Source organism: Electrophorus electricus, chromosome 4, assembly GCF_041902795.1.
Source record: "Electrophorus electricus isolate QZ-2024a chromosome 4, ASM4190279v1, whole genome shotgun sequence".
Lineage (NCBI taxonomy): Eukaryota > Metazoa > Chordata > Actinopteri > Gymnotiformes > Gymnotidae > Electrophorus > Electrophorus electricus.
This window is the reverse complement of record NC_137500.1, coordinates 26,987,072-27,059,160: the sequence shown is the minus strand read 5'-3', so window position 1 is coordinate 27,059,160 and position 72,089 is coordinate 26,987,072. Positions and strand designations below refer to the sequence as shown.

The window sequence follows — 72,089 nt, the reverse complement described above, 5'->3', positions numbered from 1 at the left end:
TGCAAATCATAGAAAACATCTTAAAAATAGGTGAGAACATCATCAAAGAGTATGTCAGCAAGATGGTTTTGCATCAGTTTGAGTAATAGGCCTATATATGTGATATGCATATTGATGCGTGATATTTAGCCTGTTGTTTGACTGGCCACACACCTAAACACCAGTTATTTTTTCATTCTATTTCATTTGTTCACCCATCAGACAGATTATAGTAGGAAAATGAACAGCATGGCCCAGCTCTTGTGACTCAAGCCACTAATGTCTGCCTTTGTAATGTCAATACAGTCAGAGACACATTCACACTTACAGGTGAGCCCATTTCATTCCTATAATGGGGAAAAAAGGACAGCTAAGATTAGCTTGTGTTCAGATGGTAATTGCATGGTAGTCGTGAGTAGCTCTTCCCTGGCATCAGCTCAGTAAAGGTTGTATTTGATTCAATAACTAAAGTGCTTCTGATGCATTTCATTTTTCCACATGCTCCATCCTCTTGTAGAGAAACATAGAATTCTGTCATTTTCAACTTCAACCCTGGAAAACTCTATTAAATCATATCAAATCAAATCAGTTTATATAGCGTTTTTTTACAACAGATGCTTTACAAATGTCCAAGTCCGAGCCCCCAGTGAGCAAGCCAAGGGCAACAGTGGAAAGGAAAAACTCCCCAGAGCGTGAGGAAGAAACCTTGAGAGGAACCAAGACTCAAAGGGGGGCATCATCCTCCTCTGGTCGAACACGGTGACCACAATAGTAACAATTTTAAGAGAAAAATAAATAAATAATAATAAAATGGAAAAAAACCAAGCAATTAATGTCTAGTCCAGTTTTCTAGAGATCATAGTCTTGTTCAAATTCTGTTCACTTATCTGAAACCCATCCTGCAAAAGAACATCCATCAAGGGCAACGGAGTAGTAGTTGGCTGGGGTGGAGGGTTGGGTGGGCTACAGTAGGGGGCATCAGGGGGTGGGGGAGTAGCCATTGCAGCTGAGAAGGGTTGAGGCTCACTAACATCATGACATCAGGGATTGGTGTACCTCGGCAGAAAGAGAGTATAGATTAGGCATGTCCTGGTACAAAGGTGTGTAAATTAGGGAACTATAATGTGCAAAAATGGACTCACAGCACAGCTAAAAAGAAAGAGCCAGAAGGAAACACAGACATGAGTGCAACCTGGAACATCAGCACTCCACCACTCTCACTCAACAAACTTGAGTGACAAGAGAGAGGTGAAGTGACAGCATCATAACATCCCAGATTACCATAACTCTCAATGCCCATGGACCCCTAAATCTACACCTTTACCTAAGATGGGAAGAAGTTAATAAAATGCCTGACTGTACAGATAGGTTTTCAGCCTAGCCTGAAATATTGAGACTGTGTCTCAGTCTCGAACATTTACAGGAAGGTTATTCCATAGTTTGGGAGCATTATAGGAAAAGGCTCTGCCTGCTGTATTCCATTTTTATTCTTGGTACTAGTAAAGAGCCTTCACCTTTTGATCTAAGATGACATGGTGGGTCGTAATGCACTAGGAGTTCTCTAAGGTACTGTGGGGTATTTGTAGGTCATTGGAAGTATTTTAGCATATGTGAAGTCAGGCATTGATGCTGGACAGGAAGGCCTGGCTCACAATCAATGTTCATAATTCATCCCTAAAGGTACTCAGTGAGGTCAAGGGTCTTTGCAGGCCACTGGAATTCTTCCACATAAAATCAAATCATATCTTTATAGATCTCAATTTGTGCAAAGGGGCACAGTCTTGCTAGAACAGGAAAGGGTTTTCCCCAAGCTGTCGCTACAAAGTCGGATGCATGTATTTGTGCATTTAAAATAAGAACTGCCTTCGTATGCGGTAACATTAACATTACCCTTAATTGGAACTAAGGGGCTTAATCCAAAGCACATACATTTTCACTGCTCCACTGAGTCTAGTGGCGGCGTGCTTTACTCGGCACAGAGTGACCTTAGGCTCCTAGGCATCAGTGTAGCCATGGAAACCCATTTCCTGAAGGTCCAGTTCTTGTGCTGATGTTGCTTCCAGTGGGAGTTTGGAAGGCTGTAGTTAGTGATGGAACAGATGAGAAGAGATTTCTATGTGTTATATGCTTTAGCACTTGGTGGCCAAGCTCTGAGAATTTACATGGCTGAGCTGTGGTTTCTCCTTGACACTTTCATTTCGTAGCACTTACAGACGACTTGGACAGAAAAGTGGCATCTTATGACAATGTCACTGAGCTGTTCAGTACAGCTACTGCTAATGCTGATCTATGGAAATCCATGGCTATGATTTTAGACACCTAAATGGGTAGGGCTGGAACACCTGAACTCATGTGTTCACATACCCTTGGCCATACTGTGAAGAAGGTCTACTTTTTTTAAGTCTCATCGACAGTCATAAAGATAACCCTAGATTTCTCTTGACTCCAATGGACATTTTGCCAAAAACACATTCCATTAGAGACAGCACTGCAAATTATTATCACCTGTCTATAGACCTCCTTGTCCACAGTGAGACAAGGTGCACAGAATTCTTAAAGTGTTTTCACTTCTTTGTTTTCACTTCTCCACATTGTTAGACACCTTTTCGATTCTCAACCTACCAATGTTCAATGGCTTTCACACACTGTCAACCAGTCACTTCAACAAGTATTTTTTTTCAGTCTTAAAACAGCTATTATCAGACCTCTCCTGAAAAAAATCATGCATTCTCATAATTATTAATAATTTCAAGTATAAACCAATTTCAAATGTTCCCTTACTAGGCAAAATCATTGAAAAGTTTTTTTCTGTTGAATTCTATATTGATCTCAATTCTAATAGCTGACCTGAAATATTCATGCTGGTTTTCTGGTGTGTCATGCTACAGAAGTATCATTTCTTAAAGTTATTTTATTATTATTATTATTATTATTATTATTATTATTATTATTATTTGCACTTATGGCATTTAGTAGGCTATCTTATCCAGAGCAATTTAAAATAGTGTTTTAGCTGCCTACTCATAAGTGTCTCTAGCTGGGGGGGGGGGGGGGAACCCTTAAACTAAGATACCTCCAAAAACAAGAGTCCGTTCTGAAATCTAGATTGAGAGATACACTACAATGATGTAAAATACAAGGCAGCAAGAGTGCTATTATTACAAAAGACTGTTCAATTGCAAACAGACAGACAGCCATCAAACTACAATGAACACAGACAGACAGCCAAATGCATGAGATCTGGACATGGACCCTGCAGTCTACTAGAGTATGGCTGTATGGCTGTAGCAGTGTAAGACATGCCTTATCCAGGACATGAGACATTTCACTCAAACAACTGGCTTTTGCATGTGTCCCAGGTGTCACAGATGTAGGACTTAAATAAGATAAAAGATCTTGTGTTCTAACTTGTTCTAACAGTCACATCATATGTCTGTGCATGTTTGACGCTACTCAAACACATCAACATATCATTTTCAGCCATTTGATTTGCTTCAACTTGATGCGATCAGTATTTTTCTCTGAAAAAAGTATCTCGATGCACTAAACAGCATGACTCTTCAGTAACAGTGATGTTAGAACTCAGTCCTATAGTATAAAAAGCAGACATTATTGTGGTCTGGGCACAGTTTCACTCATTGTCCATAGATGTGTCTAAACAAGTATGTTATAGTAAATATTATTAGGACATGAGGGTTTTTTAATTATTTTTATTTTTATTATATTACACTGGGCAACAAAATGTGAACTTTTTTGGAATTTGAAGTTTGTTGCACAAACTAAAAAAAATGATCTTATGGTACTTTTTACAAATTCCAATTATTTTTTTTTAGAATTGTTCTATCATTCATGGTTTTTGGAAGATTGGAATTTCAATTTCTGCTGCACCATTCAGAAGCTAGGGTCAGAATTTGACATAATCAACATGAAAGCACAGATCCGTCCTGCCTTGTATCAATGATTCAGGCTGCTGGTGGTGTAATGGTGTGGGGGATATTTTCTTGGCACACTTTGGGTCCCTTAATACCAACTGAGCATCGTTTAAACGCCACAGCCTAGCTGAGTGTTGTTGCTGACCATGCCCATCCCATTATATCATCTCAAACTGGTTTCTCGAACATGACAATGAGTTCACTGTATTCATATAGCCTCCACAGTCACCAGATCTCAGTCCAGTAGAGCAACTTTGGGATGTGGTGGAACAGTAGATTTGCATCATGGATGTGCAGCTGACAAATCTGCAACTGTATGAGGCCATCATGTCAACTTGGACCAAAATATCTGAGGGATGTTTCTCTCAGCTTGTTGAATCTATGCCACCCAGAAATAAGGCAGTTCTGCAGGCAAAAGAGGGTCCAACACAGTAATATCAAATTGTACCTAATAAAGTTGCCAGTGAGTATATATTACTTAGCCATTAATGAGGTTGGTTTACACTTAAAAATATGCACAATCATACTTCTATAATTTGCAGTGTATGATTTTTGCATATGTTTGGCCTCAGGAGCATCCCTCTTCAGAGTCCAGCAGCAATCCACCAACATGGGTACTGGGTTTTCCTGGATACTGCTTTTCCATACTATACATAATGACAGGCAAGTATACTGGAACAAAAAATACTGTAGGTGATGGTGAAATTATGGGAGCATATTTGGATTCAGTCTGCAAAAATACATAATGCACAGTTGTTGTTTTTTTGCAAGAAGCAAAGTCATTGTTGACTATCCCACTTTTTTTCTAAGATGGGTTTTCTCATAGGAAACTTAGCCGGCTGAGGAAACCACATATCTGCTTAAAAGTGTATAACTAAACTTTTTGTCTATATGACATTACTTGAAAGATGCAGAAGCCTCTTTTGTGAAGAAACTAGGGAGAAGTTTCCGCTGACCTTTGTGGAACCTCCCTAACAGCTTCAGTCTCTTTCTGCTTTGTTTTGATGTCCAGATTTTGCAAATGCAAAATTCACTAGCCATCTTTTTGTTCCTGGTATTGGAGTTTCTCTGTACATATCAAACTGCCTCCATAGTTAACAAACAGATGCTAATTGCTCTTGTCAAAACAAGATTGTGGAAGCCACTTGATATGGCTTCTCTGTTGGCCAGAAACTGCTATAGCACGATGAAAGTGTGATGGGTTTAGGTTGGTTGAACCTGCCTGCAGATGCCTGCCGTAGACACTGAAAGTTCAAAGTGATTTTGTATATGAAGTCAATCTTTGTTTTATAACTGGTGTTCTATATACACCAGGCCACGCATTACTGGCCTAGGCCCCCAATTACAAATCGCATGTTAATTTTTCATAATATCTCAAGTTTTAAACTGTGTCTACTTCTTTATTGTGTTGCCTGAGGAAGGGGGGGGGGGGGACTTCGTGTTGTTTCTATTGTTACATTGTTACATAAAATAAAGGACCAAACCCCAGTCGTATTATAAAAATCTTTATGCACAGGAAACGTATAGCCTTTGAAAATGTCCAAAGTCATTCCCAAGGTGGGTGTTAATATGCATAAAGGTTAACGCCATCGTTAGTCAATAAAACATGCCATAACATTACTGTATCCCTCTGCCAGTAGGAAGCCTTAACGCTAGCTGTTTCTATGGTTTCATTCGTGAGCAGTTACCACTGTATATTCCTGCTACAACATGTCTTTTGTGGATTATCTCTACTTGTTCTCTGTCCACCAGGCTGGTATCTGTCTAAAAATCCATATTATTTCCCATTTATTTTTATTTCCTATAACATAACAGTGAACATTTATGAGTAGTGAGTAGTTAAGGATGAGTGTAAGTATAGCTGAACATGTCTAGTTGATGGCAATATATCAAATCTGTACTATCTCCAGGACACTCCATACACCTGCCCACAGCTGCCTTGAAACACCACCCAATCCATGACAGCCCTCGTCTTACAGTGCAGTTGAATTCCTGATGGACCTGCACCATCTAATGGTAAGATGACTGTTTTGGTGCTTCTAACTGCTCTTCAGATAGCTGAATGTCTACACTGTGAAAACTGAATGCATTACCAGGGGACACTGTTAGGCAGTGGATCCAGAGTTTTGTCAGAGTCCAGATTAATGTCCCGGACCAACCGGGCGTTAGAAGCGGCTCTGAGCTCCTCTCCCTGGAATTCTGAGCTCCTCCTGTCGTTCTCTGGTGTCAGCTGTTCCTTGCTGTGTAATCATTGTGGGTGTATTTGAGTCCCTGTGTTTGCTTGTTCAATGCAGTCTTGCGCCTGCTGTGTAGCAAGCGATGCTGAGCATTTCTCTCGTATTCCTGATCTGGACCTCTGCTTCATCTTTTGATGGATTGATGTTCTGGACTTCAATGTTTCCATACCAGTAATGTTATTGATGTTACCAAACTCCACACACGTGGCACCTCATGGTCAGCCTAGTCAGGCATTTGTTACAGTCCTGCTGTAAAGCACTACATGCTGTTCATTTTGACTTGTGAGTTATGGTTGTATGAAATAAAAAAAATAATGAAATGAAAATATAGGTTTTAATATGAAAAACAGGCAAATTTCGCTAGAACATATACTAGCAAACCAGCAGGAATGGGAAACATGGCTTGTTAATGGTCAAATGAACAAAGGCAGTGTGTGTGTGTGTGTGTGTGTGTGTGTGTGTGTGTGTGTGTGTGTGTGTGTGTGTGTGTGTGTGTGTGTGTGTGTGTGTGTGTGTGTGTGTGTGTGTGTGTGTGTGCTGTTGGTGACATGGATCGGGAGGAAGAACAGATAAACCCAGATGACAAAAAGTCCATCCAGGAGACTCCATGACTGGTTTTACCTCGAGTTTAAGTGAGGTCACCTTCACTGAAATAAAGGAAATATTTAATAAAATAATTAGCAGTACTCAAATCTTCATAAACACGGTGGGGAAAGAAAGCTAATCCAAACTATTGGCAAGTGCTATCTTTATTGTACCTATTCAGCTGGAAACATAATGTCTGATGATAAAGATAAATTAACTCAAGTTTTAAGGCAACACTTTAAGTGTTATATAATTTACAATTCTATCTTATCTGTGGCTCCTTCCTGGGAAAGGTGGCCCCGGCTCTAACACATGCCCTCAGCAGTGTGGGAGGATGACTGTGTCATGGAACCTGTCATAACGTCTCAGATGCTGATTATGCAGAAGCGGTGAGTAACCTGACAGACTTAAACTAGATGGCAAAAGTCTTCTGCAGAAACCCCCCACACATCAGACTGTAACAAACTGCTGCAAATTCCATTCAGCTTACACTGGGAGAACAAATGTAAAATTAAACATGCAGATACTAAATACCTATCAGCTATCCAAGGGTTTGTGTTGGAAGATTAAGTCCATAAACATTCAAGCAAATGGTCTGGATAAGACGTTTTACAAAGCACGCCAAAATGATGGATTTATTCCTATAAAGGCCACAGTTATTCTATTATACTGTGAAGAGAAGTAGGCTATTGAGAATATGCCTGTCTTTTGTTCAGCAGTTGAAGAACGTTTTATGCTTTTATTAGTGTGACGAGTCTGACTGCCAGGTTGCAGGCCTACATCTGTGTGTACCTCAGTATGATATACTGGGAGAAATGGTCTGTCTTTGGCAGCAAGCAATACGTTGGTGAATTCCAAAATGGACCAGCACCTAGAAATGGGGCAGAGAACCATTTCTTCTGATGCTTGTAGACCGAAGCAAAATGTTTCAACACTTGGAACAAGTCACATTGCTTGGTGACATTTCTACACATTAATGTGAAATACACATTAAAAACTCTTGATGTCACGTTCAGCTCTATAAAACATTGAAATCTGTTTATTTGTTTATTATATATATTTTATATTATCTTACAACATGTGTTTTCCCCCTCACAGCTCTACCGGAACACCATAGCTGGAGGTGTGAGGTTTGTCTCAATGAGGTTCTTTTTGACGTGTAATCAATGACATCTTAATCAAGATACAGTGAGGGACTCCCAGGTCAGACATGTAAGTCATATCCTTTGTGAAGACTATAAGAAGAGAGTAGCAGTGAGGACCTATGCACAGTGCCGAAGACTCTGAAGACCTGCTAACTTGCTAACTCGAGGCCAAATAAACCATGAAGACTCTCCTTCTTTTTCTTGTAACTGTCATTGTTGTTACTGCAAAAACCTCAGATACATTTCTGCAGGGTGACCTTAACCTTGTGCAATTCATTTTAAAAGAAATTATACAAAGCATGTAGCACCTTAAAGACAAGAAACTATTACAGAAGGTAAGCCCATTTTTAGGCACTGAAAGGCTAAATTACAAAAATAACTCCAATAATACAGGATAAAATCATTATTCTAAACTTTTGAACTTATATTTCCTCAAATCTTTGTCCAAAATGCAATGTCAACTAATCACTGCACTGTAAGTTACAGTAAAGGTTTTAGTCTAAAAGAAATGAAATTCACCTACATAGTAAATAATCTTTTTCATGATCAACTCTTACACAGTGTTCTGTTCTAGAAAGAATATTTTTGCAAAGCAGGGAAAATTCTGGAGAAAATTAAAGCAAAAGACCTTGGACTGAAGGAAGAATGGCTTCTGCCAAGGAGACTGGCAGCCTACACCACGGTGAGGAATCATGCTAAATAATTCTTCCATATTTAAACAGTTATCATCCCCAAAAATTTGGGATGTGAACATTAACACTACAGAGCCCCAAAAGAAACCAAAACAAAACAATTTAAACTTCCCAAGTTTAACAAGCAAAGTTTATGCCTCCAGCATGTTAGGGAAAGGATATTATCTTTGGATGTGTTTACTCTCTACTGTGAGTAAACACGAACTCTTTCAGCAGTTTTAAACAGTGTCTACATTTCTTGATTTTCTCATTTAGCATCATTTTGCTCTGTTTAATGTATTAATGTATTGTTCACAGAAATATCAGTGCACGGCCCCCACTTCAAATGACAAGGTTGATCTTCACAAATTCCTAAATGGCATTAAAAGATGTGCCCAGATACAATATTCAAAGCTTAAAGTTAAATGAATGTAATTTTAATATTTATAATATATTTTTTTTGTTTATTTATAGAAAGAAACAATTTATATATAAATTATTGGATTATTTAATCATTTTATTTTATTATATAATTAAGCATTTTTAAAGAACACATCTGATATGTTATTATTCACACGTCTATTTTTATATTTTTCATGATTATCATGATTAATAATGAATTGTCTATGGAGCAGCTATTCCCATTAAGAGTGATTACATTGATTTTGGTGACATCTCAGGATGTACCTGTGGTAAGGGTTTAAAAAACTCCATGTGTTCCTGAGCCACCATGGGACCATGCAGTCTCCCTTCGCCTTTAAAAAAAGTCAAAAGAAATCTTATCATTTATTCAAGGTAAGATCTTTACTCTCATAACCAACCCATATTTTCCCCCCTACGTCAGTCTACAGGCCATGGGTGTTATATTAAGGTTATAAAATATAGTGTGTTTCTTACTAAATATTGCTTATTATACCAGTTAATATGAACATACTTATAGACCATTTTACTGTAGTATTTATCAAGGAACATTTGGGGATCCATGAGTTCTGTAAATTAGCTGAATTGTTGGACTCAGACCTTCTTGACTGATTAACCTGAACTGTGTACCAAGTCACAATGCAAGATTTTTTTCTACATCTAATATTTTATTATAAGAATTAGTTACCCACCATGGAAAGTGGCAGAAGACTTAGCTTTATTTTAATCACTTCCACAACTGCCTTGTGTTGTTCAGAAAGTTTGGTTTTATTCACTTTCTGTAGCTGGTCCTGCAGGTTTTTCATAATCATCATGTCACATGAACACTGCTGTGATCAAAAGGAAACGTCATGTTTGGTTATACGTTTCCCACATCACATTTTCATCAAAGTAGTAATTAAGTGTTCTGTTAAAGGAAGGAATATATGACTTACATTATCTTGCTTTGGTACTAGCAAATGGGAGTTGGCAGAGATCTGAAAAGAATAATAGAATTTAAAAATAATAATACACCACTATGTTTTTAAGTCTGGTAATTATCGTTACACTGTCCTATTCACAATCCAAACTCAATATGTACATATTTTAAAAAATAACATCCACTATATAATATAAATGTAAAGAATGTATAGGTATAAATATATACCTATACAACAATAGCATATAACAGTGAATATTTAAAATGTACTTACAAAGCTGATTGGTTCATTCTTGAGTTTTTTAAGAATTTCAAGATCCTGCCTGATTGCCTTGAAGATTTTGCATCTTTCAAAAGTATCATCTGCCAAGCTCACAGACAACACGATGAGAAATATTGTCATACGCATGTTCCCTCTCTCTCTCTCTCTCTCTCTCTCTCTCTCTCTCTCTCTCTCTCTCTCTCTCTCTCTCTCTCTCTCTTTGTTTTCGTCTTTATACATACCAGACAGGAAGTTTGTTCAGCACTCAGCACTCAGCACTTTTTGCCACTGGGACAACATCCCATGACCTTATCTAGAAAGGCTATGGTCATCTCTCACATCCAGGATGCTCTGCCATAGCTGAGTCAGCATTTTCAGCACTCAGTAGACACCTTTATCCAGAGCAACTTACATCATTATCGGTATGACAGTGTTTGTGTTCCCTCTGAAGTGAACCCTTGACCTTGCTAACAGTTTGCTGTACCTTCACTACCAGGTGAGCTGGAGCATGGAAAGGAAAATGTATACAGATGCACATTACACAAACAAAGCTCTGTCTCTTCCCCTGGACTCCTGCACTACATCAGTACCTTGGTTCTGTGTGGTGTGCCAGCTATCTGGCTAAACTATTGTTTAGGCCCAAGTGCTGCCTGAATTTCATGGGTTCCTTCAAGTCAGAGGTGCAGGATTCTCATGTGTGCCAAACTTTGCTATTGGTTTTGCTGGCAGAAGGCCAAACTATGCTATTGGTTTTGCTGGCTGAAGGTTTTACCCCTCTAGCAAAGGCCTACACGTCTCCCTTTCTTCTTCTTCTGACACTTCTGAGTGACTGAGAGAATAAAAAACCCACTCTGTGACTCAGTAGGGACTACACCTACACCTAGTGGTCACTATATTAGGTTAAAGTGTAACATCTTATAGGCACACTTGATAAGTGTACACTTCCAGACTCTAGTCCCTCCCATGACACATCCATCTACCCCATTCATCACTGGTCAGTTTCTGATCAAAGGACCACCATTGACCAGATCTCATTTCCATGGTGGTATATTTTCAACACCCTAAGAGCATTAATATCATTCTGATACATGTGTTGCAATGGTACAAGTATGTCAGGCACAACCACACCTCTGGAGCTTTTAACACATTATTGTCACTGCTGCATTGAGAGTGACCCACCATATAAAAATAACTAGCCAACAGCTCAGAAACTAGATGACTAATATTAGATGACTAATGTGTGACCACAGACACACTATAGTTCCCACAAGGCACCAATGCTGCCATTCTGCGTAGATTATCCCCCACCTACAAGTTAGGTGGTTCTAATTAAGGGGCCGGTGAAGCAGATACACAAGAGTGTAACAACAAACAGATGTTCTTATTAGTTAGTTACTACAAACTATGCACTGTAGATATCATTTTAATAGAAATGGGAGAGAGAGAAAGAGGAAGAGTGAGATAGATAGAGAAACAGGGAGGGGGTAGAAAGAGAGAGTGAGATAGAGAGACAGAGAAACAGGGAGGGGAAGAAAGAGAGTGAGATAGAGAGACAGAGAAACAGGGAGGGGGAGAAAGAGAGAGTGAGATAGAGAGACAGAAACAGGGAGGGGGAGAGAGAAAAAAAGAAGAGTGAGATAGAGAGATGGAGAAACAATGATAGAGAGAGAGAAAGAGGAAAAGTAAGATAGAGAAACAGAAACAGAGAGAGAGAGAGAGAAAGAGGAAGAGTGAGACAGAGACAGAAACAGAGAGAGAGAGAGAAAAGGCATGTGGGTATTTCAAATAATATTTCTTAGGCCGGCCAAGGCCAGCAGGAATAGGAACAAGGAATAAAACAGAAGTAAAAGTAAGTGAGCAGCTGGTGAATATGCCCCTGCATCGCAAGGTCAGAGTCTGTCTGACGCTTCAATCAAACTTGTCCACAATTTCACCTTCAATCAGGGGCATTTATGCTGATTGTAATGAACTGGGTCTCACTGATGCACTGTGTGTATCCCATAACCTGCTACCAGTTTGATATGATGGTTGTCAATTAAACAAAAGCTTAATGTCTAACATGATGAGTTAGTTTGGTCATTCCTCGTTTCATGGTTAGCAAGCCAGTTCATATTGCAGTATAGATAGATAGATAGATAGATAGATAGATAGATAGATAGATAGATAGATAGATAGATAGATAGATAGATAGATAGATAGTAAAAATAGCTCATGAGTAACAGAGACAAATGAGTCATAGTGATTTGCCATGTTTCAGCTGATTCTATGATGTTCTCCTAAAGATTTATGATAAACATTTAGCTGTAGCACACCTACCCGCAGCTACCATCTATATATATCAATACCCTTAGACGGAGCCCTTACTTGACTGCAAATACTGCCCCCTTCTGGAGTATCTTTATCCTGCTAAGCCTGTCTGAGTGAGTGAGTGAGTTATAAGCCAGGTCCAGGAGGTTCTTTGCAGGATATATTTTTCAAGCCAAATACTGTAAATGTAAATGTGAAAGAAAATGTTTTCTTCAAAAATATTGAAACAAATTACCATTATTATGTTTTCAGTTCAAAAAGATTTGTTAAGAAAACTTATTTACATTTAATGTAAATAAAATGTTTGGCTCTAGCATAGCGATGTCTCCCTCAGTTCAGCCCACAGAGCAAGCAGCTGGAATAGCATTTTCTCAAGTCTTAGATGGAACCGCAAAGAACGCTCTGGACAGCATATTGAGTGTCATGCATAACATGTCATCTAGGATGTGGTTAAATAACACTAGTAATTGTTGTAGTATATCACAGATTGTTTATGATTAGGGTTACCTGTAGAGGTGGGTTATTCATTAGGGGTAGTTGTAATTTATGACTACTTAGGGTTGGGATTAGTTGTAGAGGTAGGTTATTAGGGGTAGGTGTAATTCATGACTACTTAGGGTTGGGATTAGTTATAGTGGTGGGTTATTCATTAGGGGTAGTTGTAATATATGATTACTTATGGTTGGGATTAGTTGTAGAGATGGGTTATTCATTAGGGGTAGTTGTAATTTATAACTACTTAGGGTTGGTATTAGTTGTAAAGGTGGGTTATTCATTAGGGATAGGTGTAATTCATGACTACTTAGGGTTGGGATTAGTTATAGTGGTGGGTTATTCATTAGGGGTAGTTGTAATTTATAACTACTTAGGGTTGGTATTAGTTGTAAAGGTGGGTTATTCATTAGGGGTAGTTGTAATTTATGACTACTTAGGGTTGGGATTAGTTGTAGAGGTGGGTTATTAGGGGTAGGTGTAATTCATGACTACTTAGGGTTGGGATTAGTTATAGAGGTGGGTTATTTATTAGGGGTAGTTGTAATATATGATTACTTATGGTTGGGATTAGTTGTAAAGGTGGGTTATTCATTAGGGATAGGTGTAATTCATGACTACTTAGGGTTGGGATTAGTTGTAAAGGTGGGTTATTCATTAGGGGTAGTTGTAATTTATGACTACTTAGGGTTGGGATTAGTTGTAAAGGTGGGTTATTCATTAGGGATAGGTGTAATTTATGACTACTTAGGGTTGGGATTAGTTGACTCATTCCATAGAGTCCATATTGTGAACCCTGTCATACTCACGTTTTTCAAGACCTCTGGGAACAATACAGCCCTGCAACGACACACATCAGCCATATTTTCTGTTTATGTTCACTCAACTGTGGTGATTATAGTTAAAAGGTTTTAAATTAGTCTCATATGATCATACTGTCAAAGTTTCAGTGACATTTAAGAAAGTGAGCAGAAACATCAGCCCAGTCACAAAATTAGCAGTGGAAGGAACTCTTCATTTCTTCAACAGCCCTTAGTTTATGACATATTTGATGACTCAGGCTAATTAGTGTGTTCTGCCTAATCCTGGCTTGTGGCTTTGCAGAAGCAGCACAAATATAATGTGGGTTGAGGAGCAATTTCATATATGTACTTCCATTTATGCAGTTACACCTCATCCTGTTTCTCTTTAAAAAATATTTGCAATAATTTGTAGCAGTATTAGCAAATGAGACATTGTATGTGATATCTTTAGGATGAGAAACTAAAGTTGGGTTGCAAATCATAGAAAACATCTTAAAAATAGGTGAGAACATCATCAAAGAGTATGTCAGCAAGATGGTTTTGCATCAGTTTGAGTAATAGGCCTATATATGTGATATGCATATTGATGCGTGATATTTAGCCTGTTGTTTGACTGGCCACACACCTAAACACCAGTTATTTTTTCATTCTATTTCATTTGTTCACCCATCAGACAGATTATAGTAGGAAAATGAACAGCATGGCCCAGCTCTTGTGACTCAAGCCACTAATGTCTGCCTTTGTAATGTCAATACAGTCAGAGACACATTCACACTTACAGGTGAGCCCATTTCATTCCTATAATGGGGAAAAAAGGACAGCTAAGATTAGCTTGTGTTCAGATGGTAATTGCATGGTAGTCGTGAGTAGCTCTTCCCTGGCATCAGCTCAGTAAAGGTTGTATTTGATTCAATAACTAAAGTGCTTCTGATGCATTTCATTTTTCCACATGCTCCATCCTCTTGTAGAGAAACATAGAATTCTGTCATTTTCAACTTCAACCCTGGAAAACTCTATTAAATCATATCAAATCAAATCAGTTTATATAGCGTTTTTTTACAACAGATGCTTTACAAATGTCCAAGTCCGAGCCCCCAATGAGCAAGCCAAGGGCAACAGTGGAAAGGAAAAACTCCCCAGAGCGTGAGGAAGAAACCTTGAGAGGAACCAAGACTCAAAGGGGGGCATCATCCTCCTCTGGTCGAACACGGTGACCACAATAGTAACAATTTTAAGAGAAAAATAAATAAATAATAATAAAATGGAAAAAAACCAAGCAATTAATGTCTAGTCCAGTTTTCTAGAGATCATAGTCTTGTTCAAATTCTGTTCACTTATCTGAAACCCATCCTGCAAAAGAACATCCATCAAGGGCAACGGAGTAGTAGTTGGCTGGGGTGGAGGGTTGGGTGGGCTACAGTAGGGGGCATCAGGGGGTGGGGGAGTAGCCATTGCAGCTGAGAAGGGTTGAGGCTCACTAACATCATGACATCAGGGATTGGTGTACCTCGGCAGAAAGAGAGTATAGATTAGGCATGTCCTGGTACAAAGGTGTGTAAATTAGGGAACTATAATGTGCAAAAATGGACTCACAGCACAGCTAAAAAGAAAGAGCCAGAAGGAAACACAGACATGAGTGCAACCTGGAACATCAGCACTCCACCACTCTCACTCAACAAACTTGAGTGACAAGAGAGAGGTGAAGTGACAGCATCATAACATCCCAGATTACCATAACTCTCAATGCCCATGGACCCCTAAATCTACACCTTTACCTAAGATGGGAAGAAGTTAATAAAATGCCTGACTGTACAGATAGGTTTTCAGCCTAGCCTGAAATATTGAGACTGTGTCTCAGTCTCGAACATTTACAGGAAGGTTATTCCATAGTTTGGGAGCATTATAGGAAAAGGCTCTGCCTGCTGTATTCCATTTTTATTCTTGGTACTAGTAAAGAGCCTTCACCTTTTGATCTAAGATGACATGGTGGGTCGTAATGCACTAGGAGTTCTCTAAGGTACTGTGGGGTATTTGTAGGTCATTGGAAGTATTTTAGCATATGTGAAGTCAGGCATTGATGCTGGACAGGAAGGCCTGGCTCACAATCAATGTTCATAATTCATCCCTAAAGGTACTCAGTGAGGTCAAGGGTCTTTGCAGGCCACTGGAATTCTTCCACATAAAATCAAATCATATCTTTATAGATCTCAATTTGTGCAAAGGGGCACAGTCTTGCTAGAACAGGAAAGGGTTTTCCCCAAGCTGTCGCTACAAAGTCGGATGCATGTATTTGTGCATTTAAAATAAGAACTGCCTTCGTATGCGGTAACATTAACATTACCCTTAATTGGAACTAAGGGGCTTAATCCAAAGCACATACATTTTCACTGCTCCACTGAGTCTAGTGGCGGCGTGCTTTACTCGGCACAGAGTGACCTTAGGCTCCTAGGCATCAGTGTAGCCATGGAAACCCATTTCCTGAAGGTCCAGTTCTTGTGCTGATGTTGCTTCCAGTGGGAGTTTGGAAGGCTGTAGTTAGTGATGGAACAGATGAGAGGAGATTTCTATGTGTTATATGCTTTAGCACTTGGTGGCCAAGCTCTGAGAATTTACATGGCTGAGCTGTGGTTTCTCCTTGACACTTTCATTTCGTAGCACTTACAGATGACTTGGACAGAAAAGTGGCATCTTATGACAATGTCACTGAGCTGTTCAGTACAGCTACTGCTAATGCTCGTCTATGGAAATGCATGGCTATGATTTTAGACACCTAAATGGGTAGGGCTGAAACACCTGAACTCATGTGTTCACATACCCTTGGCCATACTGTGAAGAAGGTCTACTTTTTTTAAGTCTCATCGACAGTCATAAAGATAACCCTAGATTTCTCTTGACTCCAATGGACATTTTGCCAAAAACACATTCCATTAGAGACAGCACTGCAAATTATTATCACCTGTCTATAGACCTCCTTGTCCACAGTGAGACAAGGTGCACAGAATTCTTAAAGTGTTTTCACTTCTTTGTTTTCACTTCTCCACATTGTTAGACACCTTTTCGATTCTCAACCTACCAATGTTCAATGGCTTTCACACACTGTCAACCAGTCACTTCAACAAGTATTTTTTTTCAGTCTTAAAACAGCTATTATCAGACCTCTCCTGAAAAAAATCATGCATTCTCATAATTATTAATAATTTCAAGTATAAACCAATTTCAAATGTTCCCTTACTAGGCAAAATCATTGAAAAGTTTTTTTCTGTTGAATTCTATATTGATCTCAATTCTAATAGCTGACCTGAAATATTCATGCTGGTTTTCTGGTGTGTCATGCTACAGAAGTATCATTTCTTAAAGTTATTTTATTATTATTATTATTATTATTATTATTATTATTATTTGCACTTATGGCATTTAGTAGGCTATCTTATCCAGAGCAATTTAAAATAGTGTTTTAGCTGCCTACTCATAAGTGTCTCTAGCTGGGGGGGGGGGGGGGAACCCTTAAACTAAGATACCTCCAAAAACAAGAGTCCGTTCTGAAATCTAGATTGAGAGATACACTACAATGATGTAAAATACAAGGCAGCAAGAGTGCTATTATTACAAAAGACTGTTCAATTGCAAACAGACAGACAGCCATCAAACTACAATGAACACAGACTGACAGCCATTAAACTATAATCAATACACACAGACAGCCATCAAACTATAAACAACACAGACAGACAGCCAAATGCATGAGATCTGGACATGGACCCTGCAGTCTACTAGAGTATGGCTGTATGGCTGTAGCAGTGTAAGACATGCCTTGTCCAGGACATGAGACATTTCACTCAAACAACTGGCTTTTGCATGTGTCCCAGGTGTCACAGATGTAGGACTTAAATAAGATAAAAGATCTTGTGTTCTAACTTGTTCTAACAGTCACATCATATGTCTGTGCATGTTTGACGCTACTCAAACACATCAACATATCATTTTCAGCCATTTGATTTGCTTCAACTTGATGCGATCAGTATTTTTCTCTGAAAAAAGTATCTCGATGCACTAAACAGCATGACTCTTCAGTAACAGTGATGTTAGAACTCAGTCCTATAGTATAAAAAGCAGACATTATTGTGGTCTGGGCACAGTTTCACTCATTGTCCATAGATGTGTCTAAACAAGTATGTTATAGTAAATATTATTAGGACATGAGGGTTTTTTAATTATTTTTATTTTTATTATATTACACTGGGCAACAAAATGTGAACTTTTTTGGAATTTGAAGTTTGTTGCACAAACTAAAAAAAATGATCTTATGGTACTTTTTACAAATTCCAATTTTTTTTTTTAGAATTGTTCTATCATTCATGGTTTTTGGAAGATTGGAATTTCAATTTCTGCTGCACCATTCAGAAGCTAGGGTCAGAATTTGACATAATCAACATGAAAGCACAGATCCGTCCTGCCTTGTATCAATGATTCAGGCTGCTGGTGGTGTAATGGTGTGGGGGATATTTTCTTGGCACACTTTGGGTCCCTTAATACCAACTGAGCATCGTTTAAACGCCACAGCCTAGCTGAGTGTTGTTGCTGACCATGCCCATCCCATTATATCATCTCAAACTGGTTTCTCGAACATGACAATGAGTTCACTGTATTCATATAGCCTCCACAGTCACCAGATCTCAGTCCAGTAGAGCAACTTTGGGATGTGGTGGAACAGTAGATTTGCATCATGGATGTGCAGCTGACAAATCTGCAACTGTATGAGGCCATCATGTCAACTTGGACCAAAATATCTGAGGGATGTTTCTCTCAGCTTGTTGAATCTATGCCACCCAGAAATAAGGCAGTTCTGCAGGCAAAAGAGGGTCCAACACAGTAATATCAAATTGTACCTAATAAAGTTGCCAGTGAGTATATATTACTTAGCCATTAATGAGGTTGGTTTACACTTAAAAATATGCACAATCATACTTCTATAATTTGCAGTGTATGATTTTTGCATATGTTTGGCCTCAGGAGCATCCCTCTTCAGAGTCCAGCAGCAATCCACCAACATGGGTACTGGGTTTTCCTGGATACTGCTTTTCCATACTATACATAATGACAGGCAAGTATACTGGAACAAAAAATACTGTAGGTGATGGTGAAATTATGGGAGCATATTTGGATTCAGTCTGCAAAAATACATAATGCACAGTTGTTGTTTTTTTGCAAGAAGCAAAGTCATTGTTGACTATCCCACTTTTTTTCTAAGATGGGTTTTCTCATAGGAAACTTAGCCGGCTGAGGAAACCACATATCTGCTTAAAAGTGTATAACTAAACTTTTTGTCTATATGACATTACTTGAAAGATGCAGAAGCCTCTTTTGTGAAGAAAATAGGGAGAAGTTTCCGCTGACCTTTGTGGAACCTCCCTAACAGCTTCAGTCTCTTTCTGCTTTGTTTTGATGTCCAGATTTTGCAAATGCAAAATTCACTAGCCATCTTTTTGTTCCTGGTATTGGAGTTTCTCTGTACATATCAAACTGCCTCCATAGTTAACAAACAGATGCTAATTGCTCTTGTCAAAACAAGATTGTGGAAGCCACTTGATATGGCTTCTCTGTTGGCCAGAAACTGCTATAGCACGATGAAAGTGTGATGGGTTTAGGTTGGTTGAACCTGCCTGCAGATGCCTGCAATAGACAGTGAAAGTTCAAAGTGATTTTGTATATGAAGTCACTCTTTGTTTTATAACTGGTGTTCTATATACACCAGGCCACGCATTACTGGCCTAGGCCCCCAATTACAAATCGCATGTTAATTTTTCATAATATCTCAAGTTTTAAACTGTGTCTACTTCTTTATTGTGTTGCCTGGGGAAGACAGCATATGTGCACACTCATGCACCTTTTGACATACTGACTCATTTTGAAATGGTTTTTTTTTTTTTGAATTGACACTTTTTTTTTGCTTGTCATAACACCATCTGTAACAGTGGTGAGCCGGCAGTGTATTCCATCCCCTCTGCCCACGAATGTACACTCAGCGGAATTCACCAAGGTAGGGGTTTTCTTGACAAGGTCTTTTTTTTGGGGGGGGGGGGGGGGGGGGGGGGGTACTTCGTGTTGTTTCTATTGTTACATAAAATAAAGGACCGAACCCCAGTCGTATTATAAAAATCTTTATGCACAGGAAACGTATAGCCTTTGAAAATGTCCAAAGTCATTCCCAAGGTGGGTGTTAATATGCATAAAGGTTAACGCCATCGTTAGTCAATAAAACATGCCATAACATTACTGTATCCCTCTGCCGGTAGGAAGCCTTAACGCTAGCTGTTTCTATGGTTTCATTCGTCTAGTTTGCAGTGCTTTATGCTCCGTGGTTATTTCGGGCACGACTATCTTATGTTCTGCTCAGATGGTGTGATGATACTCGCCTGTGGAGGAAGTCACAGCACGCCTTCCTGACATCACTGTCATTCCTTTCCTAGTCTTCGCACCTGGGTGACTGTTATCTGTGCACTTTTTCAGCTAGACACGATAGGTTTCCCTCTAACAGAACTGTCCCCCCGCAAACCCCCCAACCCCACAATCTGACAGCTGTCCATGTCAGAACGTACTTGTGATCTGTGTGTCCACTAGGTGGCGTAAAATCTAGTCATAGATATTTGTGCGATGAAAATCACACATCCAATGTGAAGAGAAATAGTTCATGGGGGAAATCATTACAACTTATGGACTGTTATGTTATGAGGGGAACCGCCCTCCCCACACCAAAACCATTACAACTACTGCAACACCCATAATGTTAAGCTTTACTTTTTTCTCAGTCATTCCAGAACAGACAATTTCATCTTTAATAACTCCATAAAAGAATGTAGGCTGTGTAGCACACAGCATTGCGCTGGCACGACTCTCTCCAGGTCCTGGGTACAGTTTTCCTGAGCTCGGTTTTTCTGAATCTAGCAATTCATGTCAAAACTGTCACTGCTTAGCTGTGCCATCCCTTCTTACTGTAGCTCACAAATCGGCCTTCTCCCACAATCCACCACAGGACTCATATTAAGGAAGTACTTCAGAATTCAATGTTAACATCTGCACCTCCACAAGGTCTCCAGCAGAGATCGCTGTGTTGTCAAAAAAAAAACAAAAAAAAAAACAACAAACCAAAAGCTAATTTGAATGGCTTTAAAGATAAATTCCTCAGTTCTTAATATTTGGATGACTGTGACTGGCTGTAAATACATAATGAGCTTGAAGTTGTGGTAGAATATAAGGGTCAAATTTCGTTTACATCTTCAATTTGATCTTTTTTATCCATTTACGCATCATGAATACATATGAATTATTATTACAACTCTATGTAACTATGCATTTGAAAACAAATGAAATGGAATGAAAAGTTATTAGTAAATAGATTACATTAAATAGTTTAAATTCTGCAATAAATTATTGTCCACATGTAGGGAAAGGCAAAAAAAGAAGACCAACTTGATCAAGCAGGAAGCTGCACAGCAACAGAGATATTAATCTCTTACACAGAGAGAGAGAGAGAGAGAGCGAGCGAGACCACATTTGAGGCAGATGTTATAAGCTTACTTTGACTTTGTAACAAATGCTGACTTATGGTGTAAGGTGCATCCTCATGTTGCAGGGTGTGGGCAAAAAGCTAATGTCAGTCGTAATTCACTCGTCAAAATAGGTTCTTCAGTCATACCGAAATAAGAAAAATTTATATAATTTGTTGAACTGTTTCTGCTATGATTGTCTAGCCTGGTTTTATGGTGAATCAGTTTCTATGGTTTGTCTTAATGCTCAGATAAGGAGGCACAGCTCAGGGCTTCATAGCTGATTAGTTGGTTCCAATTGAACTGTCATCTAACAAAAATATTACTGTGCAACATCTTGGGTTTTATCATTATTGTTCTTTTAAATACAATTAATATTGCATTTGATTTATGGAAGTTCTGCCTCTTGTTATGAGTTATGTTTGTATCATTACCTGCTGGAATTCACATGAAATGTTCAAATGATCACATGATGTCTAGTTCTGGGAGCCCCTCTATTTTAGGTGTTCCCTTCCCTTGCAAACTGGATCCACCTCATTAACTAATTATCCAGTGCTGTTTGAGTGGGAGCTACTGTGTTAGAGTAGGAAAAGTGTACAGGGCAGGCTGGTAACACACACAAAAAAAACTTGTGTTAAAGAAGAAATTTGAAACAGAGAATCACAATGAAATAGCACCTCCTGCTGGTGCATAACAAATTTTCCGTATGAAATGTTGCATGACTTCTGAAAAGTCAGTATTTTGTTATTTTAAAATAGGGGTATAACCGTTAATGTTGCAAGAGCATGTAATCCATAATTTAATCCATTAAACTGGCCTGACCCACAATGTAAACCAAAAAACAGCCATCTCTAGAAACAAGGCAGAGAAAGAAAGCTCTCATTTTGCATTATTTTACATGAGCATCATTCATCACAATCTTGTACCTACAACCTAAATTCTGTTTAGATAGACTCTGTTTTACTCAGAAAATCTTTCAAACCTATTAACCTATTGAAAGCCTAGTGCTTAGTATAGAGTAGTATAGCTGTTCATACTTTTTAAAAATAGTTGGGCTGTTTTTAATAGCAGAAAGAGGCTAGTGTTACATAAAACTGGTAATATGTTCAGGTAAAATGTTCATGCTTTTGGCAAAAAAACCCAAAAAAACTCCTTGTCACACCACGTCTGGAAAACAATGCCTCTGGCCACCAGAGGGCAGCCTCCCCAGGATTCTGAACTCTGCATTCTCTTCTTGTTTCTATTGCTTGCTCTGTAATCCTTGTATATTCAAATCTCTGTTCCTCAAACTCTGCCTTGCCTATTGATTTGTGATGTTCTGGATACTGATCTCTGGTTTTATTTATCTGGTTTTCCCTTGACCCTTTGTAGTATGACTACAAAGTATGTACTCTGTTTTTTGAATTTCCCTTTTGGATTGTGGTTTGGCTCTTTCTATTATCCTGTGCGTTTCAAATAAACTCCACACTAGGTTCATCAGCTCTGGCTTGGTCTGGTGTTTCTAACAGAAGACTTCACCCACAAGGCATTCAGACCTTTTGGCAGCTGGAGTAGACAGATCAGATCACATCAGAACCAATCTAATCCGATCCTTTCCTCAAGGACCCAGAGAAATGCAATGGCTCAGGTAAATGTAAGGGATTTTTAATGCAGTGTGCTATTAGCCTCTCTGCCTTTCCCACCAAGTATGTACAGGTCTTCATGATCTTTTCTGTGCTATCTGGCAAGGCTTCTAGTTGGGAAAAATGCTTAGGGAGGCGATTGACTTGGAATAGCTGTTTAGGGAAGCATTTGACTTGGAATAACTGTTTAGGGAAATGTTTGACAATCCTGAATTTGGGCAAGAGGCTGGTGAACAGGTCCTGGCTTTAAAGTAGGGCAACAAACACTGCCTCAGACTATTCTGTGCACTTTGGTACTCTCTCCCTGAAGGAGAGAGGGTGATGTGATGGGCACTGCGTGCCAGGCCACGAGGGCCAGCCAAGGTAGTGCAAGGTAGTGCACAACCATCTCCATTTGTATGACCTTGAGTCTTTGCCACCATGAATCTACATGTCTTATCTTCCACACCCCCAGCAGACATATCATTCTAGGCTAGCCCTGGCTGGACATTGACAAGGGAGAACTCACTTCCTCAGTTTTCCACTGTTTCACCTCCAGCATTTCTTTGCCATTGCTGGGCAACCACCACTGGCTAGGAGAATCTGGGCATCCTTTTTTTTTTTTTTGACCTCACAGTCCATAGGAATCTAAACATTAAAACTGAAAAAAAACAAAAAAAAAAAAAACGTAACCAGGGAGCAAAAACTTCAAGCCATATATGCTTTTTTAACAATTTGATCATCATTCAGTCCCATCTAACCATGAAACCATCCTCTCCTGCCTGCATAATTGCACCAGTAAGATGGGAGATCCCGGAGGATGTCTGTCATACAGCAAAGAGAACTGAACTCACCCAGCTGTTCCGTCGATCACACATGCCTACCCCTTTGCACAACAAAGTAGTTCAGTGGTTGCACACAGTTGTGATTTCTGGACATAAAAAAGTTTAGCTGATGAACCAGTTTGGTAGCCTTCTCTGTCATGACATGGAAAATGATGCCAATATATCAAATCTGTACTATCTTCAGGACACTCCATACACCTGCCCACAGCTGCCTTGAAATACCACCCAATCCATGACAGCCCTCGTCTTACAGTGCAGTTGAATTCCTGATGGACCTGCACCATCTAATGGTAAGATGACTGTTTTGGTGCTTCTAACTGCTCTTCAGATAGCTGAATGTCTACTCTGTGAAAACTGAATGCATTACCAGGGGACACTGTTAGGCAGTGGATCCAGAGTTTTGTCAGAGTCCAGATTAACGTCCCGGACCAATTGGGCGTTAGAAGCGGCTCTGAGCTCTGGGCAACTTCAGCTCTCCCTGGAGTTCTGAGCTCCTCCTGTCATTCTCGGGTTTCAGCTGTTCCTTGCTGTGTAATCATTGTGGGTGTATTTGAGTCCCTGTGTTTGCTTGTTCAGTGCAGTCTTGCGCCTGCTGTGTAGCAAACGATGCTGAGCATTTCTCTCGTATTCCTGATCTGGACCTCTGCTTCATCTTTTGATGGATTTAGCTCTGTGGATTTAGCTCTGTGTGGATTATTCTGTCTCCCTGTCTCCTTGTGTTTTGACCTCCACTCTGTTATTTGAGTTACCCTTTTGGATTGTGGTCTGGACTTCAATGTTTCCATACCAGTAATGTTATTGATGTTACCAAACTCCACACGTGGCACCTCATGGTCAGCCTAGTAAGGCATTTGTTACAGTCCTGCTGTAAAGCACTACATGCTGTTCATTTTGACTTGTGCGTTATGGTTGTATGAAATAAAAAAAATTATGAAATGAAAATATAGGTTTTATATGAAAAACAGGTAAATTTCACTAGAACAGATACTAGCAAACCAACAGGAATGGGAAACATGGCTTGTTAATGGCCGAATGAACAAAGGCAGTGTGTGTGTGTGTGTGTGTGTGTGTGTGTGTGTGTGTGTTGTTGGTGACATGGATCGGGAGGAACAACAGATAAACCCAGATGACAAAAAGTCCACCCAGGAGACTCCATGACTGGTTTTACCTTCAGTTTCAGTGAGGTCACCTTCACTGAAATAAAGGAAATATTTAATAAAATAATTAGCAGTAGTCAAATCTTCATAAACATGGTGGGGAAAGAAAGCTAATCCAAACTATTGGCAAGTGCTATCTTTATTGTACCTATTCAGCTGGAAACATAATGTCTGATGATAAAGATAAATTAACTCAAGTTTTAAGGCAACACTTTAAGTGTTATATAATTTACCATTCTATCTTATCTGTGGCTCCTTCCTGGGAAAGGTGGCCCCGGCTCTAACACATGCCCTCAGCAGTGTGGGAGGATGACTGTGTCATGGAACCTGTCATAACGTCTCAGATGCTGATTATGCAGAAGCGGTGAGTAACCTGACACACTTAAACTAGATGGCAAAAGTCTTCTGCAGAAACCCCCCACACATCAGAATGTAACAAACTGCTGCAAATTCCATTCAGCTTACACTGGGAGAACAAATGTAAAATTAAACATGCAGATACTAAATACCTATCAGCTATCCAAGGGTTTGTGTTGGAAGATTAAGTCCATAAACATTCAAGCAAATGGTCTGGATAAGAAGTTTTACAAAGCACGCCGAAATAATGGATTTATTCCTATAAAGGCCACAGTTATTGTTATACTGTGAAGAGAAGTAGGCTATTGAGAATATGCCTGTCTTTTCTTCAGCAGTTGAAGAACGTTTTATGCTTTTATTAGTGTGACGAGTCTGACTGCCAGGTTGCAGGCCTACATCTGTGTGCACCTCACTATGATATACTGGGAGAAATGGTCTGTCTTTGGCAGCAAGCAATACGTTGGTGAATTCCAAAAAGGACCCGCACCTAGAAATGGGGCAGAGAACCATTTCTTCTGATGCCTGTAGACCGAAGCAAAATGTTTCAACACTTGGAACAAGTCACATTGCTTGATGACATTTCTACACATTAATGTGAAATACACATTAAAAATTCTTGATGTCACTTTCAGCTCTATAAAACATTGAAATCTGTTTATTTGTTTATTATATATATTTTATATTATCTTACAACATGTGTTTTCCCCCTCACAGCTCTACCGGAACACCATAGCTGGAGGTGTGAGGTTTGTCTCAATGAGGTTCTTTTTGACGTGTAATCAATGACATCTTAATCAAGATACAGTGAGGGACTCCCAGGTCAGACATGTAAGTCATATCCTTTGTGAAGACTATAAGAAGAGAGTAGCAGTGAGGATCAATGCACAGTGCCGAAGACTCTGAAGACCTGCTAACTTGCTAACTTGAGGCCAAATAAACCATGAAGACTCTCCTTCTTTTTCTTGTAACTGTCATTGTGGTTACTGCAGAAACCTCAGATACATTTCTGCAGGGTGACCTTAAACTTGAGCAGCAATTCATTTTACAAGAAATTATACAAAGCGTGTGGCACCTTAAAGACAACAAACTATTACAGAAGGTAAGCCCATTTTTAGGCACTGAAAGGCTAAATTACAAAAATAACCCCAATAATACAGGATGAAATCATTATTCTAAACTTTTGAACTTATATTTCCTCAGATCTTTGTCCAAAATGCAATGTCAACTAATCACTGCACTGTAAGTTACAGTAAAGGTTTTAGTCTAACAGAAATGAAATTCACCTACATAGTAAATAATCTTTTTCATGATCAACTCTTACATGGTGTTCTGTTCTAGAAAGAAGATTTTTGCAAAGCAGGGAAAATTCTGGAGAAAATTAAAGCAAAAGACCTTGGACTGAAGGAAGAATGGCTTCTGCCAAGGAGACTGGCAGCCTACACCACGGTGAGGAATCATGCTAAATAATTCTTCCATATTTAAACAGTTATCATCCCAAAATATTTGGGATGTGAACATTAACACTACAGAGCCCCAAAAAACTCCAAAACAAAACAATTTAAACTTCCCAAGTTTAACAAGCAAAGTTTATGCCTCCAGCATGCTAGGGAAAGGATATTATCTTTGCATGTGTTTACTCTCTACTGTAAGTAAACACAAACTCTTTCAGCAGTTTTAAACAGTGTCTACATTTCTTGATTTTCTCATTTAGCAACATTTTGCTCTGTTTAATGTATTAATGTATTGTTCACAGAAAATTCAGTGCACGGCCCCCACTTCAAATGACAAGGTTGATCTTCACAAATTCCTAAATGGCATTAAAAGATGTGCCCAGATACAATATTCAAAGCTTAAAGTTAAATGAATGTAATTTTAATATTTATAATTTATTATTCTTGTTTATTTATGGAAAGAAACAATTTATACATAAATTATTGGATTATTTAATTATTTTATTTTATTATATAATTAAGCATTTTTAAAGAACACATCTGATATGTTATGATTCATACATCTATTTTTATATTTTTCATGATTCTTGCTTTACACTGTTGTTTCAATATGTTATTAACTTGGTCAATGTTTCAATTATGAATAAATGTATTTATTCAGAAAATGGAAAGGAGGGATCTTGTTAATGTAATGCATTAAGGAGTTTACAGTGCACACTTCATATAACAAAAACAAATTAAAATGGTTTCTAGTATTAACTGGAATTAAATGTTTATTTCCCCAAAGCTCATTTAATTTATAATTCCTGAATATGAACAGGTATTATTCCGTTTTTCTCTTCTACTATCTTCAGTCATTCAATTACCATCCATTACATTGTTCTTCTGCCTGACAAGAACCTTACTACATACTTACTTATTATTTGGCATGGAAGAGGACTTCTTAAGAATGTTAAGTTTGCCTTCACCATCTGAAATGTAGCCTGCGTCTAATTCAGACAAGACACAGAGGCATGTAAGGAGGCTTTGACAGGATTTTGTGTTCTACAAGTACACACAGATTAACAGGGTTGACTCCTGAAGCTGACCACACCCAGGCTTGCTGTTTAACCAATAATGGCAAAAACATTAACTCCAGGCGTCTGACACACGAGGACAGTCTACGCTTGTCCTCCACTTAAACCAGCTCAGCTGCCTCCAGAATGAAGGAGCCAAACAGGTCGCGTGCGAAAAAGGCATCATGTCCGTGAGGATGCCCCTCTGAGAAGGCCCCTTATGGTGCCTGCCATAGGTGCTGCTGATGGTGCATACAGTCTGAAGGTAGCCATGGAGATGCGGTCAGCACAGACATGTTGCTGATGGTGCATACAGTGTGAAGGTAGTCATGGAGATGGGGTCAGCACAGGCGTGTTGCTGATGGTGCATACAGCCTGAAGATATCCATGAGACGGGGTCAGCACAGGCGTGTTACCTGATGGTGTATATGGTCTGAATGCAGCCATCCTAAAGAGTCAATCTTTCTGTTTCTTTCAAGTTTCAAGTTTCAAGTTTGGTTTATTTGTCACATACATAGTCATACACAGTATAACTCGCAGTGAAATGGTTGAGAGTGCTCTGTCCAAACTGAGAAAAAAGAAAACAGGGTGCATAGAGAAATATATTATTCTATATATGTACAAAATTATATTAAAAATGTATGTACAATATATGTATATTATGTTTATATACACAATGTACAATGTATATGGTTGTGTATATATGTATGTACACAATGTACAGATCCATTTTGTAAAATGACATATTTACAGTTTTTAATGTTACATGGTGGTAATTGAATATATATACAGTTATGTTACATGGTGGTGGTGGTCCCCACAGTTTATCAGTTTCCCTGATTCAGGGCCCGAATGGCCTGTGGGAAGAAGCTCCTCTTCAGTCTCTCTGTCTTGGTCTTCAGGGAGCGAAAGCGCTTCCCTGACCTCAACAGAGAGAAGAGCCTATTGTTGGGATGGGTGGGGTCCTTCACAATCCTCCTGGCCTTGGTCTGGCACCGCTTGTAGTAGATGGTCTGCGGGTCAGGAAGTTCCGTGTGAGTGATGAGCTCTGCTGAACGCACTACCCTTTGGAGTGCTTGTCTGTCCTGCTTGGTGCTATTCCCAAACCAAACTGTGATGTTCCCCGTGAGGATGCTCTCGATAGTGCAGGTGTAGAAGTTCCGCAGTACCTTGGAGGGCAGTCTGAAGTCTCTTAAGCATCTGAGGTGGTAAACACGCCGACGAGCCTTCTTTGCCAGGGAGTTGGTATTGCGGGACCAGGACAGGTCCTGCGAGATGTGAACACCAAGGTACCTGAAACTATCTACTCTCTCCACCGTGGTTCCACTGATCCTCACAGGTTGGTAGTGCCGCTCCTGATTCTTGCTGCAATCCACGATCAGCTCCTTTGTCTTACTGACGTTAAGAGGAGAATATTTTCCTGGCACCAGTTTTCCAGGTATTTAATCTCCTCCAGGTAGGCCCTCTCATCGTTGTCTGAGATCAGGCCCATGACAACGGTGTCGTCAGCAAACTTGACAATGATGGTGGAGCTGGAAGTGGCTGTGCAGTCGTAGGTGTACAGTGAGTAGAGCAGGGGGCTTAGGACACAACCCTGAGGAGCTCCAGTGCTGAGGGTGAGGGTGGATGAGGCACAGTTGCCCACCCGTACTGATTGTGGTCTGTCTGTTAGGAAGTTGGAGATCCAGTCGCACAGCGATGTATGCAGTCCTAGATCCTCCAACTTAGTAGTGAGTAGGGAGGGGATGATAGTGTTAAATGCTGAACTGTAGTCGACAAACAGCATTTTAACATAATTACCCCTCCCTTTGTCCAGGTGGGTCAGTGTGGTGTGGAGCAGATGTGCAATTGCATCATCAGTGGAGCAGTTGTGGCGGTATGCAAACTGCAGTGGGTCCATGGAGGCTGGCAGTGAAGATGTGATGAAGTCTCTGACTAGCTTTTCAAAGCACTTCATCACGACTGATGTGAGGGCAACAGGGCGGTAGTCATTGAGGTCGGAGGGTCGAGGATTCTTCGGGACGGGGACGATGGTGGATGTACAATGTATATATGGATATGTATATATGTATGTACACAATGTACAGTTCCATCTTGTAATTGAACATATTATATACAGTTATATGTTATATGGTGGTGGTGGTCCCCACAGTTTATCAGTTTCCCTGATTCAGGGTCCGAATGGCCTGTGGGAAGAAGCTCCTCTTCAGTCTCTCTTTCTTGGTCTTCGGGGAGTGAAAGCGCTTCCCTGACCTCAACAGAGAGAAGAGCCTATTGTTGGGATGGGTGGGGTCCTTCACAATCCTCCTGGCCTTGGTCTGGCACAGCTTGTAGTAGATGGTCTGCAGGTCAGGAAGTTCCGTATGAGTGATGAGCTCTGTTGAACGCACCACCCTTTGGAGTGCTTGTCTGTCCTGCTTGGTGCTGTTCCCAAACCAGACTGTGATGTTCCCCGTGAGGATGCTCTTGATAGTGCAGGTGTAGACGTTCCACAGTACCTTGGAGGGCAGTCTGATGTCTCTTAGGCGTCTAAGGTGGTAAAGACGCTGACGAGCCTTCTTTGCCAGGGAGTTGGTATGGCGGGACCAGGACAGGTCCTGCGAGATGTGAACACCAAGGTACCTGAAACTATCTACTCTCTCCACCGTGGTTCCACTTATCCTCACAGGTTGGTAGTGCTGCTCCTGCTTCTTGCTGCAATCCACGATCAGCTCCTTTGTCTTACTGACGTTTAGGAGAAGATTATTTTCCTGGCACCAGTTTTCCAGTTGTTTAATCTCTTCCAGGTAGGCCCTCTCATCGTTGTCCGAGATCAGGCCTATTACAACGGTGTCGTCAGCAAACTTGACAATGATGGTGGAGCTGCTCTAGATAACATATTAACTTCTTTAGCTCCCTGAAAATGTCCTATAGCATGTGCATAATACTGTTTGTATCCACAGTTCAATGTTAGAGTAGCCTGCGTCTCAAGCTTATCCCACTACAGTAAGATGTGAGCCACAGTTTATGCAGTATGCTCCTGTAGTTTCCTTGCCACACCAGGTAGAGTAAGGTGTTAGCCAAAACCAGTGTTGTGGTTTGATTCCCAGAGGAGCACACTGTGACATTTTTGGAAACAGGAGCAAGAAGAGGATGTGGAAATACAAACATGTTTATTCAAAATATGCAAGAGAAAAAAACTTTGTAAGAAGGCACAAAGATTAGGTTTGGTCTGTCTCCAGGCTTCTTGGGACTTTTCATTCGAAGCACTGTGTTCAGGTGCCTGTGAGAATTAAATAGGAAGTGAAATAAAGAAGGAATAAGTGCTCTAATAAACAGGTGACTGAGAGCAGGGGAGTGGCTGAGTGCTGTGATTGACATGTGATCGGTGCTGTGATCGGTGGCTGGTTACCGGTCAGTCCTTGACACACACATACTATCAAACAGACAGTTCTGGCTAAGAATGTCTGCCAGTGTTTTGCATACTGTTTGTCTGCCTGCTATTTTTAGACACCTGCTCTATTCCTGACTCCAGCTGCTGGATAAGAGTGTCTGCCAAACGCTGTAAATGTATGCTGTTGTGTCTTTCTATTATATTTATACCTGCAGCATTCCTGATTCTAGCTTCTTATAAAAGCCAGTCTTATTCCCACTTTCCTTGTCTTTTTGCTGATGTCATTTCTGGGACTATATGAAGGTTCATCAGGATCCACTCTAAACCTTTGCGCCTACTTTCATATTGCTGTGTTCAGTTGTTACTTTTGGATTTTCCCTCTCAGATAGTTCCCTTTTAGCTTTAGTTACCTGATTGCATGTATATTTCTTGTGCACAGATCTGGGTGTAGGGGTGTAACTGCCATTTGGTTTGGGAGTGGGATAGTGGTTGGGTTTATGTTGAGTATGGATAGTGTTGTTATTGTATTGTGTATTTATACGGTTCAGCTAGTTGCTGTTTTCAGTCAGTTTTGGGTTTTGTTTGCTATTTTGGCCTTGGGTGCACCTGAAGTTGAATACTGTAAGTTCCACCTGTTATTTATTCAAGCACCCATTCAGTTACAACCTGAGAATAGACTGGGATATAAAACACTTCTATGGTACCAGATTTGCAACATACAGTACAAGTAAAAAACTAAGGTCTATTGTATTAGTGAGTTGTTAAAGTACTGCTCAAAAATATGGCCAATAACATTTTAAATAGGAGACCCATTCAATTTTAACATGCCAGTCATCACATTAAAGGCAGGTTAAAAAGAACTATGCAGCAGAAGTATCGAGGCGTTCTTCTCTTTCAAAAACATCACAAATGATGATGTTTTCCAAGGATCACACTTTGAGAAGCCTCAATGCACTCTGTGGATACCAAGCCAGAAACTAGTATTGGATTCTGTTCTTGGTTTCAGTATTAACTGGTCTTGGTGTCATGCACTTTTGCATTTACTGTGTCACTGACTTGGACAAGCATGGTGGTTTTTTTTCCAGTGAAATAAATGTGCCAATTTATATAGTATGATTATGATTATTTTAGACTTTTAACCTGCAAGCTACTCTTTTTAAAAAATGAAACATTTTTTTCTGTGGGTTGATAGATATGATCTATTATTAAATAGACTCTTCCAACGCTAACCAATACCAGTTCACATTCTAGGTAAATAGCATATCATACATACTAACTGCATAGCTGCAGAACTTGTGCATAACAGTTTTGGTAGCAGAGGAAATCTCCACACAGCCGAAGCTGTGGTATGAGCTGTAGTATGAGCTGTGGTATGAGCTGTGGTATGAGCTGTAGTATGAGCTGTGGTATGAGCTGTGGTATGAGCTGTGGTATGAGCTGTAGTATGAGATGTGGAATGAGCTGTGGTGTGAGCTGTAGTGTGAGCTGTAGTATGAGCTGTGGTATGAGCTGTAGTGTGAGCTGTGGTATGAGCTCTAGTATGAGCTGTAGTGTGAGCTGTAGTATGAGCTGTGGTGTGAGCTGTAGCAGTGTGAACTGTAGTGTGAGCTGTAGTGTGAGCTGTAATGTGAGCTGTGGTATGAGCTGTAGTGTGAGCTGTAGTGTGAGCTGTAGTGTGAGCTGTGGTATGAGCTGTGGTGTGAGCTGTAGTGTGAGCTGTAGTATGAGCTATGGTATGAGCTGTAGTGTGAGCTGTAGTATGAGCTGTGGTATGAGCTGTGGTATGAGCTGTAGTGTGAGCTGTAGTGTGAGCTGTGGTATGAGCTGTAGTGTGAGCTGTATTATGAGCTGTGGTATGAGCTGTGGTATGAGCTGTGGTATGAGCTGTAGTATGAGCTGTGGTATGAGCTGTGGTGTGAGCTGTGGTATGAGCTGTGGTATGAGCTGTAGTGTGAGCTGTAGTATGAGCTGTGGTATGAGCTGTAGTATGAGCTGTGGTATGAGCTGTGGTATGAGCTGTGGTATGAGCTGTAGTGTGAGCTGTGGTATGAGCTGTAGTATGAGCTGTGGTATGAGCTGTAGTGTGAGCTGTAGTGTGAGCTGTGGTATGAGCTGTGGTATGAGCTGTAGTGTGAGCTGTGGTGTGAGCTGTGGTATGAGCTGTGGTATGAGTTGTGGTATGAGCTGTGGTGTGAACTGTAGTGAGCTGTGGTATGAGCTGTAGTGTGAGCTGTGGTATGAGCTGTAGTGTGAGCTGTAATATGAGCTGTGGTATGAGCTGTAGTATGAGCTGTGGTATGAGCTGTAGTATGAGCTGTGGTATGAGCTGTAGTGTGAGCTGTAGTATGAGCTGTGGTATGAGCTGTAGTGTGAGCTGTGGTATGAGCTGTGGTATGAGCTGTAGTGTGAGCTGTGGTATGAGCTGTGGTATGAGCTGTGGTATGAGTTGTGGTATGAGCTGTGGTGTGAGCTGTAGTGAGCTGTGGTATGAGCTGTGGTGTGAGCTGTAGTGTGAGCTGTGGTATGAGCTGTAGTGTGAGCTGTAGTATGAGCTGTAGTATGAGCTGTAGTGTGAGCTGTAGTATGAGCTGTGGTGTGAGCTGTGGTATGAGCTGTGGTATGAGATGTAGTGTGAGCTGTGGTATGAGCTGTGGTATGAGCTGTAGTGTGAGCTGTGGTATGAGCTGTGGTATGAGCTGTGGTATGAGCTGTGGTGTGAGCTGTGGTATGAGCTGTGGTGTGAGCTGTAGTGTGAGCTGTAGTGTGAGCTGTAGTATGAGCTGTAGTGTGAGCTGTGGTATGAGCTGTAGTGTGAGCTGTAATATGAGCTGTGGTATGAGCTGTGGTATGAGCTGTGGTATGAGCTGTGGTGTGAGCTGTAGTATGAGCTGTGCTATGAGCTGTAGTGTGAGCTGTGGTATGAGCTGTAGTGTGAGCTGTGGTGTGAGCTGTGGTGTGAGCTGTGGTATGAGCTGTAGTGTGAGCTGTGGTATGAGCTGTGGTATGAGCTGTGGTGTGAGCTGTGGTATGAGCTGTGGTATGAGCTGTAGTGTGAGCTGTGGTATGAGCTGTGGTATGAGCTGTAGTGTGAGCTGTAGTATGAGATGTGGTATGAGCTGTGTTATGAGCTGTGGTGTGAGCTGTGGTATGAGCTGTGGTGTGAGCTGTAGTGTGAGCTGTAGTGTGAGCTGTAGTATGAGCTGTAGTGTGAGCTGTGGTGTGAGCTGTAGTGTGAGCTGTAATATGAGCTGTGGTATGAGCTGTGGTATGAGCTGTGGTGTGAGCTGTAGTATGAGCTGTGGTGTGAGCTGTAGTGTGAGCTGTAGTGTGAGCTGTCGTATGAGCTGTGGTGTGAGCTGTAGTGTGAGCTGTGGTATGAGCTATGGTATGCGCTGTAGTGTGAGCTGTAGTATGAGCTGTGGTATGAGCTGTGGTATGAGCTGTAGTGTGAGCTGTAGTGTGAGCTGTGGTATGAGCTGTAGTGTGAGCTGTATTATGAGCTGTGGTATGAGCTGTGGTATGAGCTGTAGTATGAGCTGTGGTATGAGCTGTGGTGTGAGCTGTAGTATGAGCTGTGGTATGAGCTGTAGTGTGAGCTGTAGTATGAGCTGTGGTATGAGCCGTAGTATGAGCCGTGGTATGAGCTGTAGTGTGAGCTGTGGTATGAGCTGTGGTATGAGCTGTAGTGTGAGCTGTGGTATGAGCTGTGGTATGAGCTGTGGTATGAGCTTTAGTATGAGCTGTGGTATGAGCTGTAGTGTGAGCTGTAATATGAGCTGTGGTATGAGCTGTAGTATGAGCTGTGGTATGAGCTGTGGTGTGAGCTGTGGTATGAGCTGTAGTATGAGCTGTGGTATGAGCTGTAGTGTGAGCTGTGGTGTGAGCTGTAGTGTGAGCTGTGGTATGAGCTGTGATGTGAGCTGTAGTGTGAGCTGTGGTATGAGCTATGGTATGAGCTGTAGTGTGAGCTGTAGTATGAGCTGTGGTATGAGCTGTGGTATGAGCTGTAGTGTGAGCTGTGGTATGAGCTGTAGTGTGAGCTGTGGTATGAGCTGTAGTGTGAGCTGTAGTGTGAGCTGTGGTATGAGCTGTAGTGTGAGCTGTAGTGTGAGCTGTGGTATGAGCTGTGGTATGAGTTGTGGTGTGAGCTGTAGTGAGCTGTGGTGTGAGCTGTAGTGTGAGCTGTAGTGTGAGCTGTAGTATGAGCTGTGGTATGAGCTGTAGTGTGAGCTGTGGTATGAGCTGTGGTATGAGCTGTAGTATGAGCTGTGGTATGAGCTGTAGTGTGAGCTGTAATATGAGCTGTGGTATGAGCTGTAGTATGAGCTGTGGTATGAGCTGTAGTATGAGCTGTGGTATGAGCTGTAGTGTGAGCTGTAGTATGAGCTGTGGTATGAGCTGTAGTGTGAGCTGTAGTGTGAGCTGTGGTATGAGCTGTGGTATGAGCTGTAGTGTGAGCTGTGGTATGAGCTGTGGTATGAGCTGTGGTATGAGTTGTTTTATGAGCTGTAGTGAGCTGTGGTATGAGCTGTGGTGTGAGCTGTAGTGTGAGCTGTGGTATGAGCTGTGGTATGAGCTGTAGTGTGAGCTGTAGTATGAGCTGTAGTATGAGCTGTGGTGTGAGCTGTGGTATGAGCTGTGGTATGAGCTGTGGTATGAGCTGTAGTATGAGCTGTGGTATGAGCTGTAGTATGAGCTGGATCTCCTCTGCTGTCACAACCTCAGTCAGTCTTGGACCCACACAGGGTAGAAAGAGTCGCGTGTTGTGTGTGTTTGTTTTCTTTGTTTCTTCTTTCTCCCCCAGTATACTTTAACATTACCTAGTACAATTCAACATGAAATAAATGGCTATTCATCAATTGGATAAATATTTAATGGTGCAATTTACAACTTCCCAGACTATCCTTAGTAATCTTACTGGATCAGTGACATAGAGAGAAAAATAAAACATTAGTTAACTACTACAAACTGCATGGTAAAAGTAGCTTAACTCCAAGCAAGCTTCAGCCATGACTGATGTCACTTTTTCTGTTATTACAGCCCAATTAAAGGACTAACAATATAGTTTTCTCATGAACAGTTTGGTCTTGTTGGTTGGTCTTACAACCAGTAACCTCCACAAGTCCCATAAAATACTCCCACACTATTTGATTGACAAATTTGTTTTTGGAATGAGGGGCTGGTGTTCCACAAATAACAGTCAACACTAGGCATTATAACAGTGATGTTGCTACCTTTAGAAACACCAGATTCCTCAGTGAGGGCACAATTAAAGCTGCAGTCAGTAAGACTGAAAAGAGAGGGGGCTTAGTTTGAAAATATGAATGAATGTGACTTCCAGCCCCGCCTCCAAAGACCCTTCTGCAGAAACACACATTAATGTGAAATGTTAACATTGCTGGCCATCAAACAAGCAAAAATAAATCTTTTATACATTAAAAGTAATTTACAGCAATATCTATCTAATGGTACACAATTATGCATACAGAGATGTTTGTTTGATAACAGAAACTGTCATGAGTAGTGCTAAATAAGCAGCATACCACTTATGAGAACATTCGGATGTGAGAACACAGACACCCATAACTGATACAACGGCCTGGGCAATTCACAAAGATATTTTCACCAACTTTCAAATAAATCAACACTAACCAGTAATATCAGATTAAAATGAGAAATGCACTATAGATTGCTACTGTAATTATTGCTGTAACGATCCTGCTGGCCCAAGTGCCCAAGGGCGTGAAGCAGGAAGCACAGACTCCCTCGATGAAGTGATACATTTATTAACATAACATACGAATAACAGTGGCACTCACACACAACATTACCAACAGACATAATGTACACATTTAACTAAACACAGACTACAATAATGTTTAATAATGACTACCTACATGTTAACATACACCAGCAGACTAACAATAACCAACACAATACACATACTAACAGAGGTTTAAATAGACAAAGAAACACAAGACGTTATACCCTGTGCAGGTGCGTGCAATTATGGAGGGCGTGGTTACACATGGGGTGAGACCCACTGCACGCGCCAGGCCGTACCACGTGACTTGGGGGGGGGGGGAATCCCGTGACAATTGCCATCTTAGCTTTGTGTTTTGTTTTGGGTTTTTTTTTTAATAAAAATCAAATCAAAAATAAAGAATTATAATAATTACCTGTCAAACGGAAATGTGGTTAACTCTGCATTGATTTTGAATTATTTTTTTAATTTCACGCTTCATTTAATTCTTTCCTTTTAACTTCTTTAGATTGTGAGTTAATAGCTAGATATAGTTGGGCTCACCTCTGTTCACCTCTGCTCTGGAATCAAGATCTGCAGCAGGAGGCAGGATCTCTCCTATTCAGGAGTTGCCATAGTGTTAGCCAGGCTCACTCTTAATTATGCCAAGAACGTCTGTGCAATATTGGACTCGTTTGGTGTCTATCAATATGTGGTTGGGAGTACAAAATGTCTTGGTTACACTTGGTTTTCAGCCTCTGTGAAGGATACAGCTTTATCAAGACTAGACACACTGAGCTCATCAAACTTCTCACCTTACCACTGGACCTTGCAGGTCTTACAACGTCTGAGGGACATCTAAGTATTTATTAGTCATGGAAGACAGTAGTGGAATGATGCAGATACAATATACAAAGGCAAAGGTGACAAATACTTACAGTCTTGGAAGCATTTTCTGTCAGAATAAGAACATCATTGAAGAAATACAGCACAGAAACAAAAAGGCAACTATAACCTTTAGCTGGATTTATCAAGAGAGCATCAGAATGGAAACCAGCTCACCATCACTAAAATAGTTGTATATCAGGCAACCTGCATCACCACCTTTTCCCTACTGTTGTACAGCATGGATAAGACACAGAAGTCACTTCACACTCCTGGAGAAATTCCACAAGAAGTGTCTTCAGGAAATCCCAGGTATCACCGGGAGAGACAAAGTGACCTCTAAGGTATAAAGGTCTCAGTTGGCCACAACAGTGTTCGACATGTCATTCTCACAGCAGGGTCTAATTTGTCATTTTGGACATAAAGACACAAAGACTTAGGGACATGCAAGCATGTGTTAATTTACATTTTATATCAAAACATTGAAATCTTGTCGTGATTTTATCTTTGTGTACTGTGTAAGACTACGTAAGTGAATTTCCCTGTTTCTAGAATTTCCTACCCAACACGTCACTTCAGATGAGTAAAAGGGGCACAGGTCTTAGGAGTGCCTTTTTATAGTTCTTGTTAATTTTCTGACCAGCTATTTGTTGTTAGAACCCTTACATTTAATCTTGGGTTTGGCCATTTATGTATTTATTTACTCAGGAGTGTAGACACCATCTGCACTATACAACACAGATCATGTATAAAGACTCCCCAAAAATACAGAAAAATAAGTCAGCCTCGGAAAAGATGGACTACTACAGACACAGCCTGTGTGTTCATGAATGAGAAGGTAACAAAAATGTCACAAAATCAATATCTACCTTACTGGCAGAATCATATTTCTTTGAAAGTGAAGGGGATACCCAGCATGCCAATCTGTGCATGCCAATCTCTTAGCTCTTTAGTTGAGTGTATCTAGTCCTTCCTTCCACAGAAAACACAAACATACGTAGTGTAGCCAAACCACTTTCAACCTCAGAGAAAAGTAAAAGGGAGGAAGCAAGACTGCTAATTTTTCAAATTCCAATAAGCTATAACAATAAAAATTGAATTGAGCTATAACAATAAAAATTGAAAATTGAAAAATTGTGGGATATTTTTTTCCACAAATGTCTCTGTGCTGTTGCAATTTTTTATTAAAAAATTGTTTCTGTGTTTTAAAAAAACATTTTTTCTTCATTTTATTTTCTAGCCTCAAACATAATTGGTTGTATGAACTTAGTTACGAAGCAGTTCTCTCTGATATGCCATCAGCAACGTTTCGGTCACAATATCTAGAGGGATTCCCAGACGCATTGTCTAAGCCACATACATCCTCTGTAAAGGCGATAAGAAAACACAGGTATAAAAGACAAATCCACTGACTCACTGTATACCACATTCTTCTAACTTAGACAACCTCAACTACGAAGACGTTCTTGCTTTTCCTTCTAACCATAGCGGTTGTCACTGTAGCACCTGCTGCAACATCGGCAGCTAACCCTTTTTTTAAAGAACTCATCAATAACATAAATGGCTTAAAACACAACCTACCAAAGAAGGTAAGATTTATAAATGCTTAAAACTATGACTCATAGAATGGAAGAATGTGAAAGAATATGACCTGTTGTCTGATATAATAACAGACTCGTGACCTACAATAACCCATGTAATCTTCATAACACACGGTAAAAGAATATGAAACATGATATTAAATGTTATTTTCTTAGATTCTCGAGATATTTGTTCAAGATATCTTCAGAAAAAAAGAGTGCACTGTAAGTTATTAATGTATTCCAGCGTAACGTATCTTAATTACTATTCACATACGCAGCACTAAGAAATGGCCATTTATGTTATGAAACAAGATCATATCCACTTTTCTGTCAGGTTCTGTCAGCTTATGAAGACAAGGGCAATGGACAAATGAAAATACTGCCTAGGCTGCTAGCAGACTACATGAGGCTGAGTGACAGTAACACTGAAAACATCAAGCTTTTATTTTGGCTATGTGGATATAATTACTAACTATAATTACTAACAATATAATCTACCAAACTCTGAGCTGCAACAGAATAAAATATGGCTTTTGCATTTGTTGCTTGGGGTGGCAGCGTCCCAGCAGTCTTAAATTCCATCTCAGCTTGTGAGCGGTCCGAGAATATAATAACAAATGAGCATGGTTGCTTTAGCCGCTGCAGGGGTTTGCCTGACTTTGAACTTGTATTTTTCACCTACAGAATATTACCTGCACAAATACAGAGAAGCAAGACAATGTTCCACTTCACCAACTTCTGGACAATATGCATTACTGTGCCAAGAAGCTATTTGCAAATCTTTAATGACAACCATTGATTTTAAAAATAATTTTTAAAAAGTTTTTAGAGCCCTTCAATAGGTTGATCTATTCATATTTTTCTATTATTATTCTAACGTCTATTTGTTTATTTTTAAAAAATACACCTAACATATATAACATTTGAAAAAATAACATATTTGCTTATTTTTGTTTATTCTATTATTATATTTATAAATAAAATAATCTTAAAGACAACATATTATGAAGAAAATACTTAAATTAAAACCATGCACCAGGTATTTATTTTTCTTGTATTCTTTAAATAAAGAGACAAACAGGAGTCCATACATACAGAATAATTAGCAGAATAATTAGCAGAAATAATTAGCAGAAAAACTAGTCATTTCTAGAAAGCTAGTATTTATCTCACTAGTCTTGTCCTCTTGACTCATCTTAAAGTTTTTACAATTCTAAATTAAATATACATTCAAGCAGGAAGAGGTACAGGAAAGGGAAGAGAATAATAGTGTAGAAGATTAGTAATACTAATGGTAAGTTTTGCAAAATGATCCAACCACGAGAAACAGAACACTCATATACAGAGATTAGTCATTCACTACTTAGACAAAGTCTGGTTATAAGAGTTACAGATGTATCCCATTTCAGCCAGGACTCGACAAATTTAAACCTTTGTAAACAAAGGTAGAATGTGTGGTGTTTTTTTTCCATATGTATATTTATCTTTAACATCTATTTCACTTACTATAGCTAACCATACTTCTACTGTTGGAGACTCAGTGAGTCAGCACCTGATGAGTCTCTGGCTTTGTAGTCAGGGGTCAAGTTGCATGGACGTTTAACAGGTCTAATGTACAAGTACAAAGGGCAGACCAAACACAAGGTCAAAAACCAGGCGAAGATCGGGAACAGAACAGGCAACAGACCGTGCAAACACACCAGAATAGAGGCAGGCAAAAGGGTAACAATGGAGAGAACAGGCATCGGTCAAAGAAGGAATGCAAAAGGTAAGAAGAATGGGAAAAAAGCTTAGAAATGCAAGACAGGGCTTAATAAGCCTTTTCAAAGACAAATAGGAACAGGAAGGTGTTTATCAACAGAAACAAGGGAATAAACTAGACACAGGTGAAACTGCATCAACTCTCGACAATAGCCGTCAGTCAACAAGGTACAGGATCTCATCACCTCTATGCCTGGAATCTCTCATAAGATATAGGCTGGATTGCTATCAGGGTCCAGTGGAGAACAATGTACAATTTACAACTCTACTTGACCTGATAAAGATCTTAGAGAAGCAGACACGGATCTGCCAAAACGCACACCCCCACACTAATAACTGTAATTTTAAGATTCTTGCTGATGATAAACTCATGAAACCAGGCAGTGTAATCAATCTCATCCATGCTCCTGCACTCCCACACTTCTCTACACCATCACCAGTGAACCTCTGACATTTTGCAACATCACAGTAAACGCTTGACTATTGCAACTCAAGAATGCTGTAGCTGCAAGACTAATGTACTACCTTGTACAGTCAGCAAGCCATGATATTACAATAACTGTCCCACTCTGTTATGTCTTTCGCATGCTTTGTAAGTCACCACAGATTCCAGCATTTGTTAAATAAACAGAAATGGGGGGAAAAAATGTAAAGGCCTTCAAAATATTCAGGGTTCATTTTCATTTGGTTTTTTTAGATTACATTTTCTTTCTCCTAATAATAAATATAGCATGTTTACAAGTTCCCACAATAGACTTTAACGGTTTTATTTTATATTATACTAATATATTTATTTGGCAGCAAATGTATTAAATGCGTTTATATGTTTAAGGTTTCCAAGAAAAAGTGGCTCTAGGAGCAATTTCACAATCTCAAAGGTGGCATGCATTTTATAGAATACAAATGACACAGTATTTGTAAAAACAATCAGAATTTAAAGAACTCTTTTTTTCACAACTCGTTGTTCTTAGAGTTACTGCATTAAACTGCATTATCTTACAATGGGCAACATATTTATCTGAGCTGTAAGATATTTAAGGACCTTCATAATCTTGTTGCAATCACTCAATCTATTTAAGATCCTTACTGTTTTGGTCTGCCCAGCTTTCAAGCACGCCGTTATATTACCCAATGCTGGCATGTAGTACTACCAGCTTGGTCCCCGAGTGGTGCAGTAGAAACCCCGTCATTCACTGTTGCCCTAGCCAATCGTCAACGTCTGTGTTTGCACTGTCCTCTGTGTGAGCTGGGCTGTTGCAGCACGGACAGTATGTTTATGCCTCTCGGCGGGCACGTTCTTGGGCGTCACCTTCCATGGTCAGTAGTTGTGTATGACAGGAGGTGGCTATGAGAGGAGCTACACATATGACACATACACCATCCCCAAAAAAAACAAAAAAAAAACAAGCAAAGGACAAGCCCCCAAGTCTGTTACGATCCGATCTAGGATCCGGACCGTAACAGGGAAAGGAGAAATGGGGGAAAGGATATAAATAGAAAAAAGGAGATATTTATTTCATAGAAGGGTGTGCGTAAGGAGATGACAGTGCCAGAACATCAAAAACAAAAACAGAAGACAAAAAGAAACCTCAACATAAACGGCGTCACCTCCCAACTTCCAAAACTACGAACAAACATATAACGACAGAATAATTAAATATGTATAACACACTATGTACACAATTTACATATGGGGCATAAGCAAAGTCAAGGTCAGAATACCGGAGGTCTGGTCCAAATCACGAGTTATAAAACAAAACTCAAGAATTCCAGACGTAACAGAACCAAACACAAACTCTCGCATACTCACAACCACAAAAACACATTCACAAAGTCTCAAATCAGTCACAAATAAGCAAAATAGTAGTAGTGAAATGAAAGAGGCAGTTCCGAGATTTGGCATAATGACTAAAAAATAAAATAAAAATTTTTAAAAATGAATGTAGCAATAAGTACAATTTCAAACACCCATATAACTGAAACTAAAAAATATATGTCCATGTATGCACAATAATCCAAATCCAACATCTAATAGATGTATACCAGCCAGATGAAGGGGGAAAGAGAATACTAATATCCACTATTTTGTTAAGACATAAATGATCCATGATCCAAGCAATGGCCTAGTGTTTCAGACAGATGCGGGACATGGATACCAAAGAAACAGAAGATGGAATAACAGGATAAATCCCTTCACAGAATGCACTGACAGAAAGCAAAAGATTTCTGACATCAGAACAATCTACCAAAGCCTGAAAAGGGCAGGACTGAAAGACAGTATAAAAGGCATTAATCATGGTAGTACAAGAACAAGCAATCAACTTTAGGTTAGTCAAATCAGGGGTGTATCTTCTCATGCAACACCATACATCATGTAGACCATACAAAGTAGGACCTGAGACAACAAACCCCTTAGCAGAAGGCTGTAAGATTGCAGAGGCAGCATATGTTGAGACACAACCAAAGAGCAAAGATTATATACACAAAGATATGCGAGGAATATTAGCAGGCTACCCTCAGGTCCAAATGGATGAACAGAGTCATGAAAAACAAAGCTAAAATCCTGTGGGACCTTCAGCAATGAACAGCAACTAGCAGCAAACCAACTAGTCATAGTAGATAAGATGCAGAAAACAGCAATAAAAACAGATGTAGCAGTATCCAGTGATTGTGTTTTACGCATCAAAAATGCTTGAATTTTTGTATCATAATGTGTGCAAAGTAAATTAGATTATTACAATGATTGCATTAGGCCTACCAGGTGCATGCAACAAATGAACCAGCTACCTATGATCAGACAAAAACAATAATATGATCAGCTGAACACAAACATGACCAGTCCAACACAAACAACTGTTGGTTAAAATTTCTTGATATGTTCATATTCCACCTTTACACGAGTCTGAGTGAGGCATGTTATGATGGATTACTGCAAATAAAACTCATTTCTGACTTTCTGCTCTGCCTTGTTAAAAATTAATAAGGTAACACTAGTTACTAAATATAATGGTTCACATACATTGTCCATCAATTACCATGAGTAGTTAAAGTGACAAACAAAATATAGCAAAACATTGTGGGGTTAAATATTAATAATTGTTAAATTATATATATATATATATATATATATATATATATATATATAAATAAAATGAGTTGGGTCTTGGGTCACATTTAGGTATCATTTAAAATACAACTTTTTAAGAAATTTTATTTATTGCTTATGTCACAGAAGGCTCCTCCCCCCACGAGTGACGTGGTACGGCCTGCCGCGTGCAGGGGGAGTCATGTACCATTTGTAACCACGCCTGCACACACCTGCACAGGGTTTATTGATGAAAGTCCGTTTGTCCATTTAAACCATTTAAGGTAACATACCCAACTAAAGGCAATGGCAGTTTAAAATCCATCCCCCTCACTGTCACCTCCTGCCAATGAATTATTTTCTTTTAAATGACTAAACTTCCACCAGAAGATCACAAGTGTGATATTAGTGTGTCAGTTCTCTGGTGAGATTACCAAGATATCTTGAGAGCTTCTGGGAAAGAAAAACGTACACGCTAAAGTGACGTTTTGCAAAGAGAATGCAGTGAAGTACCAAACACTCTCACTCTAGGACCTGATAACAGACTGAGACTGTCTAAACTATGAAGACATTCTTCCTTTTCCTTCTAAGCATTGTGGTGCTTACTGCAGTACATTCAAATGAGAAACAAGATCTTAAAATAATATTAGGAGAAATCATTTACAATCTGAACTCCTTAAAGGCCAAGAAGGTAAGATGTTAATTAATCGTGAGGGAATATTCTGAATTCTTATAAAATGGTAACATCTAGATTGATTAGGTTTTTTTTTTTTTTAAATTAGATCAGTAATACAAAAGCAAAAGACTAACCTTGCAGCTTTTCGACATTTATTTCCTCAGATTAATACACGCGTGAGAGCACTGGATTTACACTGCACTGTAAGTCACATTAAAATATAAACAGATTCAATCTAATTGGATTATTTTTTTAAAAAGCCCCAACACCAAGAAACGATCTTTACTAAGTGTACATACCCTCTTTACGGCTATTCTAGCCTAAGAAACTCTGCAAAGCACAGAAAATCCTTTCAGCATTTAATGCCACGGACCTCAACCTAAAGGAACAAGAGTGGAAACTGCCTTTGCTTCTTACATCCTACGTGCAGGTGAGTGACTGTGCATCTGTGAAAACCTTAAGTTGTTATTTTGATAATTATACAACTGCTACAGATGCAACCTATGTCTTTGCAGTTGGCAAAGATGAATGATCATGAAACAAAATGTACCGCGTAGTTCAAACATCTGTGAAAGCCGGTGGCCTTACATATGTTCTCTTGGGAAGTAAAGTCATAAATGGTGTGAGAGTAAGCAAAAGCCTGACTTTTAAACTACGTCTAGAAGAGAAGCTGCTTATTGTGTAATAACTGCATACTTTAATAAATAAAAAAAAACTTGAGTTTCTCTCCTTCACTGAGTAACACCGCTGCGTTCTTCAGTTGCAGAAAGTGCATTGTGGTAATGTAACACATGGAAAAACTGTACTTCACCGACTTCTGGATGACATACACAGATGTTCCCAGAAGGAACTTTCTGACAATGTTAATTAAAGATTTGTACTAATCATGGATCTTGAAGGCCTTAAAATTAATGAATGTTATTTTTATATTATATTTTATATATAACTATTTATTTATTGTGTGCCTATAAATATATGGATTCATAATTTTTGTAATGAATAAAGTATTTTTGAAAAGACCAACATATATACTGGATTGTTTCTATTTTAAACACATTCACAATCACTACATGTAAACATGAGATAACATAAATAATTTAATAAATTAATGTGTATCCAGCACAGCACAACAAGTGTAAACACTTCCATGTAAATGGTCACTTTTCTTTTAACTACAGTACACATGTGGACATACAGTGTAAAATGGCACTGGACTGTGGGTAAAATAACCCAGCATGCAGGTTCAACCCCCAACCCTCACAAAACCAGGTTAGTAGCACTAATTACACAAATCAAATAAATGTCTGAAAGGTAATTACAAACTGCCAATGGTGCAAGCAACAAGCAAGTGATTGATATATAAAGTTGCTTGCTCAGACTGGTAGGTTAGACAGCTGGGGTATTACATTAGTGACATCCTGTGCCAAAAGAGCAAGTACCCTGCGAGGACATTTATATAAAAGCTATAGCTCAAGTAACAGTTTTTATTGTGTTTTTGTTTGCATAATGATTAAACATGAAGATGGCTTTTTGCTAAATTTTGAAATAATTTTTTCAATTAATAAGTAAACAACAGTGTTAATGTCTGTTGTATTGTCTGCATATGTACACCAGATTTTATTTTTTTTAATCAAAACTGCAATATGTTTAGTTGATGTGTTCCATTTTTACACAACTAATATCAATTCCTCTGTAAACCTTACAAAGCCTGGATCCTAGTGCCATACTTCACTGGTATTTGTCAGAAACAGTAGCTCACTGCAGCAGGGATTCAATCGCTGTTTCCGGCCTGGACGAACGCTTCCTATAAATATCAAGCAAACATCAGTGACCAAATGACAAGTGATTTTACCATCTGAATCCAAAACCAATTGGAACAGTTCAAAACCAAATGTTTGCAGGCCACAGAACTAATGTTTCCAGTTACTGGGCTAGATTTATGGGACAAATAATTATAAAAAGATGATGTATTTACTAATCTAATCATATCAAAGTTTATATACATAAATTACACACACACACACACCCTGGTCTTAACCTCCTCCACTTGGTGCTGTCCCCCAGAGGGCCGTGGTTTCTGACTGTCAGCACGCTGTGTGTAAATTGGCTGCTGCTTCTCATCAATGTGTGTGAGTGATTGTATTGGTCTATAAAGTGTCTGAGTTTGAGAAAGGCGCTACATAAATGTAAATGGCAAATCAAACAGTAAACTGTCCATCGGAGAACTACTATGAAAATAACAATTACTCCTGTTGGCAGTGACAGAAATGCATCTGTTGTTATTATTAACAGTACCCTTTCCTTTTGGAGTCTACTCAGTAGGTGACGGGTGTGATCTGACCTGCGGCCAGTCTTGGGCCTGGACTTGCCCCCCTTGGAGGTCCTGGGCCTCTCCAGTCTCATAAGGGACTGGCGCATGCTCTCCTCCGTGTAGGCCAGGTACACGTGGGAGAGGTCCACCTCAAACGGCTGAACCATACATAGTACACACAGTCAGGGAAAGCTCACGTTATGCCTTTGGCACACGTTAGATAATTACAACATTAACCCAATTGACACTCACATCTTTTTCCTTCTTGTCTGGAACAGGGGTCTGTTTTCTCATGTTGTTGCCAGTATAGGCAACACATTTCTGATGAAAGAAATGGAATGTTTCTTAGATTTGGGTTTTAGTCCAGTATGACTATATAACCATGAAGGACTTATAACAGATGTTGTTTGACATTAGAAGCTGTACATGACTCACCAGCTGCCATTCCCCAATGTCTTCATTCCAGTGTACATAATTCTCAATCATTTCCTAGAGAACCAAGGTTAGATTGATTAGACATTTATGTCAGTATTCAATTGACTATAATTATCATATGGTGCACATACTTTAACACATCAAAAATTGTTGACTAATTTTAGATGGCACTGAACACACAATGAACAACAATAAAGCTGTTTTAGTGTATTTATACTTTTTTAACTTCAAAAGGTACAAATAAAATCATAACTAAATATGAAATGTTCTCTTTCTCAGTCTAACTCTCAGTCTAACAAGGTCTGCCCACAGTAAATCAAACCTTAAGGACACAAATACCAGCGTTTTCTCCAGATATGCAGGCTGCCTAAAAATGCTGATACTGAACAGTACATTGCTAAGTTGCTTGGCCTTACGTTTCCCTAGTCCAACAATTAGTACACCCCTTATACATTCTGTGGATGTGCCTGCGACCACCAAAAATACACAAACACCTACCCAGACAAACACCACTTACCATGTGCACACCCACACACACACACATACGCACCTGGTATTCCTGAGGAATGAAATTGTCAATGATGAGCATTTGAAGTCGGAGTTCTCTGCTGAGCTGACGGATGTTCTCCAGAAGGCCTTCGATCTCCCTGTGATGTTCCTGTTGCAGGTCTGCCATCTGGAACAGAAGAGACGCTCAGTCTCGGTTCACAGCACCTCTCCTCACTACAGCTGCCACAGGGCTCAAAGAGCCTCGTGCAAAAATCAACTTTGCTCAACTTGTTTGATGTTTTTAGTATCAAATACTGCACAGTATAAACATGGTAAAAAGCAAACATATCGCATATTGAATCAGAAGGAAGGGTTCTTGTTTTATGTTTTGGTTAGAGCATAACTCAGTATGCTTTAATAAAACAAAACTTCCAATCAAGTATCCCAATAAATGAAATTTTTTTGTGCTAAAGTCAAGGTCCTGATTTACCTAAAGAACTGGAGAATACAATGAACACATTATACTCATTCAACTGATAACTAGTAAAATATATATACTTTGCATGAATACTGAACTCCACCAAAGTAGAATGAAAAAACAGCATAATCATGTGATGTAAAAAATCTTGGGCTACGTTCACATTACATGCCACATTGCTCAATTCTGATTTGTTGCTCAGATTGGATTTGCCTAATAAACTCAAGCAACCTGTATCTGTGTGTAATGTGAAAGCATGTCTTTTTAAGTGGCGCGCACGCACGCACATGTTAACAACAATAAAAAGCAACTTGGCATTACAACAGGCAACATGGGACACTGGTAGTTTATGTATGCATTACATTTTGCCTTGGAGAACAGCTAAAAGTTCAAAAGCTATACATGATTAAATAGAGAAAGTGCAAAAAAAGCCAGATGACTAGCTTTAGCCGTTTCCATTAGCTACTGTCGTCAAGGCTGTTGCTCTCCTCCACAGCAATTTTGAGGACAACAGTACTGAGCGCATGCATACAGGCAAAAAGCCACATGAAATCCGATCTGCTTGTTCTCATTTAAGTCACACAGCCATGAATCAGACACAAATACAATCACGGACCACAAACGAAACTGACTCAAATCTGATTTGAAATTATCATATTTGTGTGTCTAGACATCCCAGAGAAAAAAAAAAATCAGATTTGAGTCACTTTGAGTTGGTAATGTGAAAGATAGCCTTCGCAAACTCTTTGTACAAGGGACTTGTCCTTGTTAAAATTTATGTAAGAAAAGAACCATCAGGGCAAGTGATAACAGTGTTAACACGTAGATTGGGCTGCTGTTGTATGACAATTTGTAAAAATGAATTCACTTTATATTAACAATATAGAAGTTGCTGCATCTCAATATGGCAACTTATGCAAAACAAAAAAGGCCTGGCATGTGTTTCAAACCATACACACCTCTGACTTTGCTGCCATCAGCATGGTCCAGACTTTCTTCAGTTTCTTTGTCTTGCCTTGAGCCTCCTCCTGCAAACTGGTGTACTTCTCTTCAATGTCCAAGCGTTCTTGCTATGGGAGGCACAGTGGAAACAACGCAGCAGACTGAGCGGTCTGGAACTCTGCAGAATAGTGGTAACCTCTAATATGACTTAAACCCACAGAGACAAAGCTAGAATGGCTACCTCCTTCTCCTCCAGCTCTCTGCGGAGCTGTTCGGCTCTCTTCCGTCGCTCCTCCAATTCGTTGTTCGATTCTTCCAGAAGCTTCTCCTGCTCTTCGGCTTTGGCCAGCAGGTCAACCCCACCAACGATAACCTTCTTCTCCAGAGCAGACAGCTTCTCAAGCAATAAATGGTGCTCCTGCCTGGGGGCCAAAGAAGACATTTGAAAATGATGGCAAAAAAAAGCACAACTGAAAGTGAAAATGAAAAAGATGTTTTCTGGATGCTGGTTAATTAAAAACAGAATATCCCAACATTTTGGTGGCAAAAAACTACCACAGCATGGTCAGATTTTATAAATCTGGTTTTCAGGTATCCCTATTTTTGGGACATCAACAAAACCATTATGAATCATTAAGACACACAGACTTAGACTAAGATGTCTAAAATCTAGAGTTTTCTGAAAGAAAAGACCCTTAAACCAGTGTTAAACTACAAAATAAACTGTGTAAGGTGTAAGATGCAGGGCTCCATGAAACTGCTGCAGTTCAGCTTGTTCGAAGGACCGGATATGCTGCTGACTCACTGAGCTTTGAGAAGATCCTTCTCCCTCTTCTCCAGCTCAGCACGCGCTTTGTTCCGTTCCTCTTCTTCCATGTCCAGCTTGGCCTCCAAGGCCTTCCGTTCCTCCTCGATCTTCGCCTGCATCTCCACCATCTTGTCTGGTGACACCTTCTTTCTCCCTGTCACCAGTGAGACACAAGTGTGTTAAAAACAGGAATTGGGTTTTATAACTTTAGATAAAAGAACACTTATACTGTCATCTTAAGACCTAACTTGACTTGCATATAACTTGCATGGAACTCTCCACAATAAGACTATGGAAGTAATTTGTAATTCTTATAACAGCGAGTTCTTAAAACAGGAAACCTTTAGTATTTCATGGCACCCAGACTTAGAAGACATCAAACTGACACAGTCATGCTGATGAAGGTTTTTTTTAATATATATATATATATATATATATATATATATATATATATATATATATATATATATATATATAGTTTTATTATTATTATTTTTTTTTTTTTTTAAGAAAGGAGGCTGGTCTGCTGCAGACACAGACACCAACCTCTTTGATGTTGAATTTAGAAGAGAAAAGCAATTCAGACAGCCATCACATTGCATCAGAGGAAAGAACCAGAAAGAAATTTGACATTACATGGCAGGGAAGGCAAAATCAGACAGAAAAAAACAAGTGAAATAAAGAGTGTGCATGAGATGCCACATGGAAAATGTTAATGCATCTAAACCATATTTGGACATCCTGCATACATATGGCCTAAATAAAGCGACTCAACTGTTTAAAAATAGTTTTAGCCTTTTCACTTGTATCTCAGAATGTAATTTCTACATCACTGCAGTATCAGTAACTATTACAGGTTACCTACATTATGTCTTTGTAGGTAAAGTCCAAATATGATCATTAACTGATGGATTGGGCTTCTTTTACCTTTAAAGGGTTACTGGCAGTTTAGGAATAGCATTAACAGTAGCAGTAACATTCATTTTACTTGCCTTGTGTATGAAAATGTCCACTAGATAAAAATAATGCTTCATTATTCAGATTCAAATGGGTTAGGAAATTCTACCAAGTTCAGCACTTTCTGAGAACGCAGGTTCTCAGACGTTAAATGTATGTCACTGTTCCGGGCACAGAATCACTCAGCTCTGTGCACCACAACAAAGGGCAGCTGGGGTCTGTGTGGTGGTGGGGGGGGGGGGGGGGGGTTGGGAGACAAGGTGACATAAGCATGAAGCAGGGTCTGTAAAATCAGGAGAGGGAGCGGGGCTATTGGTTATCGGAGCACCGATCCCACTCACTAGTATGAGTTTCCCCCTCTGACTGCTGTGCTACAGAGGAGGCAGAACCTGAACTACCACTGCTTCTACTGTCTGCAACACAGAGAGAAAAAGAGGATGCAAGAACACTGGACACAAAGGACACAGCAAGGACAAAGAGAGAAAGAGAAAAAAAAAGAGAGAGAGAGAGAGAGAGAGAGAACAAGCACAGGACAGAGCCAACAGCCAAGAATGCACATTCACTGATAAAAGGATGTGGCCTAGCCTGGACATTACACAGAAGCACAGCAGTTTCAGTTGTAGACCATCACTCACATCACAGGCACTAATTACTGAGAGCTTGATGGAGACACACAATCATTGTCTAGGTTGATTAAAGTACACAGATGCAAATAAAAAAAGTCACAAGATGTGTGTGTGTGTGTGTATATATTTTTTTTTTTGAGAGAGAGAGAGAGAGAGAGAGAGAGAGAGAGAGAGAGAGAGAGAGAGAGAGAGAGAGAGCTTTTCATTTTTTTACCATAACTGACAAGTACTTTTGTTATCAACTGATCTCTGACTAGAGGCCTTGTGGTTTATTTGCTACAGATCAAATTTGAGAAGATACTTTTCTGTTTAAAGTCTACAAAAAAGTTAAAATTACCTATTAATTTAAATATAATCAATAGCTCCCCTCGGCAGTAAACCTATACATCAATGTATCTATCTATTTAAAACGAAATCTATTTTTTTTTGTTATCTTCTAGTTTACAAGACAATATACCCAGCTCATACTAAACTCAGCATGGTATTGTAAGGATAGTCACCTTCAGCATAATTTCAACAGGAAAAAAACTAGGAAAAGGACTGTTTTATTCTATCTTGGCATAAAAGGATTTTAAAAGCAACAGTGGGATTAAAGATAGGTATTGCACTGGAGCAGTAATGAAATGTCATCATCACTCAGGAGACAAGATGTTAACTGCATTAGGTTAGTGTAAGTAAGTCATACAGAGTCAGAGTCATTCATCTGTAGTACTAATACATAAAGCTCTGGGTAGAAAACCTCGCTAGTAGACTGACTTCACCACCATCAGCCTCTACTGCTCGGTTCTCAGTCAGACTGTAACTAGCTCATACTGTGGACTCCTTTAAAGGAAAAATGACAGCAGAGGACTCTGACCTCGTCGCTTTCTGCGTCTCTCTCCACCGTCACCGACCTCATCCTCCCCCTCGTCCATGTCTTCTGACCCACTGCCCTCTGACCCCGAGATCTCTTCCCCTGGAGACAGCCAAACACCAAAAGTAGGCTTGTTAAGTGCAGTTTTGTTTTATTTTGGGGGGGTTGAATCGTTGTTCTCTGGACTCTGTTGTTATATAACCAGTGAGCCTGGTATCTTCAGTTTGTCAAATCACTCAAATCACAGTGGGAGTGATATTGCATTACTAACCCTTTGGCCATTATCTAGCATAAAATGTGCTATACATGTTATTACTATTTCCTACATGGTTTTTATGGTTCTCATTCTAATCAAACAAACTTCTCAAAACTGAAATTGTGCATGTGTGCACATGGATATTCCATATATTTTTAGATTTCAGACAAAAAGTACTGACATTTGTGTTTCTAGTGAGATGGCCCAATCCTGCTATTAATTCTAGTGTACCTTCTTCCAACTTTCTCTTGAGCTCCTCAATCTCCTTCTGAAATTGGCGCAATAACGCATCTTTGGGGTCCTCATTAATTCTGGCCTTATTCTTGATGTTCTTTGCCCTGTTAGCATAGCGCAAGGTGCTAATGGTCTCGTCATAGTTGTAATCTGCAGGACCAATATTTGCACACTGAAAGAGAGGAAACAATTGAAACTTGACTCTAATCAGTCAGTGAGAGTGGAATTTCTCACTGTGGCACATTAATAGCACGTACTTTCATGAGGACTGTGATAACACAACAAATTATCAAAAATAAAACCCATTAGCCATGCTTCCAAAATGGAAGTGAAACTTGATCAGGGCCTGTAACATAAGATCATTCAGTTGTGAAAATATTAGCAAGGCCACACAAATGAAAACTTGATTTCCTGTGTGTATGCACCATCATGGTTTTGGAGTTTCCTCCTAAAGAGTCCTGCAGGAGGCGGGTGAGTTTCGAGTTCCGGTAGGGTACGTGGGTGCTCTTCCCATCCACCAGAGCAGAGATGACGTTCCCCAGAGTGGATAGGGACAGGTTGATCTTAGTGGCCTCTTTAAGACGCTGTCCCGTGGCGCCTGTCTTCCCCTGCCTCTCAGATCCCTGTTCAACAGTGGAAAAAAAGGAGTAAATAAATAAAAAAACATTACAGTCTGTCAGTTCAATTAGGAGAGGAAACAGAAAAAAAAAAACATTGTGTGTTCTGGTGAATGGCGTCCTTACGGCCAGGTCCACCAGGTGCAGCTTGCCCATTCGCACGTGCTGGTTGCCATCGATGCCCTTTTCACTGCACTCAATAGTAATAGTGAATATGGCATGTGAGCGGGAGCTGTGTTCATTCATGTTGGTCGCACCAACAGACCCTGTGAACCCAGAAACCCAGTCTGTTTGGACACATCTCACTACGTTATTGAAAGTTGATTGTCAGACAAACAACTGTTAAGGAGAAGGCAGAGAATGTCATTCACATGTGCATGAAACTGAATGTGATCCTTTCTTTTGAAATATCTCCTAAAGACTTGCACAGGACAAACACTAAAGACAGCTCCAACAGAAAGAGAAAGATGTGCGTCTCATGTCATACGGTATTAATACAAGCTCACGGTTTTTGTGCCCAAGAGTCATAATTCTGTCCATGTCATCTGCATTGTTCACAACATAGCCAGAAAGGTCTTTGATGTACACGCCCACATCTGGCCTCTCTTTCACCTGCATTTGAAACCACATGCAGTCAATACATTAATAGAAAGCATTGAATAACCAAAAGATGTGGAAAATTAGAGCATAGTGAGGCATCAACATCATGAACAAGAACGTATTTTATCAAATCATCAAACTATTTTTGCAAACTGCCTACCACAGCTAAGAGTTGATCATCACTGAACCATTTCCTGCTAGCAGTTTTTAATCTGATGACAAGTTAAATGTAACTAAATATATGACTAACAGGAGTTTCTGCATATGTTAATGCCACCAAGCATCGTTTTTGTGAGCAACGTGCTCTCAAATTTTTAAACTGGAAGAATGTTGCAACATTCATGTGTTTCTCACCTCCAATCTCTGCATCTGGTCTTTCCCCAGCAAGTCTCTCACTTCCTCATTATAGATCTCCAAGTACGAAACTCTAACTAAGAACCTGTAAGGAGATGAATCTTTGATCAGTACAGTCTCTGTGGGCCTAATGTTGTGCTGCATATGTTGCCCAATACACATAAACTATCCGTTTTAAAAGAAGGTGAGTAGCAAGCCTGGACACACTTAAAGTAGGGCACTGATTCTGTGATCACCTAGTGTCCCCCTCGGCTTTAGCAATGTGACCGAAGATATGAGCAAATGAATTTGGGATGATCCCTCTAAGCTCTGGTACTGCCCTGACCCCCTCCATGGTGAAGGTCTTCCCAGTGCCTGTCTGACCATAGGCGAAAATGGTCCCTGGAAGGAAAACCAATACAAAGTGTGTAATTTCAGGTGATACTCTGCACACACAGTGTATGTGTGTGTGTGTGTGTGTGTGTATATATATATATATATATATATATATATATATATATATAAAATGTATTTATTATCTCTCACATAATGGAACATCGACGGTAAATATAAAGTAAAACAAGTTCTGGAAAACATGAGCAGCATTTTAATGTAAGATTAAACTAATGTAAGATTTAAATTCAACTACTAGTCTTTTATGTTTTTGCTGTACTGTCTTGCATTTGTGTGCATTGGTGTGTGCTTTCTCTTCCATCACACCTGATTCGGGTCATATGAAGTGCTTGATAATCATGTGAGGAGTTTAATCAGTGAGTCCTACAATATTACTTACCATTGTAGCCCTCTAACACCGAGTCGATAATAGGTCGGGCTGTTAAATTGTAGACATCCAGCTGTTTGCTATCAGGACCAAATACTGTGTCAAAAGTGAAGGTCTTTGGTAGCTCATTCGGCATCTCTTGTTTATTCACAGTGATGGTTCCTCGTATTTCATCCACAGTAACGGACTGTTTGTATCCCATCGTCTTTTCTTTTTGGTTGAGAGGTCGACATCGTACCACCACCTTAACATTATCACTGACCTCTGTCTTTTCCGGTTTGTCAAGTTTGTTGCTCTATAACAAGGGCAACAGACCCAGTCACAAGGTCTTTTATTATGCATAGCGGAATTATTCAACATATTGCTTTTAATTAATACATATGTCATTTGTATGTATGAAAATAACATTCTTACATTATAAAAATATCACAAAGCGTTCGTTCTACCGAATGTATTGCATGGGAGTGTACGAGCTAAAGGAAACCATTGACAGCAACTACATTTTTTTTTTTTGAATTACATGAAATGAGGACATCACGGCTTACTTGGTGACAACAATAATATAATAGATATATTGTTATATAACTATCTAATAAATAACCAGGAAATCCCCAGGGGATTAAAAAAGATGAATGTAAAAAATGTAAATTAAAAAGAAAGCTAGGTAGCTGCATGTGAGGCCCACGGATTTGCATGCATGAACACGGTTGCTAAGCAATTATATAAATTATAGCTAGCTAGTTAGCTAGCTGGCTGTCCATTTGCTCGGTAAATTATTGGTAAATAGTCCATTTAAGGAGCAAACAAGTTTACGTATTCTATATATAATAGGTCATTTACTGTCTGTTTCCTATTCATTTTGGAATGTTAGCAAGCTAGCCCTCTCTGATGCTTTTAGAATGACTGACGGCTAACGAGCTAACTAGCTATCTTTAGTTAGTTTATCTCAGGTTAGGCTATCGCAATAGTGCTTATAATGATTAGCCACCTAGCATTAGCTAGGCTAACTTTAGCCGACCAGATGTCTGGACAACTACCGGTATTTTTGCCAACATTCCTTGTCTAGGAGGGTGTCTGGCTAAATGCAAACGGATCCAGCCCCTGCCTTTTCACAGCTCAAGACGTATTCGAAGTGTCAACATGGTAACCCATACTCGAAAAATGTGTATAAAATGTTCCTGAACAGCCTCTAGTCACTATAAACGTTATGACAATTTATCGATTCAGCACTGGCTAGGTAACGTTAGCAGGCGTGCTAGTTAGCTAACCTGGCTACCGTAGATATCTGGCAAATATTGATGAGAACAAAGGAACACAGCGTTGCCGAGGGTCGTTTTGTCTCTTACCGGCATATTTAAAAATTCAGTATCTCGTCCTTATTCAAAGAACGAAAATGTACTTGCTAGAAAACGATATGTGCGAAATCATCCGTTCGTATAGGTTAGTTATTTCTCCATGCTCCAATGCCCATCCCAAAAGTGTCCCGTTGTATCGGGATAAACTGAGGTTGCGCAGTACAGGGGCAACCAGGGAATAATAGTACGTGCGTACAGACACAAATCTGTACCCTTTGTAGGGTAAAGTAGCTATACAAATTCCACTCTTGAAAACTGAACTGAAAATTTTAAACTTATATTTTACCCACTCTTGAAAAATTACTGAAAGGAATAACGTTATATTGTGCCCTGCGAATGTCAGATAATGCTCAAGATAATTCAAATGTAGTAAAGAAAATAAAATGCCAGTTTATATTCATTTTTTTTAATTATTTCAAAAATAAAATCACTTAATACAAGGGATTAGCTGTGATCGAGGTGAACTTCAAATGGATTTTACAGTACTGTAATGTAGGCTAATGACAAAAATACCTCACATAGTTTCAGGATCCAAACCATACAATCATACACTCACAGACAATCTATAGTCCATGTCCCCAGATATTTTCAAGTGTCAAATGTACAAGCAGGTTTCGTCTTAATTATCTTTTCACCAAAGTGCATATCAGAACCCAAAGTAAGGCACTGGAATTTGTCAGATTGATAACACAAGGGGTGTGTGCCTGTTGACTACAACGAGGCATGCTGTTAACTGAAATACATATTGCGTTCTTTAATTATCTCTTAAGGGAACAGACACACTCCATGTAATTCCATTAACAACACTGAAAACTTTCAGCACAGCAGCGGAACATGAAACATACACACCGATACAATAACAGTGCCACTCAGACAACTTTATCCAGAACTTCCAGAACACTGCTGTGGAAAAGGCCTGTTTTGCCAGTGATTTCCCGAGTAATGAGAACCCTCCCGTCTGGTCGAGGCTTCTGGACTAGCACCATCTCTCCCTCTAGAAGGTTCAGCTCTGCGTCAGTCTGGGCACTGTATCCCATCACCACCCTGTGTCTGGAAGAGCAGACGTGAATGCACATCACTAAATCTCACATGCCTCACATGGGTTATGAAGGTGGTAGGTGATGAGAATGATTTTAATTACCAGTTTATTTTAATGGAAAAAAAAAATCTGTTTTGCATCACCATCTGCATCTGTTTTTCAAATCTGTTTAATTTCAGTATCTGTTCAGGAATACACTGCATCTGCATGCATTTTATTGCACCTGAAGGCTTCTGAATGTCAGTTATCATTAGAATTAATCGATAAGCACGTGATAAGTACAGCAAATATTGAAAACAAAAAACCTTTAGGACAGAGTGAGACAGACCTGCTGGGGCTGGGCAAACCACTGACAGTTGATGTTTTTATGCTTAAGGGGGGACTGTCCACGGCAGCTTGATTCTGTCCTTTCCTCTGCTGAAGAGCCTTTGTGTCTTTAAGGACTGAGGCGCTTCCATCCCGACCCAAAATGGCTGACGGGTTCCAATACTCCAGAGCCACGGGACCAGTCTGAGAGTTGCCCTTGATTTGTGTTCCGGTTGATAGCGAGCTCACCCTCGTTGTGGTTTGGGGTAGTTCTTCAGTTGAGAACCGCACTGACTTTGCAGGCTAAAAATTACAAAAAGGCCATGATCAGGTTCTATGAGTCACATTACAGTGGCCTGGAAATCATGGGTAAGTATTCCTTTATGACAATTGTCTGACAAACACTCAACTGTTCAATAGGTTCAGTGCCACAAATAAGATAATGTGATCTTAACAGTAAAATAAATATATTTTTTAATTATTTTATTACCTTTTCTGTATTGTACTTATAAGAATCTGGTTTGACTAGAATGGACTGAGGAGCTGTAGAAGTTTCTTTTGGAGCAGTATATTTGGCATCTATTGCCTGGTGGCCACCACAAGAGGGTGCCATTCCTTCATACGTCCAGTGCTGTGGCCTGATGGGGTTTGTGAACAGCCCATTTTTCTTCCTCGGGAGAACAGGGGAGCGGCCGATCCCATACATCTGTCCCAGATCTTGAGCTGGGGGCTGAAGGCTTGGTGCTGGATTCTGGGTGTGGTAGCTGCTGCGCTGGGGTGACACTAAAAATTTGACCCCAGAAACAGACCATCAAAACCGGAACAAACTGCACCCATTTTCTGCTATAATCGCTAAAGGTTGCAGAACTCTGCACTGACACTAAACATGAAAACAAAATCTATATCTTTCTATACACATCGATCAGTACTGCAGCTATAGGGCCATTAGTATCTTTTAAATTGCCCTCCAGTGACACAAACTGATGTAGCACTGGCGGGCTGTCACCTCTGTGTGTGGGGGGTGCCTGCATGCGGACAGGGTCCCAGCCCTGCTTGCCCCCTGGCTGAGGAGCCCTCACTGCACCACCACTGGACACCACCAGCTGAGGTTGCATGGCCACTACTGGGGCAGCAGGAGTTCCATCAGTCCTCACTTTATCGAGGGCCAGTACCCCAGCGTGGGGCTTCTGGGGTGCGTATCTCCTTGTAGAGAGAGTGCTGGCACTGGGAATGGCAGCCTTTGGCTGCTCGAGAAACCTTGCGGACGTCCTGGGAGGAAAAGATCAGACTAGTACCGTAGGCGTACATTCCAGAACGTGACTGTGAATTTTACAGACACTACAGCAAGAAATTACAAAAGTTTTAATTCAATTTCAACTATAAGATTGGATCTGAATGCCACTTAGTTAGCACTGGGCCTTGCGGACCGGTTGGCACAATGTGTTTGTAACATTATGTAAATCCAACTATGTCCACAGCACAGACAGACCATCAAGAACAAACACTGTTCTACCTGAGCACAGGCATGACGTAGTTGGCAGGCAAGATGCCCACTTTTCCATTTCTGAGTGAGAGGCCATGTAACCAACCCTCTTTAAACTTCCCATAAACCCCCACCATCTCGCCCTTCCTCAGTTCCAGCTCTTCCGGGCGATGAGGGCTGTATGAATAGAGCACAGCACACCTAGAAAGGGAAATATCTGCGTCATGACTCTTATTTGCTCTCCCACAACAAAAGCTGAAAACATTTTCAGTGCAGATTTAGAGATAACGGATTTCCGAAGAATGACATTATGCCCCCAATCCACTGAAAACCACAGTATTTAGATACCCAGTTAAAACAAAGCAGCAACTCATCTCATGATGCAAGATGTACAACATGTAAAATGTGCAACTGAACAACGGCCGTGCCCGAGCCTGTTCCAGAATACCTTCAGAGTTTTACTTCAACCCTAATACTCCTTATCCAGCAAATCAACATGCTGAGGAGAGTCTGAGCACTAAGCATGTGTGTTAGATTAGGGGTGAACCTCACTCTGCCGAAGCAATCCAGATGCAGAGCTGGCCACCTGTGTTCTAGAGATTAAGGGGTTAATTTGAAATTAGAAGCTGAATGCAGAAAGAAGGCCAGGAGAGAGCAGAAGGAAAGAGACTCAGAAAAGCTTACACGTTGATAGAGAGCTGTTGGGTGGGGAACTGTTTGCTCTCTGTGGGTGGTGGCGGGGCATGAGGATTGATCATGGCCATTGTGATGGATGGGCTAACCTCACTATTCATGTTCCTTTCAACCTGTGAAACACAAATACCATTCAAAGAATTTTGGTGATGGTTGGTGCAGATAATACACCATTTCAAGCACTGTATGCTGTATATATTTTTAAAGAGTTTAGGAATGCCACATGTGCAGCCACACTGTTCATAAGATTATTAAGTACACACATGGAGTTATGTTTCTCTCTCACATTCCAGTCTTTGATGAATCATGTTGCTTTAATAGCTTGAGAAAACCATTTATGAAGCACTAAAGGGCTCTGCATTGGTGCACCCAGTGTAACAGCAAACTACAGTGCAATGGTCCCACTTACGAGGTTTTAGCATTGATTTTAACCAATAAAAAGGACACTAGGTCAAAGCAATCAGTACTCTTTAGTGCTACAAGCTAAATATCCTAGTCACACTTGACTTACTGAACATTTATGGCACAATACACAATAATAGAGTCAATAATGGAGTCAATTTTTTTCTGTTTGGCAACTCATGCAAACAGTTAACATCTCTGACAAGCTTCTACAGCACTGAGAAACTGACTCAACCAGGAAACCAGTCCAAACTGTGACTTGTACCAAAGCGTGGTTACAAACTGGAGGCCCAGTGGTAAGAGCTGAGAATATAATTTGAGTCATGGGTATTTTTCAGTGACTCAGATCTAGGTTTCATGTTTCCACACACCAGAGTGCTAGTCCTATCACTGCTATGTTACTGTTAAGTTGCCTAATGACGCAACCAGCAGACAATCTAACTGGATTAATGCAGGCTTTAGAGTCCTCGGACATCTCACAAAATCTTGTGGGATAGTTTCATCTTGCCAATAACTCTCACTGCACATGCAAATTAAGATCCGTGACACTGCAGCGAAAGATGGCTTAGTTAAGTAGAAAGCCACGCCTATGGTGCTGTCTCTGGGAAAAAGTATTTTGTGAGGTGACACTGTTGGGCAGACGTAATCAGTGTGCAACACTTCCCATCTCTGAGATGAGCAAGAATCATTTTCAAGGGTGGATGAATTGGAATTTGTTCTTCTTACTTTCTAGAAAAACACCATCCAGGAATGGTTGTCTACAAAAAAAGAAAAGAAAAAATAAAGTGTGGTGTTTTGTAAGGTGGTCCTTCCAGTGTGATCAAATGATCGAAGCCTGAATAGCCAGAGGCAGCGCTGTGTCTCACATGTCAAGTTCCAAGTCTGCACTTTGACCTTGTCTTGGACCATGCGCTGCTCATACGGTGAGTGCACGCATATCTTAAGAACAGCTGGCACATATTGATAGAACACTACAGGGATGAAGACCATCCCACAATAGCCAAACACAAAGCTTGACATGAGACGGTGTGACTAAGAACTATCTGACTGACTCACGCAATACTTTTCCAGCTTGACAATGCAGAAGGGAGCAATGCCACAGGGTTTCAGGTCAGAATTTCAGACGATAAGGTCCAGGGGTCAGGAAACGCAGCTGCTTGTGTTTGCTTTGTGAGGTTGGAATTAAAATTGGCATTGGAGAAAGTTTGTGCACACTTGTGCCTCCTACACTGGCTGCGATGACACACGACATGTGAGAGTCCATCCACACTTGGAGGTTGACGAGAATATGTCCAAACTGGGGAATGCGTAAAGTGGAAAAACCACAAGTACAAGTAAACAAATAAATGAATAAACAAAGCATTAAAAAAAAAAAATTGTCTCCTGTCTTCTAAGCAGCCGACATAATTGCGGCGTTCTTCTCATGCCCACAAGTGAAAGGACCTGCTGGCACCAAGATTTGGTGACACAGCAACATGAAGATTAGGGACAAGAGGACAGCTTGCATCCTCTTTTAAGAAATGTTACGCAACCTGGTGAGAAAAGCCTCCATTAACTAGCCTGTGGGCAGGTTACAGTCCAACACAGAGTGAGTCCTCTTGGTGTAATGATGTGCTCTGTGATCACTTTGATTGTCTATTAATGGTGCAGCCCATGGGCATGAGGGCGGAGATGATGGAGAGAAGGAGGCAGTGAGGGAGTCACCATTCGGCTGACAGGAATGAGCTTCGGTTTTCAGGCAGATAAGAGGCGGTGTGTTACATAACCGCGCCGTGAGTCATGAGCTCACAGCAACAAAGGAGTGGGAATTTTTAGCTTTCAAAATTGGATAGAGGAAAAAAAAAACATCATATCTAAGAAGCATAAAATGTCATAAGGCATAATACAATTTCTTATTTTTGTCTTGCTGCCTTTCAGAAAATAAACGAGGACAAAAAAACAGCAGAACGGGTTGAAAGCAAACATGGAAAGTGTGAAGAATGGTCTTAGGCTCTGTTAAGCAGCAGCAGTGCTGAAAATTTAGCACTTATTACAGTGCGGTACAAGGGCTCATACACTACCACAAAGAACTCTCAGAGTGTTACTGTCTAAAGCACTGGATCTCCACAGCACTGGTATTTCTGCTCCAGTGTAATCAGATCTTATACTCAAGTGTGCAGAATTTCACTATTTCTTGTACATAAAAGATAAAACCACAGTTTTTGCTATTTCAGACAAAACCACCAATAAATCAATATCCATGCACTACATACCTGTTATTATAGAAAAACTATAATAATTCATTTTGTGTCTCATAATCAGATCTTTGCCTCATTGCCATTTTTGACTACTTCTACAGTTCTCACTAAAATGTTTAGTTGAATCCACAGATTATCAAACAGGAATATGAATGAATTAAACAAGCCATTATCCCAGAATCACTGCCTGTTTGCAATACCCACACTCCCTAAAGGAAAGGAATAGGTGGCACATATCCCAGCTAAGGCAAGGACACAACCACACCCCTCGCTCTCACTCCTCACCTTCAACAGGCTTCTGCTAGTGCTCCCAGACCGCTGTCTAGAGGTACTGGCAAGCCGGGCTGCTTTGCCTGGGGCAGGGGGAGCCACAGGGCCGGCGTGCAAGAGCTGGGGGCTCTGGACGTGCCTGAGGGAGGCCTGGTTGAGGCTGTTTAGGAGGCTGACATCAGGAGGCCTGGCCGTGCCCAGCTGGGTCCCAGAGAGCCGCCTTCGGCCGCCAACATCCGTGATGATCCTTCCCCTGCTGGCCCTCACATTCCGCGGGCAAGATTCCGCACACTCGCTCGCCTTGCCTCTTGCCAGGAGTCTGCGTGCAGCTGGATTTGGCTGGGGGGGGGGGTTAAGGAAGAGGAAGGAGGCACGTCAGAAGAAGCCCAGAGAGAGAGGGTTGAAGAGAGACGGCGGCGCTGAGAGGTTCGCCTCAGCCCAGGGCCCTTCTCCTGCTAACTCTCCATCCTGGAGTCCAGCGTGGAGTTCCTTTATTCTTTCGGTAAGTAAAGTGGCAGCACAAAGCTGTTAGTCACAGCCGGAGGAGCACGCCGCTCTCTCTGGCCAGACGGAGAGACAGGAGACTGCAGCTACTGTTTCCAATGCCGCTTGAGGAGCGAGAGAGGACCGCTGCAGCAGCAGGGAGACGCGACTGATGCCTCCCCCCCACTACTGTGCTCTTATGCCACCAAAGCAGGGAGAGAGAGAGAGAGCGTTCCTGTGTCTTCATAGCTGGCTGGCCAGCAAACACACTGAGTGGAGCTCACCCAGGCAGGGGGAGCAGGAGTGTCAGTCAGCCTCTTTAATCTGCCAGACAACAGAGTAATTGGATAGTGACATGGTTTCTTTTTGTTTTGGTTTTGTACCCCAGCTCAGTGGATTTGAAGTGAAGTATTGACTGTGAGGTGTACAAGGCAAATTTTATTTATTGCAGTATTGGTGAACCACGTAGGTATCACAGCTTTTCTGTGCTGCCTTTCTAGACCCTTCTCTAGGAACCGTAAGTGGGAAAATTAACATCTTAAACGGTCATGTATAAACATATCAATATGCACATAGACCAAGGCAAATTTCTGTTTGCAAATCATACTTGACTATTGAACCGATTCTCATTCTGATGACTAGCATTTAATTTAGCATTTAGCTCTGCTAACCTGAGCCATCACTAGTTTTGACTTCAGTAAATGAAACACACGCTTGATGTGGTAACACGGCCAGATCAGGAACATTTTACTTGTCTGCCCTCATGAGCTCAATATTTCTTCTGTAGCATACCTCAGGTCAGAGGTCAGGACCAAGGTATTTGGTTGGGTCTGAGCAGGTACCAAGTTTCACTTCAGATGCCTTTTTATTTCAAATTTAAGGATGCTCATTTTTAGATTGCATGTTGCCAGTGCTCCATCAGCAGTAAAGGCAGGTCAACCTACTCGCTGCCTTACATGCCTTTGACATGGCATTTCATAGACGAGAAAAGACACCCTGGATTAGTGGAAGTTCATTAACAACTGGACTCCCTCCAAACTGTCCTCAGTCCATCAGGTTTCAGTTCACCTTAGTGTTTGCTTGTAAGTGGTTTTTAGAACGCTACAGCTCTTCAGACTTTTTATGTAAACTGTGACCTGGCCTTTGTTATTTACACTTACGCGTGATTTGTATCTGCAGAGGTCGTGGTGCTGTATTCTAGTCTTTGTGGCAATCATTCACACCTCTATTTCTACATCCTTGTTAGTGGCCTTGATTTTATAAACAGTGATGATTTTTTTCTTTGGTTATTCATTACTGTTTACTACTGCTATCCTCACCTGTGTCTTTTTTCATTTTAATTATGTGCCAGATAGTTTAATTTTACATACTTAAATATTGTCACTGATAGATACATTCTGAATTTTAGTGTCACTAAAATTTGCTGGCGTTGACCCTTGTACGTTCCATGTGATTAAAGGTGAGAGTGACAGACTCCACTGCAAATAAACATACATCTAGTATCAACTAACAATTTTTGTTACTCTCCTGTGCACAAACTAATGATGCAACAACATAGCTGACCAAAAAAAAAAAAAAACCTCAAAATTTGAAAAGGAGCTTCTATATAAAATAAAGTTGTGAATGCCATATAGTTTAGCTAATATATAAATAAATACCCATTCTGCATAGAAATCGTTTCACTTTAAACCCAGTGGGCTTGAGTACAAAGCAAAAGCAGTGAAAATCTTCCACTATCAGCACTACAAAATTTCTCACATGCATAAAAAACAGTATTTATGCACATTGCTTAATTACAGAATAATGAAACTGACAGTCAGGTTCATTGAGGGATGACAACAATGTTCAGACACACTGACTCAAACTCATTATTTAAAAATGAGCTAAAGACACACACACAATGTGTGAAAAGAGTTGTTGGTCACAGAAGCCTTGAGATCAGGGCATGCTGTCCACATATTGGGCCCTTTCCATCTGGGCTTTACAATACATATCTATAATTCACGTTTGTGAAATATATCTTTTTTCTTTTTTGGCCCAGAAGATCCTAGTTATGCCACTGGCAGGGAGTCAGCACCAAACCTGGTCCTATCACTCAAAAAAAAAAAAATGTTTTAGAACCCTGGGTTCTCTATAGCACCTGTTTTTCTAAGAGTGCTGAAGTATAGTTACCTGAGGTTTTTCTATTCAAGATCAGATATACTGTGCACAAACATGCAATATATTGTCTCACCTCTGTGAAGAGCAAAGGAAAGATTCCAACCTTGTCTCTTAACTTCCCTTCAACCCAGTTCTCATCCACTCGCCTAACGACAGTCACGATCTCTCCCTGGATGTAGCAAAAAAAATAAATAAAAATAAAAAGAAGACAGGAAGGCAGGAATAGTGTGAGATGTGTTTTATGAGATCTGGCCGTCTGCCTGTGTTGCGCACACACACACACACAAAAAAAAGCAATCCATGTATCGCACTTCTCGAGATGCATGGTGTCCCTGAAATGGTTTACTTGGCTAGAGTCACTTTAAAATGGACATTGAGTCCCTTTTTTGTCCACAGGCTCGAAACTCTTTTCCATGAACTTTGATCGGAACCCATTAGACTGTTAACTCTCAAAGCTCTTCACTAAAACACTACTTAATGAAAGCCTTGCATAAGTCACAACACTGTGTTACTGTCACAACGTCCTCTGAAACAGTCTTGCAGTGTGTGACTGATAAAAGTATGCAATCCAAAGCTAAATTCCATTACTTCCCAAACCATAATCATTTATAAGATAAGTCAGTAGTGTATAAAAAACATGATCTATTATTTCAGACTTTTAGATACTTTTGTGTCCTTGTGCTTAATCATTACTTTGACGAGATCCTTCAAACGTTCCATTAAATTCAATAGCATGCATGAAAAACTATCTTACGACGTGAACTTATACACAGAATGAGGATAGAGGCCTCCAAACCCAAAGCAAGCATGAATAAATACAAACCCTAACACAGAGCCAGCATTGTTTACAGTAAGTACATAATAAACAATGACCTTCAGAAAGCCCAGACATTCCCTCCTGTCCTCGGGATCCAGCCTGTTCAAGTCGAAGTCATAGAGCGCCCGGCAGAGGGCCACGGGTTGGGATTGCTCACTCAACATTTGCACCATCCTGGCTGGGACAAGCCCACTGTTCCCCTTGGTGTCGCCGTAATACCAGTTCCCGTCCACTTGATATCGGAGGCTGACGATGTCGCCGGAGCTCATGCTGAGCTCCCCGGGGCCATTGCCCTGGTAGTTGACAAGGGCTTTAGCCAGCACCTGGAAAAACAAACACAGATAAGAGAGGTGAAAGGAACGGACCAAAAAGAAAAAAGAAAAAACAGAATTATCATGTATTGTCAGCAACATTCCCTGCATAAGTGTTTTCATGAAGTATGCTTTCAATAATGCATAACAAACATTGGGAAATGGTGATGACAACTCATGCTTGTAGTAAGCATTCTGTTAGCCATTTTTAGTCCGGAGTTGTAATCACTGCAATGGCCATCCAGTGAAACCCAAAACGTCTGACCTACTTAAGACATACATGGCCCACTGTGCTACACAGGGCTTTGTGAGCACCTGAGAGAAGGCATGCCCATACAGACAGCTGCTATGAGGTGAAGATTTGCATGGAAACAACAACTCTGAGTAAACCCAACTCAAATAATGGCAGACACAAAGACCCATGTGAAGCCCATCAGTAAAATTTTAACATAATTCCTCAGTTTATGCTTCAGGATAAAACAATTATGCAGATCAGAGCTTGATTTTTGCCACCTTAGAGCTTAGCTGTTTCTCTGTCACCTACAAGGTAAAGGCATTTACTAAGACTAAAGTCATAAAACCTGTTCATATGATAACGCCGGCAAAAAGAAAACAGCGCAAAGTAAAAGTAATATAAATTCTGTTTTTGCGCAGATCGGTAGGACATACTCACCCCTGGCGTTCCCGGAATCTGTTCGTGTTGTGGAGGTAACGCGTCTTCACTCGGCCTTGTAAAGATACTGTCCAGACTCTGAACTCTGGAACTGCCATACAGAGTCGAGCTGTCCCTCGAAATGCCCAGGTGATCCCTGTGAAAGCCCTCGAGGAGTCTAGCCAGCAGCAGGTTGGTGGGCAGGTCCTCCACTGCTCCCAAAAGAGGGGCACGGCACTCCGGACAACACATCCGAGAGAGCGACGCTTCCTGTCGCAGAAGACAAGGCTTGCAGAACGTGTGCTGGCACGGCAAGACCCTGGCAGACATGTCCAGAGGCTCCAAACACACTGGACATTCTAGCAAATTTAACAAAGCCAGATCGTCCATTTTTGTTAATCGTTGGCTGTTGACACAAAGTGATTCATAAGGTCACAGTCTTCGAGCTGCAATTCTGAAAGACAGTACAGAGCGCAGCAATTTCCGTACGAGTCATTAAGTTAGAAGAATTTGTCCCTTAATACGTTTACGAACGGGCTACACAAAACATACAATTTTACACTGAAGTCCCCTTAATACAACGACGTTCACGATCCTTTAAAGATTGCGCAAAAATAACAGCCTATTTACTAATAGTAACTGCTTATTGTAGTAAGACATTAATAGTAAATACGTAATCAACACGCCTATTACTTCCGTAAACACTAATTCAGCGCCAGCACAACCATCACAAACTCTCCCATTTTCTGACAGGTTGCGCCTCGTCACCTGAACAGGTCATGCAATGACGCTGAATCAGCGTGTCGCGGATGCCAAACGTGGCAACAAAAAAAACAAAAAAACAAGAGCACCATTTAATAAAATGATGATGATTTTTTTTTTTTTAGCTCGACTGAACTAACTTTGGCTAAAGTAGGCTACAGTTTAAACAGGTCTGGCAGAGCACCTAGCTAACAAAGGAGGAAGTTGTTCGCAAATGCGCAGTGCCTCAGTAAATGTTATATATTGTTGTTGGTTTTTTTTTTTTTTTAATGTGAACGCTTTTACAAAAGTAAATCGACACGTAAACGCTCATTTTGCACATACCTCAATCTCGACATAGTGTAAAGCCACGGATGAAAAAGGTATCGGCGCGGAACAGACCAAACTAGTTCCAGACAAATCCGACTTGCACACGTATCATCTTTCACGCCACTTCAGCTCTTCCTGAGACTCACTTAACAACGTGAATGGAACGCCACAAGACAGAGAAAAGTCGCAGGCATGGTCTTGCATTACAACAACCTTCACCAACACTAACCTTGCGGTGACTTTTTTCCCCAGTAAATCGGAACATTACTGAGTAATTAATAAAAAATAATTAATCAATTAAACATTAATTTGAACCCATAGAATAGACAATGTTTTAAATTAATTAAAGATTACATTCTTTTTATTTTATTTTTAGAACTTGAAGGGTAATAGCATTCAGCTTTCACAAACGCCGCATACACTCGCCGGTTTTTTATTTTTAGGTGCCTACCTATCCGCTGATACTGATGATATGATCTCCCTCTAGTGGTGTATTTAAATAATGCCTTTACGTCGGACGACGGCAATCAAGTACCTTACCGTAGTCTAAGGATAAACGTACATAGTCTGTGTGCCTTACCTAACGGTTAAAACACGACCTTGTTTGCTGAAGCATTCTTTAAAAATCCTTATTTTTAATACGTCTAATTAAAGCATGATAATGAGTTGTTAATATGATGATGTCGGGGTGGTAATGTGATGGATGACAAATTAGTGAGCATCAGCCACGCATCCTCAAAACCACGTTCTGCTAAAAAGTCAGGATTAAATAGGCTAGTTAGTCGGTATTTGTTCTGAGCGCTCTACATATTGCAGAAGTCCACTTGATATTTTTAAGCATGAATTAATCTTGTGTCCAATTTGGTATGGCAGACCTTTTATAATGTTTATATATATAAAGCTTTCCCTTATTTTTGCGATTGCTTACGTGTGCACCAGCCAAATCCTCTAATAAACGCACGCACGGTAATGAAGGACCCGCACGACGTAGTTCCAGTAGCTGTCGTCTTCCCTTTAGAAACTGCTGTGGACTTTCACGATCAATGGAGGTGTGAGGGTTGCTTTTCAAGAAGCGTGGAGTATGATTCTTAAAATTGGTGGAGGTTAATGGAGCCTCTATACCCCAAGCCGAGCATTTGATTACTGGAAGCTGTAACGCTACCTCCATTAGTCCGTGTTCTCATCCGTCGGTATAATGGGGTATAGCCAAGTCTAGACAAAACAACTCTGTGAAAGCCAGGCCGGATGGACGTACGCTTAGGAACTAGTGGTTTGTTTTTTTGTTTGTTTGTTTTTTGTTTTGTTTTGTTTTGTTTTTATCGGATCAGGACATAAGCACACGTTTATGGTGCTTCAACCATAAACTGTCCAGCAGGGGGAGTAGTTTGTATTCCTTCATACAAATTGACCAAGAGAATCTCTTGCTACTCAAATTTTATGTAAGATAAGACCGGCTGTATTCCGTGATCTCACGACCCCATCTCTCTTTTTTAGCAATGCTTTGGCGTAACTAAGCGTTACAAAAACTATATTTTATGGTTTTCCATTACAGTCAATCACTTACTTCGCGAGCTGGTTATTGTGTCCTGTCGTTATCCCGTGGGTGTTAGTTGGCCACGTGCACCAGTGCCTGTATTCCTCAGAAGCTTCGGCCCTGCAGGGGGAGATTCTGAATCTTGTAATTACTGTGACTAGAGCCTATAATGATTAAACATATTAAACATGTCACTACAAGCTTTAAGGTTGTTGTCCTGTTTAACAGGATATCGAATTGCATCTTGGGTACTAAGGAAGTGTAATTATTCTGTGGAGAGATGCTGAAGTTCTACAGGATGCAATGCACACTAGTAATATTCTTACCTTTATTTATATCTCTGTTTCTGTTTTAACTGCTAAGGGTTTTAAAAATACTCTCAATTGCAATACAATCTAAAATAATACTGAAACATACTGCTGTTGTTAGAAAAACAAACAGCATAATGCATCAATTCAGCTACACTTGTCTGAAAGTTCTGATTCAAATTTGGAATCCAAGTGTTAAGGTGGTTTTGTAGCAGGTGGTCTCCTGCCAAGTGTCTTTGAAATCTATGTGCAGACCACCTGTTTTCTAATCAGTCTTGGTGCAGCAGGTCACTTGCTGCAGGATCACTTCAGCTACAGCTTTTTCAAATGTTAACCTGTTTCATTGGTTCCAGCAGTGAATGACACACCTCAACTACAAAATTCTTTTTCCAGTGTTAAGTATTTTTGGTAAATCAGCATGTGCAGTAGATTAGGCTGTGTAATTTTTCACATTAAAAAAAGTGATGTCTTTTCTCTTAAGAAAATTAATCTGGAACACACAAGTAGTAGGTTAACAGCACAGGGGCACATTCTTTAATTATACATAATGTCTGTGGTGCAGTGAGGAGCTTCTACAGTTCAGTTTGAAAGGAATTCTGTATGGTGGTTGGTCCTATTCAGACATGTTACTGTATATCTCTGTTTAGAAGTCACTGTCATCATCATGGTAATGGCATTGTGATGACATCCCCCACCCATCCTCTTTACCTCCAGGCTGGGTGCCTCCCTTATGGGCCATCATCACGCATAAACCTCAACCCTCCACCACTTCCATTACAGATCCCATTTCATTCATTTGCACAAACATGATTTGATGTGTCCTGGATATAAGTGTGAGAGTTAACCTCACTGGAGATTTAGCTCTCTACACAACCACACACACACACACACACACACACACACACACACACACTTACACTTACATTTACACACTTGTGGGCACAGATTAAACCTGGTCTTGAACCAAAATGGATTTTTAGTTTCCAGTGACACCATAGTTTAACCCAAGTTTGCATTTAGACCATGACCAAGATTTGAGCCTAGAAACCCAATCTAAAGGTGCCGTGAATAGGAAGATTGATGTAATAGATTTATCCCTTGTTGGGACTTCAATTTTACTTTTCCTGCACTTGCTTTGAAAGCTCTGAATACACAAACAGCTATCTGGACAGGGAACATGCACACTGGAGCCTAAATATAGGATGCACACACACACTGACACACACACAAACCTACACACATACACACACACCCACCTCCAAGCCAGCTGCCTCCCACCCTCATGAGCTCCCTGAGTGCACTCTATTTTCACTGCTTTTGAAGAAAAAAGCGAGAGGGCGCGAGGGAGGGAGTTCAGGAAAAAGACAGAACCAAAACAGT

At 40.3% G+C, this 72,089-nt stretch overlaps 2 protein-coding genes and 3 long non-coding RNA genes across 11 annotated transcripts; 2 read left to right on the top strand and 3 right to left on the bottom strand.

The window, feature by feature from the left end:
• Positions 1–9,053: 9,053 nt before the first annotated feature.
• On the bottom strand, positions 9,054–10,336 carry LOC145657546 (uncharacterized). The gene is made up of 4 exons (XR_014123301.1): positions 10,163–10,336; positions 9,905–9,946; positions 9,662–9,799; positions 9,054–9,304 (listed from the first exon to the last, which is right to left on the bottom strand). It is a non-coding gene; the product is annotated as an uncharacterized LOC145657546 (long non-coding RNA).
• A 15,922-nt stretch (positions 10,337–26,258) lies between these two features.
• LOC145657369 (uncharacterized) lies at positions 26,259–26,822 on the top strand. Its single transcript, XR_014122991.1, has 3 exons — positions 26,259–26,355; positions 26,457–26,495; positions 26,595–26,822. It is a non-coding gene; the product is annotated as an uncharacterized LOC145657369 (long non-coding RNA).
• Positions 26,823–44,531: 17,709 nt separating this feature from the next.
• Positions 44,532–45,824, top strand: LOC145657545 (uncharacterized). Its single transcript, XR_014123300.1, has 3 exons — positions 44,532–45,071; positions 45,188–45,298; positions 45,629–45,824. It is a non-coding gene; the product is annotated as an uncharacterized LOC145657545 (long non-coding RNA).
• A 123-nt stretch (positions 45,825–45,947) lies between these two features.
• kif3a (kinesin family member 3A) lies at positions 45,948–57,092 on the bottom strand. Of its 2 annotated transcripts, XM_027007179.3 has the most exons (18): positions 56,935–57,092; positions 55,601–55,883; positions 55,065–55,209; positions 54,829–54,913; positions 54,381–54,486; positions 54,001–54,140; positions 53,683–53,880; positions 53,255–53,429; positions 52,771–52,869; positions 51,630–51,701; positions 50,329–50,485; positions 49,765–49,945; positions 49,541–49,651; positions 48,165–48,290; positions 47,615–47,668; positions 47,432–47,500; positions 47,210–47,337; positions 45,948–46,672 (listed from the first exon to the last, which is right to left on the bottom strand). In XM_027007179.3, exons 1-18 carry the CDS (start codon positions 56,938–56,940, stop codon positions 46,624–46,626), a joined length of 2,184 nt encoding a protein of 727 aa, XP_026862980.1. In that variant the 5' UTR covers positions 56,941–57,092; the 3' UTR covers positions 45,948–46,623. The 2 variants fall into 2 exon arrangements, with proteins under 2 accessions (XP_026862980.1, XP_026862981.1); XM_027007180.3 differs by lacking the exon at positions 51,630–51,701.
• A 247-nt stretch (positions 57,093–57,339) lies between these two features.
• On the bottom strand, positions 57,340–69,042 carry sh3rf2 (SH3 domain containing ring finger 2). 6 transcript variants are annotated; one of them, XM_081713010.1, is made up of 11 exons: positions 68,883–69,035; positions 67,818–68,202; positions 66,890–67,156; positions 66,120–66,185; positions 63,389–63,712; positions 60,456–60,577; positions 59,802–59,972; positions 59,295–59,557; positions 58,779–59,071; positions 58,311–58,591; positions 57,340–57,993 (listed from the first exon to the last, which is right to left on the bottom strand). In XM_081713010.1, exons 1-11 carry the CDS (start codon positions 68,894–68,896, stop codon positions 57,813–57,815), a joined length of 2,367 nt encoding a protein of 788 aa, XP_081569136.1. In that variant the 5' UTR covers positions 68,897–69,035; the 3' UTR covers positions 57,340–57,812. The 6 variants fall into 6 exon arrangements, with proteins under 6 accessions (XP_081569136.1, XP_081569135.1, XP_026862992.1 ...); XM_081713009.1 differs by having other exon boundaries at positions 66,090–66,185; positions 68,883–69,032; XM_027007191.2 differs by having other exon boundaries at positions 66,090–66,185; positions 67,818–68,250; positions 68,883–69,031.
• Between the last annotated feature and the right edge of the window lie 3,047 nt (positions 69,043–72,089).

Excerpts from the sequence above, each read along its gene's own strand:
- sh3rf2 (XM_081713009.1), bottom strand. Across the intron at positions 59,973-60,455 it reads CAACAGCTCTCTATCAACGT|GTGTGCTGTGCTCTATTCAT; the intron begins GTAAGCTTTTCT and ends TTCCCTTTCTAG. Across the intron at positions 58,592-58,778 it reads ATAAGTACAATACAGAAAAG|CCTGCAAAGTCAGTGCGGTT; the intron begins GTAATAAAATAA and ends TGTAATTTTTAG.
- kif3a (XM_027007179.3), bottom strand. Across the intron at positions 51,702-52,770 it reads GAGACGCAGAAAGCGACGAG|ACAGTAGAAGCAGTGGTAGT; the intron begins GTCAGAGTCCTC and ends TCTGTGTTGCAG. Across the intron at positions 48,291-49,540 it reads TGATGGCAGCAAAGTCAGAG|ATGGCAGACCTGCAACAGGA; the intron begins GTGTGTATGGTT and ends CTTCTGTTCCAG.